Here is a 72,089-nt window from a genome sequence, read left to right as displayed (position 1 = left end):
TAGTGTAACATTTTGGAGTGGTGCAGGGCAGTGGGGAGAGATGGTACTGTATGCTTTTCTTGTCACAATTATGACAAGTTGGTATGGAAGACAATTTGGTTCATATCCAAAGTGTCCAGGATTATAGTGGTGGTGGGTTTTTTAATGGACATTTGTACTGCTCCAGACTGAAGTCCTAAAATGATACCATGAAATAGTCTCAGAAGGCTCAGCTATGGAATCCAAAATCAGGGAGGGAAGGCACTGGATACAAGAGAACAAAAGAAAGAAGTGTTCTCCCAAGTGCCCCCCAAAAAGTTTGCATTTGGCCAAGGAGGAAGTTTCCCAACAAAAATAATTGCTCCCAAAGAAGGGAAACTTTTTTCAAAATGTGTTGGGCATTAAGCACTATAATAAACTGGGGGGGCACTTTGAGAACCTTTCAACAGCTTGTGGAAAGGCTTGGAGAATTGGCTATCCAACCAACCCCCTCGACTTGCTTCTTCCAAACAGATTTGGCACAAGGTCGCTTCAATATTCAATGTATTGACTTACTTATATAGGTTATGTATGTTACATGAGACATTTGTTCTGATCCAGCAGCACAGGCTACACATGCAACTGCTGAACTCTACTATATACAGGCAACTGCATGCACATGAGTGCTATATGCATGATTCTCCTACTCAGTCCAACAGCTGGTACTGTATTGTGAATGTAGAGTTTTTTCAAAAGAAAAAACTGACCAGCTTTCAAGAGCTGAATTCTGCTGCCACCACCACCCATTCCCTATTTCCTGCCAAAGAGCTGATCAGCAGGATTTTAGGTTTTTCAAATGGGCTCTGCATGCACAGCCCTGGTTGCTCCATGCAGGCCGTCTTGGATCAAAACCATTAAACATTAAAACCAACATAAAAACAAAATAAAATACAATTAAAACAAATTAACAACCCAAACTATTCAAAACAAACAAACTTTTACAAAACAAATACAAACTATCCACTATTTTTCTTGTTGGTTTTCAAAAAGGAAAGCAGAGAAGTTCTACAACATAACAATATTGCTATAAACAATGAATGACAGGCACACTGCAATATTTCTCAAAAGGATCTCTCTTAAATGATCTTCCCACCATCCCAAGAAAGAAAACAGCTAGGACATTTTGTTATCTCTATGCTACAAAGAGGTTGCAATCCATCTTCCCCTGAAATCAGTGATTACAGTGCGACTGCAAGGAATATCATCAATGAAATTACTGTTTTAGTTTAAGAGAATTTTTATACTCAAATTCTTATGAAGCTGAAAGACTTACCCAAGGCTACACAGCAAATCTAGATCTGCAACTACTAATACCCCAGACAGACCCAGCTTATTGCTGTCTAAGTGCTAAGAAGCACTGTAGTCCCTGCCAAGCACTGTCTGTCGCAAATTGTCAGCTGTGGATGTGAGCTTTGAACCTCAAACCTTGTGGCTGAGCCGTTATCAGCTGAATAAAGCTGATATGCCCAGTCGTGTTTTAGGGTATCCCGGAAACAATGATTACTGATAGTCGGATTTTTAAACAAGATACCCTACATTTTCTAGCCAGATTTTAAAGTAATTCCACACTCATTTGTCTCAACCTTGAGATACTGAAACTTATCTGAATAATATGAATTCCACTGTATGAGTTTTCATTCATAAAACTGCAAATCAGCAAGCAGATGCAATTTTATTTCTATCATATCAGAGAAAATAGAGCATATGGTTGGCCATGTGGTGGCCATAACAGTTATCATTTCATGGCTTGGTATTTTTTCTGGTGCTGGGCCACCATTTTGATTTCCCACAATGCTCCAATGGTTGCTTTGATTTCCCATGTAGTTTTGCTCTGGGGCAATGCAATAAATTTTAGATAGATAGAATCTTTGTTGCTCAGAGCCACAGGCTACCACAATTCAGTACATGTAAAAGAAAAATACAAGATACATATAAAAATGCAAGTCATGTTTCATCAAACAAATTTCATCAACATACAGAAAGGAACATCCCCAACATTAAAATGAAATTTCCTCTCTGGGACAAAAGGCATATTGATCCTCCCCATGAATTGATGTGTAAATACTACAGCCATGATCAAAAAAGGGCACATCCCACACACCCCACTAGATTTTTTTGATGTCTGAGCAGAGGATATAGGTGAGAAATTTATACCTTGGGGGCCCATACAAGGGGTAACTTAATAAATAATGTACAATGTCCTCAACTTCATCAGACTCACAGATACAAAATCTCTGATTAGTTGCAACAAATTAAAATGGTGGCTCTGCGACCCCCAGTGGGGGACACCAAGAACTGATAGGAAAAAACATTATTACTCCAAATGATGCCAAGTAAGTCTGTTAGGAAACCCAACTAACAAAAGGGTGGGCTCACTAAAGGTTACCTTGCCAAGGGCCCCCTCAAACCTGGGGCCAACACTGCAAACCAGTAATGTTACACTGGGGAAGGGCTGAAGGTCAATGGTAGGCCATCTGCTTGGCATGCAGAAGGATTCAGGTTCATTCTCAGGCATCTCCAGGTAGGGATGGAAAAGACCCCTGCCTGGAACCCTGAGAGCCACTGCCAGTCAGTGTAGACAATGCTGAGCTGGATGGGGCCAGTAGACGCTCCATCAAAGATGCCTTTAATAATGGCTTTTACAGACTGCATAGTAGCTTACGGTGTTCTATTCTACATTGATTGGCAAATGCTACTTATTTTTTCCTCTGAAATGCATTACCAGTAATCTGTTATACCTCTTTCAGATGTGAAGATTTCTCTACACTGCTTTTCTCTTTTAGCAGAATGTTAGTGATTTTTGAGAGTGAAATATCCTGCACTTTCGGAATGTAAACAATCTTCTTGCAGATTGATGTTCACTTCCTGTGTTAACTGGCAATGTCTGGGATTTCCAGTGTTTTATATGGAGCAGTATCATAAAATTACATCTGGATGTTTTATGATTTTATGTGGATAAAATATAATGTCAGTAAAAATATGGCTTGATTTGGAAAATGCTCTCGGATTTCTGATGAGCTCAGAAGCCAATTAAGTGAGCTTGCTAGCTGGCCCATCTTCATTGTTATATGAGCTCACTGGCTGAAGCACTATGAAGTTTTATGCCTGGAGTTGCTTGGTATCTGAACATAATTTATACCCCTTTATATTTCCTAATTTCAGTTTCAAAGAAGGATGATGATTCCTTTCTTCATGGATGGAGCTCCAAAACGTGTTTGATCTGGCATTCCTTTTTGAGGTCTCAGAGCTGTATGGATGTCATTCTGTGGAAGTGCCGGAAAAAAGCACAGGACATGGAAATGGAGCAAGTATGTGCTCTTTCAAACCTGTATATTAGGCTAGCCTATTTGTGACCCATCAAGCTAAATCAACCAACCAGCTATATATAGCAACACAGTAGAAGCACAGTAAACCTGTTTTTGCCATCTTCCTGAGACTTCCAACACTGGGGGTTGGCAAGGACCTGGAACGCTCCAATACATGATGTCCAGTGGGCTGCATGTGATAGTGTGATGTGAGTTGTGCTGCACTGCACATTTGAAAGTCAGGGCTGGTTGTAGCTCTTTGTTGAATGTACACTTAGTGGAAAAACCAGGCTTGCCACTGTGTTATGTGACCCTCTTGCCAAATGTGTAGATATATAGGAGAATAGGAAACTGCCTTATTCTGAGTCAGTCTACTGGCCCTATCCAGCTCAGCATTGTCTACATTGTCTAGCAGACCAATTAGCTTCAAAGTTGAAAACATGGGTCCAGAGTATTTTTCTAAGTCGATGGGTTTTTTTTAATTCAGCAAAATATGCCATCACAATCATGTCTACTCAAAAGTAAGCCCCGCTAAGTTTAATTGACATTTCTCCAGGTTAGAGGGTCAAGGATTGCAGCCTACAATGCATACGCATGGTCTCTCATTCCTGTTAGTTCAAAGTCTCTTTACTATAGCACCCAAACATGTAACTTACAACCTTCGTTTATGTTTATCTTTCTACAGAACTTGTCCTTTGGGTATAAATGCCTTGATGTGTTGTACGCCACTGGATTGTATGCCAATGAATACTCTGCCCTCTGGTGTCAAGCTCTCAGAACTACTTTAGAAATGTGCATCTAAAGAAATGGGCAGAGGTGCACCCCATATTTCACAGAGTCTTCAGAAAACATTGGGTGATAACAGTTGCCTGGATTGTGTGGTCCATTCCTATACGAGTACCAGCAGACACAACAGAAGCACACAACTAGCATGGGATGGGAAGCAACCATGCAATCAGATGAAACATCTGGTTGCCACTTGTATCTATCATTGCTGCAATGTGGAGCACTAGCCCAATGGAAGCAACATATTGGTGGCACTCACATTGCAACAGCAATGTATGAATCAAGACTGAGGCAAGATAGCAGAAATACAAACAGCCCCTTAATGGTGAGACAAAAGAAAAACAGGGACCCAGAGAAGCACATCTTATTTTGCCCACTAAAGGCAAAACAGAGATTCAAGACTGCTCAAAGGAATACCCAGCAAAACCTATTTCCCAAAATCCCACATAAAGAGATGCTGAATCAGTTTTTGCATTTCCCATGTTTGTCATTTGATTGTAAACCAAACATTGTTTGAAATGCAGTTAGTCACAAGTAACCACAAATAGTGAAAGACAAGATCAAGGATGCTTTTTGTGTCATGCATTAAAAAAAACAGGGCTGTCAACTGGTTAAAGGACTTTAGTTAATTAACCTTCAACCTTTTAAATAATTGACACTTAAATAAATCAGTATATTTCCAAATTCTCAATATTGAGGCCTTTTTGATACACTAAAAAAGTGCTAGATAATTGATGGACTAATAAACAAAAGTTAACGGTATTAGATTTAATTCGCCATTTGATTCAAAGTGTCTCTCCCAATTAATCAGCTAAAGTTTTAACTGATTAATTTACCTATTAATCTACCAGTTAACAGCACAATCCTATACATTTTTACTCAGAACCTAACTCCCAGAGCACAATTGGGCTTACTGCCAGGTAAGCAGGTACAGAATTGCAACCTAAGCCAATTAAAGGAGTGAAAAAAAAAGATTTCATGCAAACCACCAAACTAGCTTTGTATGTAATTTTGATTTCTTATTTCTACAGCACTTCCCAGATTGCCAGTTAGCAGCAGAAACCAATGTTTATTTTGAAGAAAATTCTCAGCCCTGCTGTCAGGAACATCAGACTTGTTTTTTTCCAAAAGAAGGCGCTTCTAAACTAGCTTGAACTCATGCAAGATCTGGGAAAGACTCCCTTTCTCACCTAATATTCTCACTGCTTCCTAATGGAGTTAACATGATGTGAAGAAAGTGTTCTTCTATTGGATTAACCTGAAAGTTATTTCCGAGCAGTACTGGGGGATAAAATGCCTGATTCAGTGCAGTCATTCACGTTAAAGAAGATGCATCAAGAGTCAGATATTCCCTCTTGCTCTTATACATTTTGAAGAATTTATAAAAAACCCAAGTCAAGGATGTACTGAACCAAAGAACAATTAAAACTTGACATTGAAGTTGATAGGACTAATCTGTAAGTGGTCTCTCTTGGGCTCAACCCCTTTGTACTTCCTATTTGCTAACAGAATTAAGCTGCTTTGTCTGGGAGAGGGAAACCGTGTCAGCAGTTTTTCATCACACCGCCTCTCTTGTCTTTCTGACACAGTCCTTGACACAGAATCACATGCCTTCACCTAATGACCAATGCTGAAAAATGCAAAAGGAGCAGAATTTTCCCCCTTCGTGAATCATATGTATGAGAAAACAGAAAAAGGAACAAAAATGTAAGTGGCACTCAACTTCTCTCATACATTTAACACAAACTCCGTCAAAATATGATGGCAATCCCACAATTAGCATTTGCGCTACTCTATAAGGATAACCAAATAGAATAAGGAAAGTGTTCAATGCCATTTATATGGTGACTAGATCTGGGGCTCCTAAGACAAGAAATGGAACCCAGACTGGAAGACTACATCACATTTCATAATTAAACTTCCTCTAGTCCCTTGATTTTTCTAGGCAAGATTCTGCATCAGGCACACCTCAGTAAATGTTTTTATTATGGCTCCCATCTTGCAATCTTGAGAAGCCAGCAGATCCCTTTAACAGCTAAAAAGTTGCAATCTTGCCGACTGCACACTGTACCATGGAAATCAGTAGAGAATGCTGAGAATGAAGCTTGATCTGCATAGCTCCATCCTGGGGGTTCCATTATTTTTTATTAATCAAATTTATTAGTCACTTTTCTTCACCCACAAATTTAATGGCGAGTTTTATTTGCAATATACTAAACAGAAGATATTCATAGTAAAGTCATCGACCAATTTGCTGGCTTTAGAAGACAGATGCAGAAGAGACAAACTGAAATATCAGCATGTGTTCAAGCTCCCATCAACACAATGGACTCCAGTAGCTCAGAGTTACATCTGCCACATCAACAATACAGTGCCCCAGGAGTCCTCACTTCTACGTGGTTAGCACAAATCTGCAGAAGGTTTCATAGAAGTCCAGGATGCTCTGTCTGTCCTGGGAAGGCACTATGATGTTATACAGGATGTATAGACAGGAACATATTTCCATCCAGAAATAATCGAATACTTGCATACAGAGTATCAAATGGGAATAAAGGAATGCTTGCATTTAATTTCCATGTCACTATCATACTTATTTAAAATGCAAGAGTCATGAATCAAGACCATTAAAAAGTAATCTGGAAAGGAGGTTACAACGCTTCTTCTGCCTTTTGCAAAGGTTCATTAAGACTTTTATGACAGCAGATACGGAGTAATGTGAAAAAGAAAGCTGTAACAGGAAGCTTTAATATCTAGTTATAAATGTAGTTATCAGCATAATTGCATTATACATGCTAGGATGATCTTATTGATTTATATTACATCATTTATAGCCTTGCAAGGATTACAAAAAGGATGCAGCCTTTTATACACAGAATTACTACTTAGAAGAGTCACAAATGTTTTTCACAGCTGCTATCCAAAACATTGATTTTACTATTTATCATTGTTATTGTATACTAAGAGCCAATGGGGTGTAGTGGTTGGAGTGTCAGATTAGGACCAGGAAGAGTTAGGTTCAAAATCTCCAGTCAGCCTTTAAGCTCACTTGGTGATCTTGGGCCACTCATATCTCAGCCTAACCTGCTTCACAGGTTTGGTGTGCGGTCAAAATGGCATCAGGAAGAGAATCAGTCACACTGCTATGGTGACTTGGAAGAAAAGTGGGATATAAATGAAATAAATAATGTATTTTAATGTCCTTTTCCCCTTCCAAAATGGAAACAGGGTCAGCTTCCACTGATTGTTCTATTTGCAGGATGTTGCCTATGACTCCAGCCATAGACAGACTTCATTGGAAGAAGTCCAGCAGCAAGAAATTCATTTAGGAGAAATTTCACTACCTGGATTAAACCCACTAAAGTCAGTGGAAACACTTTGCCTCTGATGAAATGGACCATAGTCCTCAAAAGTTTATGCTAGTCTTTAAGGTGATACAATTTCAGCATTAGCCATACTTGGAGTAGACTCACTGAAATTAATGGGCATGGCTAACTTAGGTCCATTCATTTCACTGGGTCCACTCTGGGTAGAAGCTCTCTGGATGCAACCCCTGGTTTGTTTTTGCTGGAACAGACTAACATGGCTACTTCTCTAGAAGCTGGAGACTTCTGGGTACTTATAAAATACAAGGGCAACAAATAAATTTCACATAAGAACATAAGAAGAGCCTGCTGGATCAGGCCAGTGGCCCATCTAGTCCAGCATCCTGTTCTCACAGTGGCCAACCAGGTGCCTGGGGGAAGCCCGCAAGCAGGACCCGAGTGCAAGAACACTCTCCCCTCCTGAGGCTTCCGGCAACTGGTTTTCAGAAGCATGCTGCCTCTGACTAGGGTGGCAGAGCACAGCCATCACGGCTAGTAGCCATTGATAGCCCTGTCCTCCATGAATTTGTCTAATCTTCTTTTAAAGCCGTCCAAGCTGGTGGCCATTACTGCATCTTGTGGGAGCAAATTCCATAGTTTAACTATGCGCTGAGTAAAGAAGTACTTCCTTTTGTCTGTCCTGAATCTTCCAACATTCAGCTTCTTTGAATGTCCACGAGTTCTAGTATTATGAGAGAGGGAGAAGAACTTTTCTCTATCCACTTTCTCAATGCCATGCATAATTTTATACACTTCTATCATGTCTCCTCTGACTCGCCTTTTCTCTAAACTAAAAAGCCCCAAATGCTGCAACTTTTCCTCGTAAGGGAGTCGCTCCATCCCCTTGATCATTCTGGTTGCCCTCTTCTGAACCTTTTCCAACTCTATAATATCCTTTCTGAGATGAGGCGACCAGAACTGTACACAGTATTCCAAATGCGGCTGCACCATAGATTTATACAACGGCATTATGATATCGGCTGTTTTATTTTCAATACTTTTCCTAATTATCGCTAGCATGGAATTTGCCTTTTTCACAGCTGCCGCACACTGGGTCGACATTTTCATCGTGCTGTCCACTACAACCCCGAGGTCTCTCTCCTGGTCGGTCACCGCCAGTTCAGACCCCATGAGCGTATATGTGAAATTCAGATTTTTTGCTCCAATATGCATAATTTTACACTTGTTTATATTGAATTGCATTTGCCATTTTTCTGCCCATTCACTCAGTTTGGAGAGGTCTTTTTGGAGCTCTTCGCAATCCCTTTTTGTTTTAACAACCCTGAACAATTTCGTGTCGTCAGCAAACTTGGCCACTTCACTGCTCACTCCTAATTCTAGGTCATTAATGAACAAGTTGAAAAGTACAGGTCCCAATACCGATCCTTGAGGGACTCCACTTTCTACAGCCCTCCATTGGGAGAACTATCCGTTTATTCCTACTCTCTGCTTTCTGCTTCTTAACCAATTTCTTATCCACAAGAGGACCTCTCCTCTTATTCCATGACTGCTAAGCTTCCTCAGAAGCCTTTGGTGAGGTACCTTGTCAAACGCTTTTTGAAAGTCTAAGTACACTATGTCCACTGGATCACCTCTATCTATATGCTTGTTGACACTCTCAAAGAATTCTAATAGGTTACTGAGACAGGACTTTCCCTTGCAGAAACCATGCTGGCTCTGCTTCAGCAAGGCTTGTTCTTCTATGTGCTTAGTTAATCTAGCTTTAATAATACTTTCTACCAGTTTTCCAGGGACAGAAGTTAAGCTAACTGGCCTGTAATTTCCAGGATCCCCTCTGGATCCCTTTTTGAAGATTGGCGTTACATTTGCCACTTTCCAGTCCTCAGGCACGGAGGAGGACCCGAGGGACAAGTTACATATTTTAGTTAGCAGATCAGCAATTTCACCTTTGAGTTCTTTGAGAACTCTCGGGTGGATGCCATCCGGGCCCGGTGATTTGTCAGTTTTTATATTGTCCATTAAGCTTAGAACTTCCTCTCTCGTTACCACTATTTGTCTCAGTTCCTCAGAATCCCTTCCTGCAAATGTTAGTTCAGGTTCAGGGATCTGCCCTATATCTTCCACTGTGAAGACAGATGCAAAGAATTCATTTAGCTTCTCTGCAATCTCCTTATCGTTCTTTAGTACGTTTTTGACTCCCTTATCATCCAAGGGTCCAATTGTCTCCCTAGATGGTCTCCTGCTTTGAATGTATTTATAGAATTTTTTGTTGTTGGTTTTTATGTTCTTAGCAATGTGCTCCTCAAATTCTTTTTTAGCATCCCTTATTGTCTTCTTGCATTTCTTTTGCCAGAGTTTGTGTTCTTTTTTATTTTCTTCATTTGGACAAGACTTCCATTTTTTGAAGGAAGGCTTTTTGCCTCTAAGAGCCTCCTTGACTTTGCTCGTTAACCATGCTGGCATCTTCTTGGCCCTGGCGGTACCTTTTCTGATCTGCGGTATGCACTCCAGTTGAGCTTCTAATATAGTGTTTTTAAACAACTTCCAAGCATTTTCGAGTGATGTGACCCTCTGGACTTTGTTTTTCAGCTTTCTTTTTACCAATCCCCTCATTTTTGTGAAGTTTCCTCTTTTGAAGTCAAATGTGACCGTGTTGGATTTTCTTGGCAATTGGCCAGTTACATGTATGTTTAATTTAATAGCACTGTGGTCACTGCTCCCAATCGGTTCAACAACACTTACATCTTGCACCAGGTCCCGGTCCCCACTGAGGATTAAGTCCAGGGTTGCCGTCCCTCTGGTCGGTTGCATGACCAACTGGTCTAGGGCATAGTCATTTAGAATATCTAGAAACTTTGCTTCTTTGTCATGACTGGAACACATATGCAGCCAGTCTATGTCCGGGTAGTTGAAGTCACCCATTACTACCACATTTCCTAGTTTGGATGCTTCCTCAATTTCATATCTCATCTCAAGGTCTCCCTGAGCATGTTGATCAGGGGGACGATAGATCGTTCCCAGTATTGTCCCTCCTGGGGCATGGTATCACCACCCACAACGATTCTGTGGAGGAGTCTGCCTCTTTTGGGGTTTCGAGCTTGCTGGATTCAATGCCTTCTTTCACGTATAGAGCGACTCCGCCACCAATGCGTCCTTCCCTGTCCTTCCGATATAGTTTATATCCAGGGATAACTGTATCCCACTGGTTTTCTCCATTCCACCAGGTCTCCGTTATGCTCACTATATCAATGCTCTCCTCTAAGACCAAGCACTCCAGTTCTCCCATCTTGGTTCGCAGGCTCCTAGCATTAGCGTACAGGCACTTGTAAGCAGTGTCTCTCTTCAAGTGTCTTTGGCACTTGTGGTTTGGCCTGTGGTAATTTTGCTCTTCTGAATTTATATCCTGTGCCCCTGCTCTCACAATGCCTACTTCTAGGCCTACCCCTTTTAAAATTTCATCATTTCTTTGGTTTTTATCCCAGGGGGGAGGTTTATTCCGAACCGGACCTTTCTCAGCTCCTGTCGGGTTTCCCCCCTCAGTCAGTTTAAAAGCTGCTCTGCCACCTTTTTAATTTTAAGTGCCAGCAGTCTGGTTCCATTCTGGTTCAAGGGGAGCCCGTCCCTTTTGTACAGGCCCGGCTTGTCCCAAAATGTTCCCCAGTGCCTAACAAATCCAAACCCTTCCAACCGACACCATCGTCTCATCCACGCATTGAGACTGCGAAGCTGGGCCTGTCTGGCTGGTCCTGCGCGTGGAACCGGTAGCATTTCAGAGAAAGCCACCTTGGAGGTCCTGGCTTTCAGGATCCTACCTAGCAACCTAAATTTTGCTTCCAGGACCTCACGGCTGCATTTCCCCATGTCGTTGGTGCCAACGTGCACCACGACCACTGACTCCTTCCCAGCACTGTCTACCAAACTATCTAAACGATGGGCGATATCCGCAACCTTCACACCAGGCAGGCAAAACACCTTGCGGTCTACACGCCCATCACACACCCCACTGTCTATGTTCCTAATGATCGAATCACCCACTACAAGGATCCCTCCACCCCCTGGAGATATATCCTCGGCACGAGAGGATAGCTGCTCATCCCCCAAGGAATGGGTCCCTTCTAAGGGATCGTTTCCCTCTTCCTCAGCTGGATGCTCTCCTTCCCCGAGACCATCGTTGTCCATGATAGCAGGAGAGCTATCATCGTTGGAGTGGGACACAGCTATAATGTCCCTGAAGGCCTCTTCCACACACCTCTCTGCCTCTCTCAGCTTTTCCAGGTCTGCCACCTTGGCCTCAAGGAAATGAAGTCGTTCCCGGAGAGCCAGGAGCTCATTGCACCGAGAGCATACCCACGACTTCTGTCCAACAGGCAGATAGTCGTACATGCTTTCTTTCGTACATAACTTTCTTTAGCTGGTCTATTATCATATGCTGCAAAGACTAATGCTGCAGATATGAAAAATGAAACTGACTTTCACAGAGGTTTGTTTTTTTAAAAATTACACTTAAGGGGAAAAACTGACCGTTAGGAATCACGTTGTTGATCTTTTACATTGCTGTTTTCCCTGTGCAGTTAGCCTCTAGAAGCAACTTTTTTTTACTAAAGTTAAGGGTTCCAGGTCCTCGCTTTATTTTCAATACTCTGTGTCAAATGCTCGTAAAACCTGTTCACCTTTGTATTTAGATCTGAGCTTTGAATTCCTTAAGCACCCTACATATCTGGATAATTTGACCATCCCAAAATACCGACATGCCTTTTCCAGAGGCAGATTTAATTGTCTCCCTTCAGCAATACTAGGAGGACAGTATCAAGGTGTGCCTTATGAAAATCGGTTATGCTCCTGTAGCGATGCGGATGTTGAATCCCTGGCTCATGTCTTTTTTGCTTGTAATTTTTATAGGGAAGAATGTACTAGATTTCTTGGTCCTATTATGGAAAATTTTCCTGGTAGGTCTTTGGACTGGTACAGTAGGGCCCCGCTCATACGGCAGGTTCCGTTCCAGACCACAGCCATAAAGCAAAATCCGTCATAAAGCAGAACGCATTGACTAACATTGTCTAAAATGGTGCCCGACGCCCAAAAAACGCCTTAAAAGTGGAACAAGCACCATAGGAGCGGGGCCTTTCTGCAATTGACAACCGCCTTATCAGTGGAACGCTGCCCAGAGGAGCGCCGCAAAGCGGAGCCCTACTGTATTTGAAACATCTTTTGGCTGATACTAACAAGATGACCACAGAGCTAGTAACTAAGTTCCTTTTTTCAGTTCATAGAATATGCAAGATGGTCCTCTTTCAAACTAATGTTCCATTTTAAAGTCATATTTATATTTATTGTATATTTTAAATGTTTTATAGACTGTTTTCTTTTATCTGATGATTTGTCTTATTAGGTCTGTGACCATACAATAAATTGATTGATTAGGTCAGGATACCCATATGTTCAAAATCATCTGCAGTCCCAGGAGAAGCAGAGGCTCAAGTCTCTAGTCCCTCTCCTCCACAGGGTCATCCTATTCTCCCTTCATGCCTGCCTACTATGAGTTGTGCTTGATACAATGTGGAGGGGGGTGGGAAGGAGCTTGCAAACACCCATGGAGGGAAGAGATAGAGGTGCCCTGCCTCCACCCTCCCTCTCAAGTGGAATTGAGTGGCTGCTCCTAATAGCACCAGACCTTCCTCCTCCCTTCCCTGTCACACCTGCTAGTACTAAATGTGTACCTTCGAGTTATGGGTTTCCTTCCCCTCCCTCATAATTTCTCTGACTGATTCTTGGCAGGGACAGGAATACTTATAATGCAGTGAGGGTCAGGTGGCAGGAGGATGAGCCATGAGACTTCTACTTTTGTTTGCTCAATAACATCCACTCCTGGCTTTTCAGACTTTAGAAATCCTTTTCATGCTGACTTTCCTGTGGCAGATACGCAGGGGGTTCTGAGACATATCGTAGGAAGCATGTTCAGTTCACATGGAGAACTAGCCAGCCCAGATCTGCTGTCCCACACTGTGGCCTTGGATGAACCAAGAACACTCGGACGCTGTACCGTGGACACCTTGAGGGCCCTCTTTAGAAGAACAAAAGCAGATGGAATTGCACAAGGCCGCAGAATAGCAAATCAGAACAAGGAGATAGAAGCTCATGTAGTAGAGGAGTTGGGGGGAGGGAATGGTCAGGATAAGGGACGTTCTAGGATGTGGGGAAACTACATTACAAGTAGGAAGAACTGATCTGTACAATCAGCAAAATCATGCAGGGCAATCCTTCCTGCAATAGGAGAACTCTGGGCGGCAGGTTAGGCTAAAATGCCTCCCTAGTCTGCTAGTTTTCTGCATATGAAGAACAACATCAACAAGGCGCTCTCTATAGAATTCCTTCTTGAACAGCAGCAGGCAGCCTATAGATATTATAGGACTCCAACTCCCATCAGCCCCAGTCAGAATGGCTAATGGTCAGGGATGATGGGAGTCATAATCCAGCAACATTTGGAGGGCTACAGGCTGCCCATCACTGTTCTGGAAAAAGGTGTTCCTTAAATAAAAAGAACATTTGACTCCATTATCTCCAAGGAAGATTTTATTTAAACCTTGTTTGGCTTTTTATATCTTTGCAAAAATAAAAGTTTCATTCAGCACTAACTTGAGCTTTGCCCATTTTCTTTACAATTCCTAGCTTTCTAAATGCAGGTATTGTATATATGTTTGTGTGTGTTTAACTCAGGAAACAACTTAAAAATGCAACAAAATAGTAGTCTAAGGTCTCTGACAGTACGTGGATTTTACAGAAGAGTTCTGCTCTGCTTGCATGTGAAGAAACCAAGAACTGGATTTCTAATGTGGAGCAGGACTTAAGAATGAAGTAGACATATCAAGTCACCAGAGTTTTAATTAAAACTTTTTGGAATCATCTTCATCTTAGATGGCTGCCAGCGCTAGCCCTGTGCCATTTCACTTAGAACCATGTCATGCTTGACACAGAGTTTGCTCTTGTGACTTCAAGAGGTAGTATGTGGTAGTGGCTACACTGTTGGACTTGTTCCAGGCTAGGGAATCTGGGGTTCAAAGCCCTGCTCAGCCACAAAGCTCACTGCATCGTCTTGGACCAGTCACTACCTGTCAGTCTCATCTATCCCACAGTGTTGATGTGAAGATAAAACGGCATGTGCCACCCAGAACACCTTGTAGGAAAGGTGGTGTAATTGAGAATAATTCCCAAGAAGGAAATAGCATGGAACCCATATGTGGACTGTCACGTTTGCCAGTCATGCAAACATTACTTTGTTGGAGGTATTCATGCTGGGAAACCACAGTTGGTCTATTATTATTATTATTAATTACATTTGTATACTGCCCCATAGCCGAAGCTCTCTGGGCGGTTTACAACACAGTGTGCACAAGCACCTAGATAGTGTAGGATCCAAGGGTTTCTGGGGGGGATAAATGGGGGTGCCTGTCCTCCAGAATTCTGGAATTCTAAATGTAATGGTGGGTGGAGTGGGTTCCGAATGACCTACAGTAACAGTTCATAGACTTTGCAACCCCCCCAAAAAAATATTTTTGTGGACACACTTGACAGGATTTATACACAAGTTTCATAAAAAATATTTCTAAGTAGGTTTTCCAAAAAACCTGAACTGCAACAAAACTCCTGATAGCCAAACTGAACTTTTTTTTATCACTATAGGGCCTTTTCGGTGGCCGCCCCTAGGCTGTGGAACTCCCTTCCGAGTGAGGTGCGATCAGCTCCCTCCTTGCCATCTTTCCGGCGACAAGTAAAGACTGTTTTATTTCAATGGGCATTTGGGATAGAGAACGACCAGGATTAAGTGTCATAGGTTTGGTGATTACATTATATGATTTTATTATTTTAAATTGTCCGCTGTTTTTAACCTCTATTTTATGGTTTTAATTTTTCTCATAGTTTAATTCTTTTTTAATAATATACTCTGTATGTTTTAATGGTGTTGTTTTTAGTTGTAAGCCGCTCTGAGTCCTATTGGAAAAAGGGCGGGGTAGAAATAAAGTTTATTATTATTATTATACTTATTTATCACATTCATTCATTCTTTCAAGGAACTCAAGAGTGGAGTTTGATACATGGTTCCCCCTCCATCCCATTTGATCCTCACAACAACTCTATGAGGTAGGTCAGGTTGACTGGTGGCCTAATGTCACCTAGCAAGCTTCATGGCTGAGTGGGGATTTGAACTCAGGCTCTGTTAACCTAATCCCCAAACACAACCTTATACATAAGATACCAAACTCCCATTTACCCATCCTTAGCCTTTTGTTCAAATATTTACAATGTCCCTAGATGGATGGATTAGAAAGATCACACTGTACATAACTTTGCGGGGGGGGGGGAGAAGCATTGCAACCCAGTTCCCTAGGGCTGCCTTTTATTCTGCAAAGCCATCCTCCCAGTTCCTGTTCAGCCCTGACTCATGAAGAATAGGGAAGGAAACACTGAGTTTCACAACACAGCCATGGCCAAACAGCAGATCGTTTTAAAAATCATTATTATTTATTATTGCTGCTGCTGCTGCTATTGTTATTATTAATAATATTATCATCATTGTCATCATCTTCCTCCTCCTCATTTTGTAAAATTCATAAAATAAGATAGATCTGCACTTTATTTTTTTTTCCAGGCTGATGGCTTTCATTAAGCTGTCGCACATACCCGAGGTTACTCTCGGTCATTTCTAGCTACTTGGAACAGCTCTGTCTGTATGTCTCCCCCCACAGCTTTTTCTTCTTCTTGCCTCAGCAGCCCCAACTGGAGGCGTCTTCTGATAAAGCAGCAGCGCGAAGGGGGGAGGGAAGAGGGGAGAAATTAGAAAAACAGGAATCCCCCACCCTCCGATGAAGCGGGCTCTACTTCAGGAAAGGTTTCTGCCACAAGAAATCTTAGTTCTTTGTAAGATGCCCGAAGGCTCGTTTAAAAGTGTTAGGCGCGCGCCCTCCTTCCCTCCCCTCAATCCCGGCTTCTCAAATGAATCCTGAAGAGTTGAAATGCATTGTTTTGACACAGGAACAAGGGGCACGAAGGAGAGAAAGAAAAAATTAAAGACACCCACTGAAAAAATACCTCAAGTTACAAGGCGTTGCTCTAGAGCTTCCTAACTATTTCTGTTTCTGGCCAAACATGCTGGTCCAGCTCCGCTTCTCTCTTCCTTCTTTGCCTTGTCCAAATGAGTTCACCTTCCTTCCCGTATCTGTATCCCACAGTCAACTCAAACAAAAGAGGTGCCGGGGCGCTGAACCGTGCTCGGAAGACTTGTCCCCACATCCTCCCTAGATCACAGATGCGGCGGGGCGGGGCGGGGGTGGTCGGCAGTGGTTTCTAACTAAGGTAGAAAAAGCACTCTACACATCCTCAGAGATCTGCTTTTCTACTCTTGACCTTTTTTCACACTGGGAGGTGAAGAATGAACAGGATAGGTCCCGCGACTGAGTCGCCTTCGACGCCAATGTGTCTGTGTGGGATCTCATCTTAACCCAACCGGCGTCTTTCGTGCAAGCTACACAGACGCAAACAACGTCCCAGGCTTTCAGTGTGGCTGGGCTGAGAAAGGGAAAGCCCCGAGCCAGCTTTTTGGGGAATGTTAATTTTCACAACAGCAAACCACCTGAACATCAAAATCTCCTCTCTTCCTCCCTACTCCAACAGCGCTGCCCTCCACAAGCTTCCCATTTTGCCATCCTTACCTGCTCGCCAGTTTGATCAGCGGGTGTCTTTCTGTCCGCTTCGAATGAGAATGTAAAAGCAAAACACAAAGCCCGATAGTCCTGCGGGGCGATGGGGTTATAGTTTGTTTTGTTTTTTGCGGCGGGAGGGGTGGGGGGCTGTAAGAGCTGCCTCCTTTTCTGCAAGCTCCCCCACGAAGACTCCAGAAAACCAGGAGATTTTTGAACCCGGAGCGCCTTATATAGATTCCGCCGGCGCCGTACAGTGGAGGTTATTATCGGTCAACCGCGGCTTCCCTCTGCTGTTTCTGTCGCTGCTCTGTTTATGTATTTCAGTCACTCATCGTGAGCACGTGGAGGATGAGCACGCCTCTTAAAAGAGCGGGTCGCTGAGTGTAACGTGAGAGATTGGATCGGTCCCTTTAGTGGTCCCACCGACTCGCCTCTCGCATCACATAAGAATGGCCTGATAGGCTCAGGCTAAAGCCCAATCTGAGCTTCCCCCCCAGCACTCTGTTCCCAACAGTAGCCCTTCAGATGCCCACTGGAAGGTCCCAAGCATTCATACTAATTAGCCAAATGCCCCTCCCTGTGTAATATTGCCAACGGACACATCATGAACTGGTCTTGCCAGTTCCAGTCATGGAAGACAGGCTAGTCTGCACAATGTTCCTTCACACACAAAAAGTAAAGGCCATATTAAAAAGTGTTGGTCCATAAGAAGAAAGGGAAACAAAATCTATATTAGGGCAGTACTTTTATTAGGCCAACCAAAATGTCACAAAATGGTATGCCAGCTTTTGCATTTTTGCGGAATTTTTCATCAGGCTGGTGATAAACAAAGCAAAGATGGTGGGGAGTGAAAAAGTTGACTTGTGGTGAAGCCATGGAATCTGCATCTGGTCCCAGTCTTAAGATGGAGTGCAGGACTTTGGTTGCAGACATTCAGATGAGGCTCTGTTAGGTGTTAGTATAATACTAATACTAATAATAATAAATTGACATTTATATCCCACCTTTCCTCCAAGGAGCTCAAAGTGGTATACATGGTGTTCCTCCTCTGCATTTTATCCTCGCAACAACCCTGTGAGGCAGATTAGACTGAGAGACAGTGACTGGCCTAAGGTCACGCAGTACACATCATGGCAGAGTGGGGATTTGAACCCTGGTCTCTCAGGTCCTATAATTACTGCCCCCTTGCTGGATTGTCACCTTGTAGTGGTGAGTGGGCTTGTGTGTTCCAATGAACCCTGTGAGTGATGCTGTCAGGAGTCATGTACTCCCAGCAGGTTCACCCATGGCGGTAAGGTCAAGGGAGAGGAACCAGACAAAGAATAATCCAAAAATGTCCTCAACAGCAGAACAGGCGGAGGATAACAATGTGGATGTTACAGCGGCTGTGAAGGCGGATGAAGGCTGCAGCAGATAAAAGACTTCCAATCATTGTGGTATCCATGCCATTGGATCAAAGCCTTTTTCTGTCAAGATTGTGTGTTGATCGTGGTGCGCCGATCTCCCCACATAAAACAAATTCACGCACAGGCATCTTCCATAACAAAAGTCCCATGGCAATCGGCAAATGGCGACGGGGGCAGGACTGTGAAATCCAGAAGCCCCTAGTCATGAACTGGTATATCGGCGGTGGATACAGATTCAGATGGATCCTTTGTTAAAGACTTTATTTTGGAAGAAAATCTTACTGAGTCACGAGTGATCGCAAAGAGAATCACTGCACTACACTGGCTCTCTGTTATGCATGTTCTAGGTTGCACCTACATTTGCACTCCAAGGTGTGCCTGACTGCTTTTCCTTTCCTCTTCCATATTTATTTTCATAGGAATTTAGTGGCATCCAATTATTTGTATGGTAGAAAGTAAAGGATTGTATTCCAGAACTCACATCACTGTGGGTGAGGGCTAAACCCATTCCTTATCCCCCATCTCCCCAGCCAGACTTGTTCTTAGCTGCATTGTCCTAATTTGGGTTCAGTTTGTTCATCATGGAGTAAGCTGGAATTCTGGGACCTCAGAGTCAGACAGGCAGACAGGAAACCTGCCACATGGAGGTCACATGTGGCACAGGCAGCAGGTATTTATGGCGCACAGGAATAGAAATGCTGTGGGGCAGAGCATGGTGCAGAGCACGGTGGAGAATCAAGCAGGGTATACCCTTGCCGGCATTAAAATAAGTCTTTTTTTCCCTTACTTTTTCATCCACGCCTCCCCTTCTAAACCTTATCTACCATTTGTCCTTCCCAGTCACCACAGCTCTCTGTTGTTAAGGTGAGCATATAATGATCCTCACAAACTGCTCTGAACAATGCAGTCTTCTACTGATCACAGGCACCTGTGGATTGGGGCTATGGGATATTTAGTAGACATGTACCCACAAAGGCTGGCCTAAGACATTTTGCTGCTTGAATTGGAGCAGCAAATCCCTCTTCTCTCTTAGCCAAATTATTTTGACATATGAGACAGAAAAATCCCCCAGTCCCTCCAGCAGTAAAAATTTAACAATAATATATTAAATACATAACAATTTGCTACCCATTTATGACATCTAACATCATTTGCCTGAGGCAACTGCCTCAGTCTGTCTAATGGCTGAGCTGGCCCTGATACCTAACTAATCACTCTCATTTTGTTTGTTTGTATTGTTGCGCGCCTCCCCCAATCTCCGAGCGGTGAGATTTCAGGGGGTCCCTGCGCCCATCCAGGGTTTGGTTTCCTTTGGGAAGAAGGTCAGCGAAGACTGCGGTGTCTTTATGAAATATGGTTTATTTATGTACACACATTCCAACCTGAGCTTAGGGTGGAGGGGTTCAAGGCATCAGCAGTCTAATATCCAGCTTTTCCATCTAGGTGCAGGGGCATCCTATCGCCACGATGCAGGGAGCCAGCCTCTGCCCATGCCTGCCGCCCTAGTTCTCCTCTAGAACACACACTTCCAGTTCCAAACACACTTCTGCCCTCCCAGGAGTGGGGGGAGAGACTCTCCTCCAGTAGAGTTTAAAATGACAAAAAGTATCTTCCTAGGGGGGCAACTAAATAGGACCATTAACTACCTAGCCACTCTATTTGATTAACAAAGGAGATTCATCTGGCTAGCAGAGCCAGCCTCCCAGGCATAGGATTCCAAATCAGAGGCTGGAAAGGTGACCCACAGAAGTCATCCATTCCAGCCCCCCCCCCATGCTCATAACAGTATGTATGTATGTATGTTCTGCCCAGATAAAATTCCATGTGCTCATCCCCAGAGATCACTCAGGAAGGAGTTAAAGGGGCCAGCGCTGAACAGTTGAATGGAGAATCTGATAGATTTGAAGGTAAAGGATACATTCCCTCCAGGCAAGTGGTCAGACTGGAAGGGTAGAAAAAGGATGAGAGACAAAGAGGAATAACCTTGGCTAGTCTGGCTTCCCACAGCACTAGATTTAAAGGGTGTAAATGGAGTGTTCCTCTTTCGAGGAGCTGATGGCTACATTCATGGACTTCTGCCTCTCTTCCATCACCTTCCTTGCCTTGCTGCATCTGCTGGGGGAGGGGTCCAGAGGAAGGAAAGAGCAAACTCCAGAATTTCAGAATGCATGCTCCACTACAGTTGTCTAGACCACAGTTCTTCAGCCTTGGGTCCCCAGATGTTGTTGGACTACAACTCCCATCAACCCCAGCCAGCTTAGTCAATGCCCAGGATGATGAGAGTTGTAGTCCAACAACATCTGGGGACCCAAGGCTGAAGAACTGTGGTCTAATCCATCCCAGGCAGGCCCAGCCTACAGACTGAGGGGTTAAGCATAAATAGGGTCACTTCATAAGAAAAGGGGCCTCACTTCAGATATAGCACAACAAAGTAGTGCATTTTTGCTTTCCTCCCCCCTTTGAATATGGATATGCTGATCCAGCTTATGTTTGACCAGCAAACAGAGAATGTTGTCCTAAACATACATACCAAGTTTCATCATGGTATCTCTGTGCTTACAGAAGAGTTTGCCTTACATTAGGATTTACCTTCCCCCCTCTCTTTCTTTAGGACATTGGATCCGTGGATTGAGCTGGTGTCTGAACTTCAAATGGGGAATTAGGTCATGAACATACACCGGAACTTTCATTCCAATATGTCAATTGGTCTTCAAAGCAGATATCACACATCAATATCTTTGGCCTTTTCCTCATCTTTTGAAAATGGCTGCAGGAGTCAAACTATTATTTGAACTTGAAATAGCACATTTTATACCAAACGAGCATACAAAGTTTTATTAAGATAAATAAATAAAATAAACAAAGTTTCCCCCCCCCAGTTATCACTGTGTTGAATGGAGATACCATACTGCAAACAAACAGATGGAATGTTAAGCAGGCAAATGAAACCAAAAGCCTCCCTTCACTTCGCCCACTGGTAAGGGTGTATCTGCTCTCACAGCAGCAGTTTTTTCTTCAGGATATGTCTGAAGAATGGCCAGTACAGGCGACACCACATCTCGGGTGGTGTCACTTGATGATTGTTGCAGAGAAATGAGTTCATCATACCAAAACAACTCACTTCCCCCACCATGTTTCTCACAATGGATGAACATTGGAAGGTCAGATGCAAAAATGTGGAGAAGGGGAGTAGAAGGATGTAAAGATGGATGGGAAATTTAGCACGCTCTATCCTAGGGATGGGGACCATGTGACCTTCTAGATGCTGCTGGACTACAATTTCCATCATTCTTGTCCATTGGCCATGCTTGTTGGGCTGATGGGAGTTGGGGTGCAACAACATTTGGAGGGCCACAGGTTCCCTAATCCCTACCTATTTGAAGCCACTTTGATATTGGAAACATGGTTTGTTTCAGGTAAGACACTGAGATATTATACACATGGGACTTTGGTGTACAGGGGCTGTATTCTTCTGCATGCCAGATTCTGAAGACAGACAACTGGGAAGGACCAGCAACTAGTTATTTAAAAAAAAACTGGTCAAGGGGTGGAGTCAGGACAGGTTTTGAATAGTTAAGGCTGGCACAGGATAAAATTTTAGACAGGACATGGATGGAGCTTGCCAAGTATGGGCACATTAAGAGATTGGGCCTGGCACATTTTGGCAGGGCCTCTACCAGTACAGGGTGTGAGGGGGTAAATAGAAAAAAAATAAGAACAACTATACATACACACACTACCACAGAATATGTAGTTTACTTGATAAAAATACCAGTGCCAAATCTATCAAATGAACAAAGAAAATAACTGCTAGTGAGCAACCCTACAACAAGGAGAGGGCATTACCGTCTTGCCCAGCTTATGAAGTTCCAGAGCCATCCAGCTGGCCACAGATTAAGAAAACATATGAGTCTCAATTTGGTCCCACAAAGCAGTTATTCAAAACTTCATTTTGAATGTCCTTTTTAGCTTAAAATAAATGCCCTAGTTGATCATGCCCAAGGATGATCAGGGGACTGGAAACAAAGCCCTGTGAGGAGAGACTGAAAGAACTGGACACATTTAGCCTTGAGAAGAGAAGGCTGAGGGGAGATATGATAGCACTCTTCAAGTACTTGAAAGGTTGTCACACAGAGGAAGGCCAGGATCTCTTCTCCATCATCCCAGAGTGCAGGTCACATTATAATGGACTCATGTTACAGGAAGCCAGATTTTGGCTGAACTTCCTAACTGTTGAATCAGTACAACAATGGAACCAATTCCTTAGGGAGGTGGTAGGCTCTCCAACACTGGAGGCATTCAAGAGGCAGCTGGACAGCCATTTGGCAGTTGTGCTTTAAGTTGGATTCCTGCACTAAGCAGGGGGTTGGACTAGATGGCCTTATAGGCTCATTCCAACTGTACTATTCTAGTTTGTATCCTAGTTAGAAAACAAGGCAGATGTATGATCCTTTTGATTATTATTATTATTATTATTATTATTATTATTATTATTATTATAATAATAATAATAATAATAATAATAATAATAATAATAATAATAATAATAATAATAATAATAATAATAATAATAATAATAATGGGTTCAGGAAACTGCATTCAATTTTTTTTAAAAAAAATATTTCCTCTCTGGCATTAGATGACAATGAGATCCAGCAACTTCTGTTTTCCTATGCCCTATCCTGTACTCTCTGCTTTTGTACAAGTACATCACTCTCCCATTCCATTAGCTTGGGATGCTGCCAGATAGGGGTTTAATACTGCAAATTGGCCATTCAGATATCGCAAATCAATCACTGGCAACATTTTTTTTTAAATTTACCTGATTTTTCCTGGAAAGGATAAATCCAGATTAAATTGGAGAGGGGAAATGCACTGGCATTGATGCTGCCAATGTCATGTGGATACACCATCTGGAAGCACCCTTAGTCTGCAGAATTTTAACACTTTTTAACACTTAGTTCAGTTTAGATATATAGATAGATTTTCAAGGATAGTACAAGACAATGTCACTCACCACACCACACATTAAGTACAACAAACAGAAGTCCATTCCAAACTTAATGGCAAAATCTAAGAACACAGCTTCCTCAAAACAGACCCCTCCCCAACAATTACGGCATAGTACAGTACGTACACAGGAACAATAGCAAAGTAAACTATCTGAATGACAAAATACTGACTGTGACTAGGGAAGATAACATACTACAAATGGCAATACAAACGAAAGGTGAACCCTTAGTTTCAGCATTAAAAAAAATTCAAGTATCTTTCAAATGTTTGGTATTACTGTTGGCGTGTGCGTGTATAGATCATACAAGGAAGAATCCAAGTGTCGCATAGAACAGTAAATAAGCCAGGCCAGGCAAGTTTCTTGTAAGAGTCTTTACTAGGCAAAGACATTAGACACAGTTCTCTTCACAGACGACTTTTCCCCCACACTGAGTTTTTCCAAGCATCCCACCTTATCAGGCTTCCCAGCCAGCTGCTGACCTTGGCAAACTGGCGCTCTGTTCTTACAGCTTAACCCTTCTGCTTCAGGTTTCACTCTCTCTGCTAAAAACCCTGTCTGTGAGTCTCACAGAATGCTTCACTGACCAACAGCCCCCACCTGAGACTCACAGATTACAAAACTTCATTGTTCATTATTACATTTCTACAACATTAACTTTTCATTACAATACATAGTACATGGTTTGTTTCCTTACAGTTTCTATTTACATTTTCAATTCAGGTTTTGTTTCTTTATTTCTTTATTCACACAGGTTTCACAGAGTCATTTTTGTTCACTTTTATTTGATAATACATTTATATTTTATTCCTCAACACAAAACTTCCACATGAGATCCATTGTTTCTTTGTCTATTGGTCCTTCTTTTTCCCATTCTACAGGATATTCATCTGTCTCATTATTCTGTTGTGTTACATTAAATGTGAATCTCTGAGGTGGTTGACCTTTCGTTTTTCTTTCTGATCTCCTAACATTATCTATTTCCATTTCTTCCTCACTCTCAATTTTACTTGGACCTGCACTAGTACCTGCATCTGCACTTGTACTTGGCATTTCTGTATCTTGCATTGCCATGTCTTCACTTCTCAGCCTTTTCACAGTACGTTTGCCACCGTGTATTAGATCAGTCAATGCAGTTCTTAATGGAATTTGCTGCCCAAAAGGAACATCTGCTGCTTCCTGCTTGCTTGCACCCTCAAGTATCACTGTTTGACTGTCTCTCCAAGGTTTATCTATCACCTTTATGCTTCTGCTTAACACTAATTGTTGTTTCTCAGGCAACCAAACTCTATAGTATGAATTCTGAAATCCCAAAATGCGTCCTGCCTGAGCTCTTGAGCCTAATTTACCATGCCTTTTCTGTTTTGCTACATGTACCCAGCATTTTGCCCCAAAACGCTCTATGTGTTTCACCCTGGGCTTTCTTCCAGTCAGTTTCTCATAGGGAGACATGCCTATTGTTCTGTGCATAAGGCGGTTCTGAATATAAACAGTGTACAGAATACATTCACCCCAATAAGTGTTATTCATATCTGCATCTGCTAGCATGGCTCTCATTGAATCCTGCAATGACCGGTTCCTCCTCTCTGAAGTTCCGTTGGAGGATGGGCTGAAGGGAGCAGTGAGACTCTGTATTATTCCCTTCTTTTCCAAATATGTTTTAAATGAATTACTGGTAAATTCCCCACCTTGATCTGATTTGATATTCTTGATAACAACCCCATATTGTGTCTCTGTCCTCTGTATAAATGCCTTTAATTTCTCTTCTGCTTCACTTTTCTTTTTCAATAAGAATACATGTGTAAATCTGGAGAAATCATCCACAATCACTAAATAAAACCTTGCTCCACCTTTTGAGCACTGGAAAGGTCCAGCCAAATCCACATGTATGAGCTGATAGGGTTCAGTGGTCGTGCTTTCACAGCTCTTATTGACAGGAGTCACAGTCATTTTTGTTTTATAGCATACCTCACACTCATCCACATGCTCACAATGTGTTAATTTCAAATCTTGACTATGTTTTGGGGTGTTTTTTACCTTTTCAAAATGTGCGTGTGCCAATTTTCTGTGCCATTCATGTAAACAATTATCATGTTTATTTTTATTAACTCCTATCCAGGCACACGTGGGTTTATCAAGATTGGACTCAACCATAAACATTTGGTTCTGTAATTTCCCTTGCATGCATATTTCACCATCCTTTCTCACAAAACATCTATCCCCTTCAAATGTAACTTTACAACCTATTTGAGCCAATTTTCTTACTGATAGAATGTTATATTTTAAACCAGAAACCAATAACACATCTGTTAATATAGTTCCCAGATTACCCAACCTGAGCGTGCCTTTTGCAATTGCGTCCTGAGACGATCCGTCAGCCAGATAAATCTTCTCCTGCGCCGGCTTTGAAGTGTAAAATAAACTAGAGTCTGTGATTAGGCAATTAGACGCTCCACTGTCGAGAAGCCACTTAGAGTTAATGAGTTTATTGTCCTCCTGAGTAACAAAGTTCACGCTTGTTCTCTGACTTCCAAAGTCCCTGTTATTTCTCTTCTTTAAACAATGTCTCTGTATATGTCCACGGGACCCACAAAAGTAACATATTTTATTCTCTTGCCTGCTTCTTTGATTTTGTTGTTGTTGTACAGCCACAGTCTCTTTTAACTCAGTTTTCTTATTCTCTTGTCTTCTATTCCACTCTTGTTGAAGTTTCTGTTCTACAAAGTCCAAATTCAGATGTCCGTCGGGTAAAGTTTCCAGACTAGAGACCATGACATCCCATTTTTGATCAAATGAAGATAACAGTATATAGACCATCTGAATGTCACTATGATGCACTCCTCTATCTTGCAGCTCAGCATTTAATCTACGAAATTCAGCCAGATGTTCTGTCATAGTCACTTCATCTGTAAAACGCATCTGATAAAGTTTCCGTGCTAAACACAGCCTGCTCCCCGCAGTTTGCTGCACATGAGCGGCTCTTAGCTTCTCCCACATCTGATTAGCTGTCGGCTCATTACTCACCAGCAACAGTTGAGAATCAGACAGCCCCAGAGTAATAAAAGCCTTCGCTTTCTCATCTTTCTTCAACCACGCTGCTGAAGGAGCTGCCGGAGGGGGGTTTTCTACGACATCATTCAAATCTTCTTTAATCAGAACTGCTCTCATTCTCCATTTCCAGCTGGAGTAGTTTACCGCATTCAGCCTCTCCATCGGCATCCCGGATGACAGGTTTACAGCCATGTTGTCCACTCTTACTTGCCTCTTTCTTGCACTTTGGTTCTCTCTGCAACAACATCACGTCAACGGCTCTCGAACCCGTTACCTTGTATGATAAGCTGGGCCCATAACCCCTGTTGGCGTGTGCGTGTATAGATCATACAAGGAAGAATCCAAGTGTCGCATAGAACAGTAAATAAGCCAGGCCAGGCAAGTTTCTTGTAAGAGTCTTTACTAGGCAAAGACATTAGACACAGTTCTCTTCACAGACGACTTTTCCCCCACACTGAGTTTTTCCAAGCATCCCACCTTATCAGGCTTCCCAGCCAGCTGCTGACCTTGGCAAACTGGCGCTCTGTTCTTACAGCTTAACCCTTCTGCTTCAGGTTTCACTCTCTCTGCTAAAAACCCTGTCTGTGAGTCTCACAGCATGCTTCACTGACCAACAATTACTGGTTTTATCTTGGCTTATTCTGATGTTGTTTTAACTGCGTGTTTTTATATTTTAAGTTTTAAAAAATCTTTTGTACATTGCCCAGAGAACAAATGCTTAACACTGTATTGGGTTCAGTGGAGTGAAGGCATAGTAACAAAGATCAAATCTGCCTGTCACCTTACTCAGCTTATTTGGGTCTTGAGAGTATTGCTGGATTGATATTTTTGGTGCCCTTTTGGTGCCTTTTTGATCTGGCACCAACAAAGAAATCAAAACGCAAACTGTGCCTATAAAGTTAAAAGCCAAATCAAAAACAGTTGAATTGGTTATTCTGCTAATGCACGCAAGCATTGCATTATATGACAATCATTCCCAAACTATTCCAAGAATGACACAGGAAATCAATCAATCAATCAATCAGTGGCTTCTTTAATCTTGAAGTACCCTGCCCACTCCCCCAACAAAGCAGACTGATCACGATGGGTCTGTATGATTGTTTTGGTCCTGCTTCTTCCCAATCAGCCTTCACCAGGGGCAGGTAATTTTACGTCTGGGATGATTGTCTCATTCCTATCATATCCAGGCCCTTTCCAGACTGTTGCTATTTTGCAAGTGGGATTCGATTGCATACTGGTGGTTTTAGGTTGCACAATTAAAGTGGATTTGGTGCTCTTGTGCAACCAACTCCAAACTTTTTGCTGTAAAGAAAGTTACAGGAAAATACACTGGAAAGTGTAGGTTAAGAATTGCTTGACATAATGTCGTATAAACACCCTACAAACAAATCAGAATGAATCTTCAATAAACGGGATGTTGTGTAAGCTCCCCACCAACTTTGTGCAAACAAATCAGGATAAATGCCAAATAAATAGGTGATCTGGAAGCAACCCAATGTCAACAGACAGCAAGCTTACTCACCTGACCATTGTGACTGACCTGTGTGTTTCTGCATGAGCTAATGCTCTTCCAATCAAGATGACCAGAACAGTGACTCATACAAACACATAAGAGACGGGTTCACACAAGTGCTGGCTAATTCTTCCTCTTCCACAGTCTAAAAGTAAAATCTTTTCAGTGGTAGGAGAGATGTTTTAATTCAAATATGTGCTTCAGCTAACACACACTTAGGAAACACTGGTCTGTAGTGAGATCACCTAGTGTTCTGACCCAAACATAATTTGAAAAGCAACAAAGGAAAGTGGCTAGCATCTAAAACCAGAAATGTGAGGGGGAGAAACCAAGATGCTAGAAAAATATGTTTTATTCATAATCCAAACGCAATGCGTTTCAGCCTTGTATATTTAGGCTTTCATCAGGGGAGTAAAGGCATATCCATTGGGACTGGTAGGGCAGAAGACAGGGTCACCAACAGTAGGTGGAGCCAGAGCCAATGGCAGGCAGAGCCAACTAATTCTACTTGTGCCCCCATCCTCCCCGCCTGCAAAAGCAAAGGTCTACAAAGGAAACAGGAAGAAGCAGGCAGTCAGGGCCACCCTCTGGACTGGTTGTAAGTAAGAAGGCAGGTGGGTTTGGAGGAATCAAGATGGAGGTTGGTGGGGCAGTGCCCCATTTGCCTTAATGGACCAGCCTCCACTGCTGTATCTCATAATCTACTAGCTTCAGTTGATATCCTGGCAGCCAGTTCCTCGACCAACTGAAATTTCAAAACTGTCTTCAAAGGCAGCCCCATGTAAAGCACATTATGAAGGCAACATAGAGTTCTCAAAGCCATTTCCCCCTCGTGCCTGAAGGGTACTTACTGGAAAGGGTCAGTGGGCAGGAGAGAGATTCTTAACCATTCCCCAAAGTTGATCCTCCCCTACAAATTCTGCTGAGGACGTGTTGTTCCAAAATGAAGCTTCAAAACTGATATAGCTGGAACAAAAAATGCCTGGAGGGAAGGAGTTTGCAGAGAAGACTTAGCAGGTGTGGGAGGAGTAAAAATACCTCTCCTGCATTTACACCGATCCTCTCCAATCAGTGCCTTTTGGAAAACACATCTGCCCATATAACATGCAGCTCTGCCCTTAGATATCTACATTTCAAGAAAGCTGGGAGAAAGCATGTCAGAGCTTACAAACATAAATTTTCTCCCACAAAAAGGAAGTTCTAATCTTGTCTAATCATCCTGAAAAATTACCATACAAAGTGTGTGTGGGGAGGTTGATATTAATTTCTTTTTGGAGTCATATTATCTTAAATGAAGCCATTATACACTATGCAGGGGGGAAACAAATTGGGTTGAAAGAAAATATAATTTGTGCTCAATGTTCTTATACATTTATACTATCAACCAGAGAATATGAGGAATGTCAGACCTACATGTATGTCTCAGGATAAGTCAGATGTTATTACGGAGTGACAATATCCTCAGTCCTATCATTAATGAGGATGACATTGGATTTATAACATTCTATTCTGCTGAAGTAGCCCTTAAACATTGAAGGAGATGTGAGCATATGTACTACACACTAATTCTATTGAAAATTTGACAGATGGGACGTATATAGATGACACTGACTCTGAAAAGGATGACAATCAGTTGCCTGGGTCCTCCTGACATCACCTGGTGCCTGCCAGCAAAGGCACTGTCAAGTGGTGTGGTAAACTGAAGTCAGTGGTTCTAGTGCAATGTGGGGAGTGGTGACTGATGATATTGGTATTGGTTTCCTATCAGAGTCCTGTGAATAGTAGAACCACTAGTTTGGGTTGCCCTGAAGCAATACCTCTTAAGTCTTCTTAAAGAACTCTTTATAGCATCTAAGGGTCAGCCCAAGATATTTTGCCACCTGAAGCACTTCCATGTACAAAAGCTGACTGGACTGTCAGTTGCATGTTCAACACTGGCAGTGGGAAAGTAAAATTGAGGGCAGCAGGCCAATTTAGGGAGCATATGACAGGCCTGTGGCACACATAGGAAATCGGAGCCAAACAGATGGGAAGGGCTGGAAGGGCTCAGTAGAAACAACTGGGGTCGCCAATGCTGCCTCCATTATTTGCCATGTGAGGCGATTGTCTCACTCTGTCTAATGGTAAGAGTGGCCCTGAATATTCGGGCGATGTGTCTCGGTGGCAGCTAAGATGACCCAAGAAGGCTAAGCGATTATCATTTGGATTCTTCCCCACACCCTCTAGCCAGGAAGATGAGGTGAGGAATCTGTAGGTCAGAAGGAAACAAAAGGCAGTAGCAGTTAGCGGAGCTGACCTGACCTCCCAGTCACTGTGGTTTACTGAGAGGGGGAGGCAGCAGCAAAGTTGGCACAGCACAAACACACAGGTGGAGCCAATGCACCATGCTGACTGCCACTGCCACTTCCTCACCCCTCATCTTTCCCTCCTGGTGAGCTTCAACAATGCCAGTAATGGGAGATCAGGTAAACACCCACCACCCTGTTCTGTTAACCACTGCTGACAAAAGGGCAGACTGCGATTTGGACAGGGTTGAAAGATACACAGGGCCTAACTACACATTATGTTAACAGCATGTAGAGTGATAATGTTTCCTGCTTTACAGAGGATAGTTCTCTGTTTGAAGGGCTGCCTGATCCAAGTCCAGTTTAAAGATAAAAAAAAAAATAAGGATGAGCAGTGAGTGGCCTTGGAAGTTGCCCATCAGCACTTAGCACCTGGACAGCAAACTGAGCAGGCACACAGACCATCTAGTAACAGTCTTCTCCGCTATGATAACATGTACTGTGTTTCTATTTAAATTGCAATAATCGTTTCCTACATTTCCATCTATACATATAAATCATCATGTGCAAATCTGTGCTATCGTTTGTCTTCTTTGTTGTGTTATATTTCCTCCTTTTTGGCAATGCATAAGGGCCCACCCTAATATATGGTTTGCAATCACATTGTGGATTTGTTCACAGACCCTTGAAATAAGTTTGCAGGCTTCCCATAACCATCTGGTTGGCCACTGTGAGAACAGGCCTGATCCAGCAGGGCTCTTCTGATGTTTTCATGTTCCTATGTTCTTAAAAATAAAATACTAGGAAATGGAATGAGGAAGAGCAATAATCATCAGCACTATAATCTTGATAAAAGAAAGATGAGCATGGGGCCCTTGTAACATCTTAGGGTGCTGGGTATATCTCTAGAAATCTGATGTGAGAACCAGTGGGCTTTGGGTGTCATTTTGAGTGTTTAAGGTATCTGCCTCCACCTATGCTCAACTTGCATATTTGTAAATAAATGCAAATACTGTGAAGCCCCAGTGAGTTTCCAGTGACCTCTTTCCAAAGGAAATCAAACTTGAGTAAGCGCTGTGCCCCTGAAACTTCTCACTGCTCAGAAAAGTGGGCTGAGCATAACAATATGGTTAGATACAAATGATGTGTCAAACAGAAACGGAAGCAAGAAAAACTAGAACTAAGGGCATCTCCAGACTGTCAGTATTTTGTGGGAGGGATTCAAGCACATACTGGGAAATTTAGGTTTGCACAATTAAGTGGGTTAAAGCACTCTGTTGCCCTAGCTCAGGAATAGGGAACCTTTGCCTCCCCAGATGTTGCTGAGCTATAACTCCCATCAGCCACAGCAAGCATGGCCAATGGCCAGGAATGATGAGAGTTGTAGTGCAGCAACATCTGGAAGGCCAAAGTTTCCTCACACCTGTCCTAGCTCAACAAATCCACTTTAAAAAAGAAACTGTATTTTTTGCAGTTAGGAAAGCAATAAATAAATGAATTTAAAAATATGGAATGAATGCATGATTAATGGGAAGATATATAAACACTCCAGTGCAACATCTGCTGCAACTTCATGGGATCAGTTTCAGTTGATGTGGCCTGATGATGCGGACAAGGTGCTTGCAAAGATGCAGCCAGCAATGTCTCCTCTCAACCCTTGCCATTCTTGGTTTATTAAGACTTGCCAAGGGTGTATGACTAAGTGGATCCAGAGTGTGGTCAATGCGTCTTTGTGGGAGGGAGTGGTACCAGCTGCCCTGAAAGAGGTGATGATCAACTGCTCCTGAAAAAGCCTACCCTGGACCTATTGGTTTGTGACAACAACCACTTAATCACAAATATCCCCTTTTTAACAGGAGATGATCAAGAGGGTTGTGGTGCAGCAATTGCAAGTACTCTTGGATGAAACAAATTATCTTGACCCATTCTAATCTGGGTTCAGGCCTGGTTATGGGACTGAATTGAACTTGGTCGCCCTGATGGATGATCTTTATTGGGAGAAGGACAAGGGGAATGTGACCCTGTTATTCTTGATCTCTCAGTGGCTTTTGATACCATTGAGCCATGGTATCTTTCTGAGCTGACTTGGTGAGATGAGCATTGGAGGCACTGTTTTACAGTGGTTCTGATCCTATCTCCAGAGTCAATTTCAGATAATAGCACTGGGTAATTGTCTCTCAGCCCCCTCAGCAATTGTGCTGTGGGGTGCCATCTTGTCCCCAATGCTGTTTAACATCTATGTGAAGCCCTTGGGAGTGAGGGGTGGCAGAACGCTGATGATAACCAGCTCTATTTCTCTGTAATAGCTAAACTGGAAAAGGCCGTGGAAGTGCTGGACCTGGGCCTGGATTCGGTGGTGGTCTGGATGAGGGCAAATAAACTGATCATCCTAGCAAGATGGAGGTGCTGTGGGTAGGTGGTTCCTGAGTTCGGATAATTGGTCAATTGTCTTCTTTGGATGCAGTTGTATTATTTCTGAAAGAGCAGAGGGTGCTCCTGGATCCATCTTTGTTGCAAGAGGCCTAAGTGACCTCAGTGGCTAGGTGTGCCTTTTACTAGCTTTAGCTGGTAAGACAGCAGCAACCATTTCTGGACTGGGATAGCCTGACCACTGTTGTCCATGCACTGGTAACCTCCAGGCTGGATTACTGTCCTCCGGGCTGGATTACTGTAATGAACTCTGTCTGTTTTGGAATTGCATTTTAAGCTGTTTTTAACTTATTTTAAAGCTGTTTTATTTTTAAGATGTTTTCAAGACATTTGTTTTTGAGGTATTTTAAGATGTTTCTAGTGTTCTGTCCCTTGTTTGCCATCCTGGGCTCCTTCTGGGAGGAAGGGGAGGATAGAAATTGTAATAACAACAACAACAACAACAATAAACAAACTCCAAAAACATCTCAGGATAAATGCAGGTTGAATTTTCATTGTCATATAATCTTCTTGCAAACAAATTAGAACAAATGGTCAACAAAGACTGGATATAATACAATCTCTGCATAAACTTTGTGCAAGCAAATTGGGATGGATGCTCAATAAATAGGTCATCTGAAGGAGCCTCTAGACTAGAGCACATATTTAGGAAACACCTAAAATTAAAACAGTATTTGTTTTTTGTCCTCTTTCCCCTTAACTACAAGTAAGAAAGAAAAACTGAGCCCAGTTCTGTTCCTTTATGAAGGATTTCCTTTATGAAGGATTCAAACTCTGAAAAGACCCTTTGCAATGTTAAAGAATTTCTAATCGCTTCATTAAATTCCTAAGGAGATTTTTTAAAATGAACTTCCAAAGGGATGTACCATTTAAGAAAGAACTAAGCATTTTGACTGTGGACCCTTGAGCAGCTGGCAAAAGATCATCCACTTGAAAAATTACACACACAGTCTTGCATGAACAAAAGTATTATGTTTAAATATCTGACAGAAGGATTATGTTTTGTTTTAAACAGGAAAGGGGTGAATTCAGTAAGCTATTCAGCTCAGAGAGCTCTCCCAGCAACATTCCTCTGCTGTTTTAGATGCAAGGATAGTAAAAGCCTCAAACAACTCTGCAGAACAGAGTTGCATGTTAAATAGTTTTATCCTTAGCTCATTTGGGGGGACATGCCTTGACCCTGCAACCAAAGCTACATGAGAAGATAATTTAATCTGACGAGCACACTGTCATAATCAAACCATACTTTGTGTTGGTGAACAATTTTTAGGCCTGGTTCACACATATGTAGGAATATAGGATGTTGTCTTATACTGAATCAGAGCATTGGTTCATCTAGCTCAGTATTGTCTACACTGACTGACAGCAGTTCTCCAACATTTCAGACACGGGTCTCTCCCAACCCTTCCTGGAGATGCCAGGGATTGGACTCTGTGGTGCTGCAACACCATCTGCATGCAAGTCAGACGTTCTGCCATTGAGCTATAGCCCTTGCAAATGCCTATCCAAGGCATTTACATTTGCTTGGATCCGGGGATATTGTGTGCGGGGCAGCCTTGCCAAATTCCTCCAGTGTTACTGTCCTGCAGCAGCCCTTCTTCCCATGCCATTTCAGAAGCAGTCAACTCTCAGGACTGAACTGAGTGTGTGTGTGTGCAGGGGGCTACAGCGGAGGGAAGAACCAAGAAAATGCTATTGTTTGATCAGATCAGTTTTCTATGTTCTGGTTGATTTTCTCTGGATCCAGCCCATTTTGCTTGATGACTGGCAGCAGGATGATGAACTGATTGGGATGATGTCAAATTCCTCTCTGTAATCTGTGATGGCCCTTTCACACATGCAAGTTATCACTCTGGTGATGAACATACATGAGTCAATTGAACTAAGCAGACTTAACTAAGGGGGGAAACCCAGTGCCTTACTGGTTTTTTGTTTTTTCCCCACTCAAGTTTGTATTTAAAATCTGCAGCAGTACCAGTCTGATGGATGTGCCCCATGAGTTTATAAAGGTTTGTGACTTTCCACAATGGAGACATATCATGGGTTTTAATGGCTCTGCATTTTTAAGGGTTTGAATCCTAATCACAAATTATTCAATGAAGTCTTAATACTGCCCATGCTTTAAAAGCCTCCAAAGTGTTGGAAAACTGCATTGCCTAACTGTTAATTACCTACAGATGCATTTTCACTCTACCTTTTATCTAAATCATTAATTAGAAATATGAAAATCAAACAACTTTCCAGGACACCCTTTTCAATTGGTGCACAAGGTCCATAACTGAAATGGGAGGAGGCCAACTAAACTTGTAGGCCACTCTAAACCAGCAAAAATCATCCATATTATTTAAATCATATATATGATATATTTATAAATATAGATTTTATATGATGTGTGTGGATGTGTGTGTGTGTTTGGATTCATATCAGAGCAGCTAAAAAGGGCAGAAGCCAAAGCATTTTGCTTCAAAACTTTTATATCTCTTTTTGCTAACGACTGTAATAAACACGGTTTCAGCAGTTAACTGAGATCCTGAACAAAACTATCTGAAGTGCTGCTTGATATTTTAGAAACAGTGTATATATCCTTGTACCAGTCCTTATGTAGCCAAAACAGCATCATACATGGACAAGAGGGACGTAGCAGCAGGTTTGGGAGAAATCCAAAGTTTGCAAAAGTACAAAAAATATTTGGGGAAAACCCCAGGAGAGCAATTCCCACCCCCTCCTAAACAGCCCAAAGTGAACTGAGCATGCTTAGAATGTGGATTATTATAGGAGAGAACTGGAAAACTGGAGATGGGGCAGGAATGGAATAGCTGGAATCCTGAATAGAAGTCCTACACATTGCACCATTTTGCTACAGAATCCCACTTGTACAGTAGGGACCCACTCATATGGCAGGTTACGTTCCGAACTCCCACTGTAAAGCGAAAACCGCTGTAAAGCGGAACCCATTGAATAGAATGACGCACAATGCCTGAAAACCACCGTAAAAGCGGAACAAGCGCCGTATGAGTGGGGCTTTAGTCTAATTGCGTCTAATTGAGACCGCTGTATTAGCGAATCATTGCAAAGTGAAGAGCCGTAAAGTGGGCCCCTGCTGTATTAGTCTAATGTGCTTATACTTATTTATTATATCATATTAAATAAAAAAATTCCAAGAAGCTGTCATCCATCCCAGCACCTTTGCACTCATAGCTAGAGAACACCGGCAGGTGGGACATAAACAGGAAGAAGACTGTGCAGATTCTTCCTTGATATCTCTTTGTAGAAGGCAGGACCAGAAACTAACTTTCCACAAAAAGAATGGATGAACAGGTGAAGAAGAGATCCAGCATGTCCTTGAGCAGGTTAGGTTATCTCAAGCCCCATTTATTTTTTAAAAAAATAATCAATTTCTTCTCCCGCTCCTTTGTCAATTCCAAAGCTACCCATGAGATTCTTCACAAAGCATTTTATGCTTCTTTTCATGATAGTGTGAATACATGTGATCTTGCCAAGAAACTTCCTGAGATAAGCTTAGCATTGAAGAAATATAAGTGGAAAGGCCTTGAGGTGATTCCCTATAATTCAGACCAGCCACAAATTTAGTCTGCAATCCTGTGTGCAGTTGGGCTCTTCAAATTCCACTGAATTAAATGGAATTTAATCAGCACAACGGTGTACAAAATTGCAGCCTCAGGATTTTAGTTTCAGAAAAGAGCCTAGGAATATTAAACGGTGTTTCTCAAGACTGTTACTGCTCTCTGTTATGGTTCTCTTTTCTGTTACCATGGAGACTGTTTAGAGCAATGATGCTCCAGGTTCACAAGCAGTCCGAGGCCTATTTTCCTCAAGTGCCCCCTGCCACCCTTGAATTCATTTCAATATATTCTTAATGTTATTTCAGTACATTCTTACTGTTGCTATGTTAGCATCACTGTCAGCCACAACTTCTTCCCTCTCTGTCTAGGCTTTGCACTTTCTTTCTTTCTTTCTTTCTTTCTTTCTTTCTTTCTTTCTTTCTTTCTTTCTTTCTTTCTTTCTTTCTTTCTTTCTTTCTTTCACTAGCCATGATTCTTTTCCTTTACTAGCAGCATCCTTTACACACAACCCTGGGTCAGAAAAAAAATTGCTTAATTTCTGTGTCACAGGAACATCTGAAGTTGCCTTATATGGAGTCTGACCAGCAAACCAATTTTCTGATTGCCAGTCTCTCTCTCTCTGGTGCAGGTCTTTCTGAGGCCTACTACCCCCTTAAATTCCTTTTTTTAAAAAAACAAGATGCCAATCCAGGATTGTATCTGAACCTTGCTGCATGAAGACCATGTATGTATGTATGTATGTACTGCCTGCAAGTCGATTCCAACTTATGGCGACCCTATGAATAAGGTTTTCATGAGGCTGAGAGGCAGTGACTGACCCAGGGTCACCCACTGAGCTTCATGGCTATGTGGGGATTCAAACCCTGGTCTCCCAGGTCGTAGTCCAACACCTCAACCACTACACCACACTGGCTCTTGAAAAGCATGTGCTCTACCACAAAGCTATGGTTCCTCCCATTGACAGAAGACCATTTTTCAAAATTGCAAAATCCTGTTTTTATTAGGACCAACCAAAATTTCACAACGTCTATTAGCAAGCTTTTGAGTTCTCTAAAACTTGTTTCAGCCGGATCAAAAGGGCGGGGGAGGGAAGAGAGAGAGAAAGAGCAGGATATGATGTTAAAATCGCAGAGTCTGCAGTTTTTATCAAGATGAGATGCAGGAGAAATGACTGACTTACAGTACAATTCCATACATGTTTACTCAGAAGTAAGTCTCATGGGGATTTACTTCTAGGCAAGCGTGCATAGGATAGATTTAGATTAGATTTAGATTTAATATTTGTACCCTGCTTTTCTATTACTCAAAGCAGCTTACAATGAAGAACAAAAGTACAATATAAAACAATATAAAACACTGAATACAATGTGTAAGTACAATATAAGATATTAAATTATATATTGAATACAATAATAACAATTATATTCCATATGCTGTTCCTCTTGCTATTTTCAGCAGAATTTGAGGATCCAAAACTCCCTTCCAGATCCCCCACAAGATCTCCCAAAAATGCTGTCCAAACCCCAATATCCACCCAAAGGCAGCCATCCAAGTCACTGTGGTGCACATCTGTGGTCTTCCTTGGGCAGCTCTGGACATTCCTTACCAAATGGTGTCATCTCCATTTCATACTCTGGTTGCTTGGCTTTTGCTGAGAGCCGCAGGACAACAGCCCTTTTGCTCTCGCCCTTCAGCCCACACCTTAATTGGGTTAGCTTCTGTTAGATCAGGGCTGGGAACCTTGGGAAGCTCTCCAGATGTTGCTGAACTCCAACTCCCATCAGCTCCAGCCAGCATGGTCAGTTGTAAGGGATTGTGGGAACTGTAGGCCAGGAACATATGGAGGGTTTTCCCATTCCTGTGCTAGGTACTAAACAGATTACAGATTGCATCAAAGCTTACTTAAATATGACTTTTTCTCTTGTGTGTGAGTGTGTGTTTTAAAAGTGACAGCCTTCCTTAGAATGCTATCCAAAATGGAGATGTGAAGGCCAGGAAGAAAACTAGAATTCTCCCCCCCCATTTTCCCCATTTTTGCAGGGAGAAACAGAAAAATGAGGGGGAAATAGTTTTCCCCCCTCCAATTCCCCGCCCCCTCATCCTTCACATTTCTAATCCAAAGGAGAATCAACAAGCCCCTCCCCACGAGATCTTGCATTTCTGGCCCATGCAGCTTTACCTATCTTCTCTTCCTCCATTTTTTTGTCTTGCAAGAGTGATAGAAAATGGCGCCTGGGCAGAAGACATTTGAGTTGAACAATTTGTTGGGACTACACAGCATTACACACTTGTGGGGAGCATATATGGAGCTTTAGGTTGTACTCTGCTGCTTTCCTAACAAAAGGCAGATAAGAGGTCACTAATGCAAACCTCTACAGCTGTGGCCCTCCAGGTGCTGTTGTACTACAACTCCCATCATCCCTGGCCACTGGCCATGCTGGCTGGGACTGATGGGAGTTGGAGTCCAACAATGTCTGAAGGGCCACAAGTTCTCCATCCCTGCTCCACAATAATCAGCCCCCACAATGTCCAATCCCCACAAAAACAAAACAAAATCAACAATCAAGAATACATCAGTAGTTTAGAACTTTCAGCTGTGCAAAATATGGCAGCCCTTCTCTTGATAAGTGTACTGAAAGTATTCTGTGCAGGGCCAGACATATTATTAGACAAGCATAGAGGTAGCAGGTAGACAGCAGCTAGCGCTGTCACGCTAGTTGTTGACTTTCTTGTGCCTGCCAGATCTGGATCCTCGGCTATCATGTTTCTGGATTTTAATGCTCATGGAAATTGAAATAGCAAACATGGACTGCAACAGAGGCAACAGCAGGTGTGGGTGAGAGCAGGAAAACAGAATAGGGTTATCCTTGCCAAACATTTGTCTAAGCCCATTTATAAAGTCACACTGCTTTCCTATAGCCAGCTAGGCACAATTTGTGCCATTGAGTGAGCAGCTGGCAGCTGGCATGTTGGATTTCACCAGGCGCTGCTCACAATCTTTCAACCCTACCTTCATAAACCTGAGGACTAGAAACTTACTAAATAAAATGAGGGCTGAGATTCATAGGATGCTGTGTTTTACAAATTTGGTTCAAATTTGTGCACAAATATGATAATTAGATTGTAGGAAAAGGGTTCTCCAGATGTGGACTACAATTCCCATCACTCCTCAGTATCGGCCATGTTGGCTGGAGCTGACGGAAGCTGGAATCCAACAGCATCTGGAGGGCACCAGGTTCCCTCCCACCTGCCCCATTGTAAATGCTACATAGCCCCAATATGAGAGTAAGCATGTGGAAAGGACAATTTCAAAAACACTTGCCCTAAAATAAGCGTGTTACTGTGTCATATGTATATTTGTCAACTACTGCGCTCACCAGATTTTTACAGCTAATTATTGGCTACTGACACATCACTGTTCTTTAAAACTGTTGGAAGTGGCTTGAGAGAGGTGTAACTTCCCATTATGAATACACATACGCCTTTTGTTCCACTGTCACCTCTCAAAAATTATGCAAAATATAATTACCATAAGCGAAAGTGGGATGAGTGTACACTTTACAAAAGGAAATCCTTCCAAAGTTGCCACCAACTCTCGGGGGAGGGGGGGATGTTCATCTTATGTTCAGGCAGTACCCTATGTTCAGTTCTTTTATTTCAGAGCCATTGCCCTAAGAAAATTTGGAAGTCAGTTCTTTTATAGGCAAGACGTCTATTGGGAAATGTGACCCTTCAGTGTGTGATTTTTTTTCTTTCTCTTTTTTTCTGATACTGACTTCTTGTGTTTATGCGCTGCAGTTCTCTTATCCGAACACAGAGGCTACTGTGTTCAGCAAAGAGAGAAGCAGTTCATATGAAAGGGACTTCACTCTGTTATTCTTCTTTCAAAATATGACTAGCTGGAAGTGACTAGAGCCACTTGCCAAGAACAATTGTTTTGCACAGGAACCACACACAAGCAAGTTAATTGCTTGTATTGGCTTCAGCTCCAGAAGATGAAATGCTTGGTCCACATATGCAGGTGAACATCAATATATTTCTTGCAATGAAACCACTGTTTGAAAACATGAGCTAGGTTATGGGACCTGAGAGAGAGAGAGAGAGAGAGAGAGAGAGAGACTTAACTTTTAATATATAGGGCAGCATTTAATGCTAGTCCTACTCAGAGTAGACCCATTGAATTTATAGACATTATTAAGTTTGGTTCATTAATTTCTATAGATCTAGTATGAGTAGGACTTAGCTGAATAAAACCCATAGAATTTGCACTGATACATTCACTTTCTTACTTATTATACACATTTATAACAGACTAGCAAAAATGCATGGATCCTTGACAATGTCATGCACATACCCTGCAGGATTTCTATCCATGGGCCTTGTCATGGTGCCTCCAACGCTGTACTTTTTCTCATAGGAGTGAATAGCAGCCAGTTCACTTATTTGGGAGGCGTAAAGGAATGCTCTTGTGAATAGGACTTGAACTTGTTCCTTAACCCTTGCGACTCCAGGCCTCAGAAGAGGATCTTAGCATCCAGGCAGATTCATATCAGACCACTTTCTCCAACCTGATGCCTTCAGAGGTTTTGAACTACATCTCCAGTCATCCCCAACCATTAGCTGTACTGACTAGCACTGATGAGAATTGTAGTCCAAGAATCTGAAGGACACCAGGGTGGGAAAAGCTGAGTAGCAGAAGGCAATCCTTCAACTATGCTATTTAGGGTGTTTAGAGGTTTAAAAACATAATTTCTAATTATGTCTGGAAACAAAGTGGGAGTCAATATATTTGTTTTAGAATTGGTGAGATAAAGGTGAGAAATGTTATTGATCTTATGTTTTCTCATGATAATTTTATGCTGATTTTACACTGATCTCTGTGCTGGTACAGTTTTTTTTATTGATTATTTTTTCACCATGGGAGAGCCATCAAACATGCAATCCCCTCTCCATGTACAACCTTCCTCCTACTAGACAAACAGGCTGTTTAAACATCTTGGTGTCCTATGTTATGCATTTGTCCTAAACTCATTGAATTCACAGTTGGGATCTAATTGATGCTGCCAATTATTTCCTTGGATACATGACAAGGATCATCCACATTAACCAAGCCTATTGCAGCTAACCATTTATATTTTGGCTTTCCCTCAATGAGTTTTGACCTTCAGAGTTCAGGGGTCTCTGTTTACATCTCAGCTCTTCTGGCATGCAAAAGTCAGATGTCAAAGACAGGACTTTTCCTTCCTTAATTGGTTGAAACCTCCCCAGTCTGCTTAAGTCTCCCTTAAGGAGAAATATAACACAATCCGCTGTAACATACTACAGATTTGGAAAAACTCCTACAACGTTCATTAGTTTGAGTGCCTATAAATCCGTTCTTATATCCTACCAGTTAATTGTAGAACCTTCTTTTCTGGATAGCAGTACTTGGCCTCCCTTCCAGAAACCTACAGCTAATTAGAAGACGCCTGCCAAAAAATGACTTGAGCTTTAAAGACACTATTTTTGGCTTGGCGGTTCTGTCATGTTCATTAAGGGCAACAATAAATGAGTGCAGGTTGGCAGCCATTACTTCATCCTGGACACCTTGCTTTGATGATAAAAGTCACTCTTTGTGGTTAGGGTTACCAACCGTACTCTTTTAAGAGTACATGTACTCTTTTTGAAATGACAAAATGATGGTAACCCTATTTGTGGTATATTTGTTTGCCTCAGAGACTCATCTCCTCTTTTTGTTTCACTTCCAGCACAGAACTAGGCAAGAAATACTCTTATTTCAACCCCTTTAAAAAAAATGCACAAAACCAGATCAAAACTTCCAGTTGGCAGAAGTAGTCCTCATCTAAAAAGCATATCAGAATGTGCACCAGCTGTGGCCACAGATGACAACTCAGATATTTCCTTGGTGCCTTTAAATCCACCAGGAGACAAAGCAACCATCACTTCTCCCACCATTTCCTTCCTCTGACCTTTTGTCGTCCTCCCCATCCTGCTGTGTGGCATACCTGGAGTCCAGTTTACTACAGCAGGTGAGGACAGCAAGAGAGGAAAGAACCTGGGAGAAAACCAAGTTATTTTCTCCTTTTCCAACTCAGCAGCAGATATAGAAAGTGTAAGAGGATTCTTCAAGTTGTGATCCGGCAAGTCTAAATGATGGTTGCTGGATCACTAAACGATAATTGACAAATAGTACCATAGATCTACTTTCTCAGTGAAGTAGATTGAAGTAATGAGGAAGTGTTGTAAATGATGCTCAATCTACCAGTGGTAGATATACATCCAATATTGATCACAGGTGTGCTCAAATTTTCAAGTCCTGGGAGAAATGGATTATTATTATTTTATTATTATCATAAGAACATAAGAAGAGCCTGCTGGATCAGGCCAGTGGCCCATCTAGTCCAGCATCCTGTTCTCACAGTGGTCAACCAGGTGCCTGGGGGAAGCCCGCAAGCAGGACCCGAGTGCAAGAACACTCTCCCCTCCTGAGGCTTCCGGCAACTGGTTTTCAGAAGCATGCTGCCTCTGACTAGGGTGGCAGAGCACAGCCATCATGGCTAGTAGCCATTGATAGCCCTGTCCTCCATGAATTTGTCTAATCTTCTTTTAAAGCCATCCAAGCTGGTGGCCATTACTGCATCTTGTGGGAGCAAATTCCATAGTTTAACTATGCGCTGAGTAAAGAAGTACTTCCTTTTGTCTGTCCTGAATCTTCCAACATTCAGCTTCTTTGAATGTCCATGAGTTCTAGTATTATGAGAGAGGGAGAAGAACTTTTCTCTATCTACTTTCTCAATGCCATGCATAATTTTATACACTTCTATCATGTCTCCTCTGACCCGCCTTTTCTCTAAACTAAAAAGCCCCAAATGCTGCAACCTTTCCTCGTAAGGGAGTCGCTCCATCCCCTTGATCATTGTGGTTGCCCTCTTCTGAACCTTTTCCAACTCTATAATATCCTTTTTGAGATGAGGCGACCAGAACTGTACACAGTATTCCAAATGCGGCCGCACCATAGATTTATACAACGGCATTATGATATCGGCTGTTTTATTTTCAATACCTTTCCTAATTATCGCTAGCATGGAATTTGCCTTTTTCACAGCTGCCGCACACTGGGTCGACATTTTCATCGTGCTGTCCACTACAACCCCGAGGTCTCTCTCCTGGTCGGTCACCGCCAGTTCAGACCCCATGAGCGTATATGTGAAATTCAGATTTTTTCCTCCAATATGCATAATTTTACACTTGTTTATATTGAATTGCATTTGCCATTTTTCCGCCCATTCACTCAGTTTGGAGAGATCTTTTTGGAGCTCTTCGCAATCCCTTTTTGTTTTAACAACCCTGAACAATTTCGTGTCATCAGCAAACTTGGCCACTTCACTGCTCACTCCTAATTCTAGGTCATTAATGATCAAGTTGAAAAGTACAGGTCCCAATACCGATCCTTGAGGGACTCCACTTTCTACAGCCCTCCATTGGGAGAACTGTCCGTTTATTCCTACTCTCTGCTTTCTGCTTCTTAACCAATTCCTTATCCACAAGAGGACCTCTCCTCTTATTCCATGACTGCTAAGATTCCTCAGAGGTCTTTGGTGAGGTACCTTGTCAAACGCTTTTTGAAAGTCTAAGTACACTATGTCCACTGGATCACCTCTATCTATATGCTTGTTGACACTCTCAAAGAATTCTAATAGGTTACTGAGACAGGACTTTCCCTTGCAGAAGCCATGCTGGCTCTGCTTCAGCAAGGCTTGTTCTTCTATGTGCTTAGTTAATCTAGCTTTAATAATACTTTCTACTAGTTTTCCAGGGACAGAAGTTAAGCTAACTGGCCTGTAATTTCCGGGATCCCCTCTGGATCCCTTTTTGAAGATTGGCGTTACATTTGCCACTTTCCAGTCCTCAGGCACGGAGGAGGACCCGAGGGACAAGTTACATATTTTAGTTAGCAGATCAGCAATTTCACATTTGAGTTCTTTGAGAACTCTCGGGTGGATGCCATCCGGGCCTGGTGATTTGTCAGTTTTTATATTGTCCATTAAGCCTAGAACTTCCTCTCTCGTTACCACTATTTGTCTCAGTTCCTCAGAATCCCTTCCTGCAAATGTTAGTTCAGGTTCAGGGATCTGCCCTATATCTTCCACTGTGAAGACAGATGCAAAGAATTCATTTAGCTTCTCTGCAATCTCCTTATCGTTCTTTAGTACACCTTTGACTCCCTTATCATCCAAGGGTCCAATCGCCACCCTAGATGGTCTCCTGCTTTAAATGTATTTATAGAATTTTTTGTTGTTGGTTTTTATGTTCTTAGCAATGTGCTCCTCAAATTCTTTTTTAGCATCCCTTATTGTCTTCTTGCATTTCTTTTGCCAGAGTTTGTGTTCTTTTTTATTTTCTTCATTCGGACAAGACTTCCATTTTCTGAAGGAAGACTTTTTGCCTCTAAGAGCTTCCTTGACTTTGCTCGTTAACCATGCTGACATCTTCTTGGCCCTGGCAGTACCTTTTCTGATCTGTGGTATGCACTCCAGTTGAGCTTCTAATATAGTGTTTTTAAACAACTTTCAAGCATTTTCGAGTGATGTGACCCTCTGGACTTTGTTTTTCAGCTTTCTTTTTACCAATCCCCTCATTTTTGTGAAGTTTCCTCTTTTGAAGTCAAATGTGACCGTGTTGGATTTTCTTGGCAATTGGCCATTTACATGTATGTTTAATTTAATAGCACTGTGGTCACTGTTCCCAATCGGTTCAACAACACTTACATCTCGCACCAGGTCCCGGTCCCCACTGAGGATTAAGTCCAGGGTTGCCGTCCCTCTGGTCGGTTCCATGACCAACTGGTCTAGGGCATAGTCATTTAGAATATCTAGAAACTTTGCTTCTTTGTCATGACTGGAACACATATGTGGCCAGTCTATGTCCGGGTAGTTGAAGTCACCCATTACTACCACATTTCCTAGTTTGGATGCTTCCTCAATTTCATATCTCATCTCAAGGTCTCCCTGAGCATTTTGATCAGGGGGACGATAGATCGTTCCCAGTATTAAGTCCCTCCTGGGGCATGGTATCACCACCCACAATGATTCTGTGGAGGAGTCTGCCTCTTTTGGGGTTTCGAGCTTGCTGGATTCAATGCCTTCTTTCACGTATAGAGCGACTCCGCCACCAATACGTCCTTCTCTGTCCTTCCGATATAGTTTATATCCAGGGATAACCATATCCCACTGGTTTTCTCCATTCCACCAGGTCTCTGTTATGCTCACTATATCAATGCTCTCCTCTAAGACCAAGCACTCCAGTTCTCCCATCTTGGTTCGCAGGCTCCTAGCATTAGCGTACAGGCACTTGTAAGCAGTGTCTCTCTTCAAGTGTCTTTGGCACTTGTGGTTTGGCCTGTGGTAATTTTGCTCTTCTGAATTTATATCCTGTGCCCCTGCTCTCACAATGCCTACTTCTAGGCCTACCCCTTTTAAAATTTCATCATTTCTTTGGTTTTTATCCCAGGGGGGAGGTTTATTCCGAACCGGACATTTCTCAGCTCCTGTCGGGTTTCCCCCCTCAGTCAGTTTAAAAGCTGCTCTGCTACCTTTTTAATTTTAAGTGCCAGCGGTCTGGTTCCATTCTGGTTCAAGTGGAGCCCGTCCCTTTTGTACAGGCCCGGCTTGTCCCAAAATGTTCCCCAGTGCCTAACAAATCTAAACCCTTCCACCCGACACCATCGTCTCATCCACGCATTGAGACTGCAAAGCTGGGCCTGTCTGGCTGGTCCTGCGCGTGGAACCGGTAGCATTTCAGAGAAAGCCACCTTGGAGGTCCTGGCTTTCAGGATCCTACCTAGCAACCTAAATTTTGCTTCCAGGACCTCACGGCTGCATTTCCCCATGTCACTGGTGCCAATGTGCACCACGACCACTGACTCTTCCCCAGCACTGTCTACCAAACTATCTAAACGACGGGCGATATCCGCAACCGTCGCACCAGGCAGGCAAAACACCTTGCGGTCTACACGCCCATCACACACCCCACTGTCTATGTTCCTAATGATCGAATCACCCACTACAAGGATCCCTCCACCCCCTGGAGATATATCATTATCATCATTATTTGTCACATCTTGCTACACAAAAAAGTATCCAAGCAACATACAAAAAAATCTAATAAGCATGAAACATACATAAAAACAAACATATTATACTAAATAAATATAACAACTCATAAAAAATCCACAGACAACTTCCAATAAAACAGCAGCAAAAGCTTCAGGAGAGCTGCCCATTCTCTATAATGTTCTGGTGTTGAATATCAAATGCAGGTGGAAACCCCCATTTAAGACAGAATTGAGAATGCTGAATAACAGAGACAAAACAAAGCTTATGGAGGAGACAAATGGGTTGTTTCCTATAACTCTTCTCTAACTCTTTTTTAAAAAATCAGTATTTTTTACTTTATGTACTAATGTGCTTTTGCAACATGGGAGTGCCCACCAACAGCTTTCTTAGGAACACTGATACATTGGGAAAGGATGCACATGAATGAAAAATAAAGATACCAACCAACAGACTTAAAAACATTTCATATAGGAACTAACTGGGATTGATTTCAAGGGCAGAGAGCAGAACTACACATTATGAGGGATTTCCTGGGCTGTTAATGAAAATGGCATCCTTGTCCTGAGGTTCTCCATGCTCCCGCTCTGAAATGTGTCCTGATATTATCTTGTTGGTACATTTCCCCATCCCCAAGGGCCAATGATGTGGTAGAGGGGTGGACATGCACTTTCACACCATACATTTAAAGCACTCTTATCTCACGAACAGGCATGGTTTCCCCCCAAGAATCCTGGTAATTGTTATGAGTGCTGTTAGACCGCTCACAGAGCTACAGCTCCCAGCATCCTGCCTTAACAAACTAAATGTTCCCAGGATTCTTTGGGGGGAAGCTATGACTGTTAAAGTGATGTAAGACTGTTTTTAATGCATGGTGTGGATGTGACACAGAATAGGCTCACGGAGAAGGATAAAAATATGCCCTTATCCAAGGACCTCCTACTCACAACGTACCTTAATCCTCTTTTCCCACACCAGCTGAAACATGGGCAAAGGGCTCTTTCAATCTCTTTTCTGTACAGTGAATTGTATGAGAGGCTTTGACATCACCACAGTCCCACTTATATCCCTCAGCTGCTCACTGCAGGACACAGGGCACACACAAAGGGCACACACACGCATATCTGAGCAAGCAACAGATGCATAGTCAAGCAGGAGCTTTATACCCCATTAAACATGCAGCTGCCACCAAAAATGGAAATGTGCATATTTAGTCACTCCACTTACCCTGCACAAGTAATGTCTAGTTCAATTTACCAGTCTTCAGACATCATGGTGTTGTGTATTTCCATGACTCACGTAACCAGCTGCTACTGCATGGGCAGGGGTGGGACTGGGGACAGCGTCAGGGCAATGCACAATGCCACAAGCTCACTATAAATGTGACTGGTGTTACAATAGGCGGATGGGAATTAAACATGCAGTAACCCTCTTCAGCAGTGGCCATACGTTTAATGGAATGTGTACTACTCTATAGTTCTGGCTTCAGAGAGGCTGAGATGCATAATAAAGCCCTGAGACAGCCTCTGATGTTGTCCAAGTTGGAGAAAAGAGTGTTAGAGCCATTTGTCCATATGAGGGTTGAACCATGGGCAGCTGTCAGGATAGAGATGTGGTGGCGGGGACAACGACACGTCATATGCGGGAGAGATCAAGTCAGAGAATTGTGCAGTCCCAGCCCAAACAGGAAGCCTTTTATAGATCTCCTGCTCAGCTTGAGTGCAGAGCCTGAGAGCACTTTACTGCCCAATCAGATGTTCCAAACCACAGTACTGACAGGTCACCATAAACGGCAGCCACACACAGAGGCCACATTCACACTGTATATTTATTCCACTATCTTTCCACTTTAAGCAGACATGGCTTCCCCTAAAGAATACTGGGAAGTATAGTTTGTGAAGGGTGCTGAGAGTTGTCAGGAGACTCCTATTCTCACAGAGCTACAATTGTTAGAGTGGTTTAACAGTCATCCCCTCTTTCCAGTGAACTCTGACAATTGTAGCTCTATGAGGGAAATAAGGGTCTCCTAACGATTCTCAGCACCCTTCACAAACTGCACTTCCCAGGATTATTTGGGGGAAGTCATGACTAAAGTGGAATAATAGTGGAATAAATTTATGGTGTGAGTGTGTCCAGAGATAGATGTTTCTGGTTCTAGCCCTGGTGGCTCCAGTCAGTAGGGGTGTTCATATGAACACCCTTCAAATATTGAGAGGAGGAAGTGGGTCACACTTGTCTGTCCTAGCCCCTGACCCCAACATGACTGCCAAACAAGCCCCCTGTCAGCCATATTTAGCAAGTATGAGAAAGGATGCTGGACATATCCTAACATATGTGCATAGAGTTCCTCCACATGGAGGTGTGGTGGTTCCAAACTGGTCCAGGATTCTCACATGGAGAGATTCAATGCATGTACTTCAGTATATGCATAGGGCTAGTTGTCAAACTCACCAAATGCATCTTTGGTGGTGAGTGTGGCCAACAGGTATGCTGGTGACAGGATAGGGCAAGCCTGTGTGGCCCCACAGCCTCCTCATGCTTGCTTTGAATATGTCAGAGGGCAGGTATTAGGGGCTGACCCTGGGGGCCTGAGTACTAGGTCTCAGATCTGGATCTCCTGTCGCTTACCCCTTAAAAACAACTTTTTACAAAATTTTGCTTACAAGGTGGCTTTCTCTCTAGAATCAGCTTTAATGAGCATCTATACATAGAAATTAATATAAGCACATTTGATGCAAATTTGTGCATCAAACGTTGTTCAGTTGTTAAAAGAATCCAGCAATGCCCTTGCACCAAGAGGTTTGTCTAAGACAGCTCTCTCCAAACTGGTGCCTCCAAATGTTTTTGTACTACAACCACCAACAGCCCCAGCCAGCACTGGATTTGTAATGCAAAACATCTGAAGGGCATCAGTTTGGGGAAGGCTGGTCTAGGGCAGCACTGAGTAAGCTGGCAGAACCAGTGTTTCTGGCCCTTCAGCCCTTGTTCAATTCAAATTATGAATTTTAAAAATGAGTTGCTGGCTAGGGTTCTAAAGACAATCTTGTTTTCTCCTAATTCATTCCATTATCTTGCTTACAGAGATTTACAGTTAAGAACTTTGGAGAGTTGTTACCAGTCAGAACAGACAATACTGGGCTCGATGGACTTGGCTCAGTGTACGTCAGCTTCATATGTTCAACCAACGCAACCCCTCAAAGGTCAGGGGAAATGTCTTACAGTGCAATCCCATATATGTCTATTCAGAATTAAGTCCCATTGGGTTCAGTGGAGCTTACCCCCATATAGTGGGTATAGCATGTCTAGTGAAAGCAGTAAATGACAGCTAAACTAAAACTCATCTGCTTCTCTGGCACTTTTATAACAGAATGTACGAGGACAGGGCGGTGGGAAAATATAAGTATATTTTGTATACACAGCACAGGGACAAATAGCTAGATTGTTTTTCCAGGGTGGCCCTCACCAAGGTTTAGTTAATGTAGTTTCTCAGCACTCCAACCAGCCAGGTATGATAGAAAGAATGTACTAGAAAAAAATCCATGCATGATTACAGCAGGGGGCACAATTTTTGTTTCTGTGACACATTCACATGTACATGGAAAAGGGAACCATAATATGTGTTTGTGTTTGTGTGTGTGTGTGTGTGTGACTCAGAGGCTCACTGAGGTATGATAGAAAGAACCAGGTACAATAGAATGTTTTAGAAAAATTTCCATACACGACCAAAGCAGGGTGCACAATTTTTGGTGGGGTCGCATAGCCACACATGCATGTAAAAGGGGAACATTCCATGCACTACTGTTGTATATGTCTGTGTGCGTGCCTCAGAAGCTCGCTCTGGCATCTCACTAGGTGTAGAGTTTATTTAGACCAAGGGTGGGAAACCTGGAGGACGAGGGATTTAGTTGGGTGGGAATGGATTTAGGGCCAGGCCAGGTTAAGAAACCTGTGACTCTCCCGATGTTGCTGAACTCCAACTCAAATTAGCCCTAGCCAGCATGGCCAATGTTCAGGGACAATAGAAGTTGGAGACCAACAACATCTGGAGGGCCAGTTTTCCCCATTCCTGGTCTAGACATAGGCTTATTTTATGAGCTGGTAGTATAAACAAATAAATGAAATAGATAAATAAATAAATAATAAATGTAGACACTGGCTTCAGGGCGAATTTGGACAACATACTTTTTAGGTGTGTAGCTAAGATTTTAAAGGGCAGATCTACACTACAAACCTGTATGTTCTAGAAATTCAATGTTATTTTGTTATGCATATTTTAACAACTGCTGGCTTTACTCATATTTTGATTATGTTTTGATAATTTTTAATCTTGTTTTAAACTTTCAATTTTATGCATTTTAAATGAAAATTCTGTATCCTATGTAAACCACTAAGAGGTTATGGATTATTAGAGCAGTATATAAATCTTGTTATATAAAAAAAATTACTGCCATAGCTTTTCCAAAAGACTCCTGGTAAACCAGTACAGTGTAATGTAGATTTACCCTAAGTCTACACTTCAATATGTAATGTGTAGATGAGATCAACTTGTGTTATGGAATGTGTGTATCACACAGGTATGGTTATCACAGAGCTAGCATGGCTGTAGCTTCCTTATTGAGGGTATACTCAGTTACAAATCTTGGTTTCATGTCATGCATAGTGTGGCTTACCCCAGGAAAGTTTAATACTTGCAGTGGCCTCCACATGCCAAGTAATTTTGTACATTTCTGAAGTGCCACAGCACTTTTTGTCTTTGTGATGGGGGGGGGGGAGTGTGTATTTTCCCCCACCTTACCCTTAAGAAAAGCAGTGGACTAAGGCACAAAACTATTCTTAAGAGGTAATTTTAGGGATGAAACTGGGAAATTTTGTGAGTTGCAAGAGTTTATCAGTGTCAACACACACACACACACACACACACACGGGGAAAGCAGCAAACAACAAAGATAAAACTTCTGGACCAATGCGCACAATGAAGCTACAATTTCCTGTAAAAGGAATAATTGCTAGCTGCAGTCACCACTCACACCCGGAAGATTTGACCGATAGTAACCTTTAATATACAAAGAAACAGACTCAGCAAGAATTGAAAACATGCTATTTCTCTGCCAACATCCAGCAAGATCAAGCAAGGGGGGTATCTACACTTGGGAGACAGCTATGCAAAATATAACCTTTTAGGAGAATGGAGCAGGGGGAGACGGGATCTGAATCAACAGAATAAAATTACAAACGCAATTGTTTTAAAACAATATGCCCAAATTATTCATTTTATCCCAACTGCCACATATGAATGTATGGAATTCTCCTTTCAGGGTTTGTTTGTTTGTTTTTAAATGCTTTACATTTATTATCTCAATTTCTTTCTTTTTTAAATGTGGATGCAACTGTGTTACAAGGACAACAGACGTGATCTGGATTAGGGAAGAATATGTTTTTTCTTTATCACAGATGTTACCAAAGCTCAGTTTCAGAACTGTGTGTTTGAATCGGATTTAGAAATAACGGCATATATTTAAATATATTTACTTACCTGAGAGTAAGCTCTAGTAACCATACTAGGGCTTACTTTTGAGTATAAATGCATAGGACTGCATTGTAAGTAAAGCTATTTAGTCCATGGGAAGCTGTCTTATACAAAGTCACACTATCGGCTCCCCTAGCTCTGTACTGTCTATACTGAAAAGGTTTCAGATAGATTGAACCTGGCACTTTCTGAGTGCCAAGTATGCACTGTGTCTACTGAGCGACTGCCCTATCTCTGATTTGCAATTCAAATTTAAGTATGTACAAGTACACTTTTTTCAGGGAGATTAAAGAAAGCAGATCTGGAACAACCTCCCAGCAGGGATTTCTGATCCCCTCACCAATGTGCAGTGCAGATTTTTTCCCTTCAAACTTTATATTTAAAAAGTCTGCCAATTGACTAGAATAATAACCACTGCTACTGCTGTTTGTTTTTGAGATGCTTTATTCTGCTGTTTTATTGTATTTGTCTTAAGGTTTTTTTAAAACTGTTTATATTGCACCTTGCAATAACATTAATATTAACGCTACTATTACTAATTATTATTATTATTAATAATAATAATAACAACAACAACAACAGATAGATGATAACCAGTTTGCTGAAACTCCGTTAGAGCAAAAAGAATTGCATTTGAGTTGGACAGCAGCTGCAGCGGGAGAACCAATCATAGCAATACTAAGAGTGTATGTTCTTGCCAATTTTCTAGGCGCAGAACTCAGGCCTGCTTTTAGGCCTAGCGGGGGACAGTTGCAAAGAACAGAACGTTACAGCCCTCCGTGTAATTTGCTTTTCTACAGTAGACAGACTAGGACATACCGCGCAGGCTCAGTGTGGCGTCTGAGTTTGAACTCCAGTTACCCCTTTGCAAAGCGAGAGGCGACAAAAGTAGGTGAAAGGTAACCCGGTGTCATTGCTCTCCGCGGCAGCCGCGGCATTGTGCGCAGGCGCCTTCGCGAGGTGCGCAGGCGCATACTCTCTCCAGCTAACAACCCCTTCCTGGCTTGAGGTTTCTATGGGCAGGGAGTAGTCACAAGAGCGCGCGTGGGTTGTGTGGAAGGAGTTTCTGAACCAAACAGTCAGAGTGCTCTGTAAAGACAATCCTGCCAATAGTGTTGTAAGGAAACCAGGACTGTAATGCAGTTGTTGGATTGTGCTTCTGCTTGCTTTTTTCTGCAGGATCCCCCTCCCCCCCGCTTTTGCAGGACCCCGTGTGCCTTTTAACAGTTGCATGGCAGGCAGAAAAGTTCGGCTTTCCCAGCACGAAGCTACAATTATGAGAAGTTGTTCACCAGTTGACACCCTTCCGCGCGCCCCCGCTTTTATTGTGAGAAACGGAATAATCCGAATACAGACTGCCCAGGCAAAATGTACAGATGCAAATTTAATTAATCTGAATAAAAGCAGGCTTACGTATTGTTTTGTGCTCCCCACATTCCCAAAGTCAGTTCCCTTGGAAGAAGAGAAGTACTGGAGACTTCGGTTGCCTTTTGTAGTAATTTTATTTATTTCACATTTACAATATCGAACTTGTAATCAACACACGCACACACAGAGCGCATTCAATTTAAAGCAACCTTGTCCCTCCCCCCAGTAAATACAGCGGGAGCACGAAACTTCCCAAAACTCTTTTGTGCCAACTGTCTACAAAAAGCTCAAGATTTGGGGCTACTCAAGATGACCTGTATATTGAGCATTCATCATGATATGCTGGCACAAAACTTATACAGAGGTTTGATTATATCTGGGCTTTATTGAGCTTTCATTCCAATGTGTTATATGACAATGAGCATTCATCCTGATTTGCATGTGGGGTGTTTACATGTCTTTTCGTTAGTCATTTGTGCATTCCACACTTTTCAATGCACTTCCCCTTTCCAAACTGCAAAACGTCCATTTTTTTTAAAGTGGATTTGTTGTGCTAGGGCAACAGAGTACTTGTGCAAAGCTAACGTTTCCCTATGCACTTGGATCCAGCGGTAGCTGGTGGCTTCATGTCAGTGAGGTAGTGAAATCTACTCCGGATTTTAATCTGAATTTTCAAGGAGCTATTCGAGGTGCATCCACTGCCTCACTGACATGGAGCCACCAGCAGCCACTGCCTGAATATCTCCCTTAAACTACAGTCTGGAGGTAGCCTTTGCTGGCTACGTTAAAACTGCTGTGGCAACTGCTTTCTCAGAAGTCCCCACGCAAGGAAGCAACATGTGTGGTGTGGATCTGCCCTAATACTTCCAAGAGCAAAATAACTGCCTTCTGCATTTTTTTTTAAATCATACAGTTAAGATGTCAGGTTACAAGCTTTTTTACTGCTCTTGCTCACATGTCTTTTAAGAGCAGCCGGGCACACAAAAATTAAGCAGATAAAGCTTTTCCTGGAATGAATATAAGTAATGGAAAGATTCCAAAGGCATAATCAGTAACAAGGTATTTAACAGATCATTTCTATAAAGTGCCACTTTAAAAAGTCATTAAAGATATAAGTGTAAATTCATTTCATTCTCATGTTTCCCTTTAAAGGGGAGCTGGATGGAGGGTCAAGGGTCTATGAAGTCATTTATAATGTTTTGGATAATTCAGATTTGAATCCAATACATTAAAAAGCCTTTTATATTAATACATGGAAGGGAGAAAATTGCCTTCACATCATGCTTGCTCAGTTCTTCAGGAAATGGGTGATAATTAGGCTTGCCATGTTCAGGGCCTGAGACTGATCCTGGAGGACGGGCCTGGCAACCAAGAGGTCTTCTGTATCTTTAAAAGTTGTGCAGGGGGAAGGGAGAATTCCACTTTGTGGTTTTTCCCATTATAGTGTTGCAAGAACACCTGCACTTGGCTGACTTTCTCTTCTCCTAAAGATACAGGATCAGGCCCTGAGCCTGGCAACCCTAGTGATAATAGACATCATGGAGCAAATAACAATGGGGTTTTGTGTGTGTGTGATTTTAATTGGGAAACTGTTGGTGGGGCAAGAAAGGAAGAGAGTTAAATTCCTTTCCCTCTTCACTGCTGTCCCAATTCCCCACCCTCCTTGCTGGTTTAAAGAAATTGGCAGTAGAATCCTACATAACTCTGCTCAGAAGTAAGACTCACTGAGCTGGCTGGTGCTTACTTCTTAGCAAGCATGTTTAGGACTGAGCCTTTAAAAACACAGAGATCCATTCACATATCATCATAATGTGCCGTTTGAGCCTTGTTCACAGTCAAGAGTGGGCAAGGGCAACATGGTGACTTTACATCCACCTAAAATAAGCACAACCATAAAATTACTATATTACACTAAGGGTTATATCCGATGAACCAAGGATTTCAGCTTGCCAGCAGAACTTTTTCTTCCTCTCCTCTCCCTATGCACATTCCATGCCTCCCCAAACATGCTCCAGAGGGTTGGGTGAACCACCAGAACAGATTCAGAGGGCACTCAAGGAATAAGCTAACAGATAAGTTAGTTGGATACCACCCTGAAAATGCAGCACAGCAGCAACAATCAGCTCCTGAAAGGAGGGACTGTACCCCTGATGCAAAATGTACTTTTTGCATTTTTGAGATTGGACTGGGAATTGGGTATAATCCAGGGCTATGATCTGAAGGCGCATGAGGCCACCACTTTTCTGAAGCTAAGCAGGTGTGGGTCTGGTCAGTACCTAGATGGGAGACTGCCTGGAAATCACATGTATGCTGCCTTGGGTTTCTGTGAGGAAAGTAAGGTGGGGTATAAATGCAAGAAAATGAATAAATAATTGGTAAAACTGGCCGTTCCAGTGAAGGCTGGTGAACTGTGATTATGGGGATACACACGTACAAAAATGCATGCAAAAGGAAAACACCAAGAACAATAACTTTGTGACACAGACGTTTTTCTTCAAGGCAGCCCACCTTGAAATCCTAACCTAGGACAATCTTTCTACCATGAGAGGGCCATGAGGTTCAGTTGCTCTGATGATCAATTCATATACCTAGTGTGAATGTGGTGACCACTTACTCACTGCACAGGTTGGCTCCTTGCCTCTCATGAACTGCTCATAGACAACCATCATCCCACACAGAAATGTATTTATTTTCTTCTTTTAACATGCCACTGCTAGTCTATTATTATGGTGCAGTGGCATGAAAGAAGTCAGATGATGCATAGAAAGGCACAGGCATGCAACCAGTTCATCACAGACAGGGAGACAATGTACAAAGCAATGTTAATTTGCACAGATGGCCATGGAAATGGATGTGAGTAAAAGTAAAGTATGATTCATGAATCAGAAGGTTTGGTTCTCAATGGATTTAGCTTCATTAGGCACTTGGTGTCAACTTCTCTGGAATTTCCCAGAAAATACAGCTGCAAAAGTGAAATATCTGGTCTGAAAGCTATGCATCATGTGTGATTTCTAAAGTATCCATGGTAAGTTAGGCTGGTTGAAATAAGTAGGGTTGGCCCTCTCATTTAGACAGTGAAACAACCACACGCTGGTTTTGGATGCCATGAAAGGGCAGCAAGTTATTAATTAATGAATTTATTATTATTGTATTTTTACTACTGGGGGGGAATATGCCTGTGGCATGATGGCAAGGGGCACCATTTGCTGCTCTGCCTGACTGCAAAATGTCTGGGGATGGCATTGGATGCAAGTATGTATCTTACTTGATTTCTCCTCATTAACTGAAGAAATAATTATACTTTCCCTAAAATGTTACCTTCCTGCAAATTTTTCTTGATTCAAACTTACTGATTCTGATGATACATGTCAAAGGGAGAAGATGTAACTTGTTTCTGCTCAACCACTTTGGCTATTTAATTTTAGAAGGTGAAGCTGTTTAATGCTGATCACTTAAATAAAGGTGAAAGATAGGCAAACCTATCTCCTTAGGCATAGCACATTTTTTCAATGCTAGTCAAAATCACATGAACCAGAAACCAAAAATACATTTTGTCAGGATTCTCCTCCTCCTCCCTGGTCACACTGAATGCATAAGGTGAATGACTTTTTGTAACCCTGAATAATTCCAGCACCAAGTAATTAAATCACGATCTAACACAAAGGAAAAGTCCCTACAAAAATGCCTGACATAATAAAAACTAATTATATGTAAAAGACCTGAGATAGGCATTCCCCAGCAGAAAGGTAGTTTGATCTGTAGTCAGTTCCACGATGATGTGGTAGAGTGAAGCTGCTGCTTCAGGCAGCAGATTAGGAAGCAATTTAAAGTATGGGAAAATGTACACAGTTGTCCAGAATTTGCTACATCTGAAAGTTCCTGTTAGTGTGTATCAATCTAGGCCCCATTTGCACTATACATTTAAAGCAGTATTATACCACTTCAACAATCATGGCTTCCCCCAAAGAATCCTGGCAACTGCAGTTTGTTAAGAGTGCTGAGAACATAAGAACATAAGAAGAGCCTGCTGGATCAGGCCAGTGGCCCATCTAGTCCAGCATCCTGTTCTCACAGTGGCCAACCAGGTGCCTGGGGGAAGCCCGCAAGCACGACCCGAGTGCAAGAACACTCTCCCCTCCTGAGGCTTCCGGCAACTGGTTTTCAGAAGCATGCTGCCTCTGACTAGGGTGGCAGAGCACAGCCATCACGGCTAGTAGCCATTGATAGCCCTGTCCTCCATGAATTTGTCTAATCTTCTTTTAAAGCCGTCCAAGCTGGTGGCCATTACTGCATCTTGTGGGAGCAAATTCCATAGTTTAACTATGCGCTGAGTAAAGAAGTACTTCCTTTTGTCTGTCCTGAATCTTCCAACATTCAGCTTCTTTGAATGTCCACGAGTTCTAGTATTATGAGAGAGGGAGAAGAACTTTTCTCTATCCACTTTCTCAATGCCATGCATAATTTTATACACTTCTATCATGTCTCCTCTGACCCGCCTTTTCTCTAAACTAAAAAGCCCCAAATGCTGCAACCTTTCCTCATAAGGGAGTCGCTCCATCCCCTTGATCATTCTGGTTGCCCTCTTCTGAACCTTTTCCAACTCTATAATATCCTTTTTGAGATGAGGCGACCAGAACTGTACACAGTATTCCAAATGCGGCCGTATATAGATTTATATAACGGCATTATGATATCGGCTGTTTTATTTTCAATACCTTTCCTAATTATCGCTAGCATGGAATTTGCCTTTTTCACAGCTGCCGCACACTGGGTCGACATTTTCATTGTGCTGTCCACTACAACCCCGAGGTCTCTCTCCTGGTCGGTCACCGCCAGTTCAGACCCCATGAGCGTATATGTGAAATTCAGATTTTTTGCTCCAATATGCATAATTTTACACTTGTTTATATTGAATTGCATTTGCCATTTTTCTGCCCATTCACTCAGTTTGGAGAGGTCTTTTTGGAGCTCTTCGCAATCCCTTTTTGTTTTAACAACCCTGAACAATTTAGTGTCATCAGCAAACTTGGCCACTTCACTGCTCACTCCTAATTCTAGGTCATTAATGAACAAGTTGAAAAGTACAGGTCCCAATACCGATCCTTGAGGGACTCCACTTTCTACAGCCCTCCATTGGGAGAACTGTCCGTTTATTCCTACTCTCTGCTTTCTGCTTCTTAACCAATTCCTTATCCACAAGAGGACCTCTCCTCTTATTCCATGACTGCTAAGCTTCCTCAGATGTCTTTGGTGAGGTACCTCGTCAAAAGCTTTTTGAAAGTCTAAGTACACTATGTCCACTGGATCACCTCTATCTATATGCTTGTTGACACTCTCAAAGAATTCTAATAGGTTACTGAGACAGGACTTTCCCTTGCAGAAGCCATGAGAGTTGTTAGAAGATCCCTATTCCCTTCACAGAGCTACAATTCTCAGAATGGTTTAACAATCAATCCCTTTTCCTAGGGAACTCTGAGAACTGTATCTCTGTACAGAGAACAGAGATCTAACAACTCTCAGCACTTTAACAAACTACAGTTCTCAGGATTCTTTGGGGGAAGCCATGACTTTTTAAATTGGTATGAGAGTGCTTTAAACATAAGGTGCAAGCGTGGACATACTCTGATGGCAAAGGAAGGTTAATGATGCCCCCAAGATGATACCACACCTCATGCAATCATTGTAAAACATGAGTGCAATGTGCACATTTGTACTTCTTCAAGTAGGGTTGCCAGGTTTCCGGTTTTTGCCCAGAGACTCCATATTTTTGGGGTCCTCTACGGTTCTCTGGGTGAGTCAGCTTAATCTCCGGACTCTCAGCTTTCATTTTTTAAAAAAAGCTTCTAGGTGGTCTGGTTCACAAGATATAAACCAAAACATCATTCCCCCCAACCCGCAAGTTCCAGGAAATTATCTCTTAGCTGGCTGCTCTAACCCCACCCTTTCAGGTTTGTAGCCAATAAGTGAAGTCAGGATTGTGATTGACAAGGGATATCTGGGCCTCCAGGTAGTATCTAGACTCCATTGCAAAGGTAGAAAACTAACCTGTTTATCTGAAAATCTCATAAATTGAGTAAGTATATAGCTTTCAGCAGTACCAAAAGTCTTTTTTTCTCTTGTGTGCAGGACTCAAAAAGTTTAAATTTCCCTGGGCTGTTGAAGAAGGCAGTGTTTTGGAGGCCCGGCCTCCAAGAGGTCTTCTGTATCTTTAAAAGTTGTGCAGGGGGAAGGGAGAATTCCATCTTGTGGTTTTTCCCATTACAAGGTTGCAAGAACACCTGCACTTGGCTGACTTTCTCCTCTCCTAAAGATACAGGATCAGTCTCAGGCCCTGAACCTGGCAACCCTAGTTGCACTGCAAATATCTTTCCAGGTTGTGTAAATAATAAACATATTTGACAGTCATGCTTTTATAAATATTTCTTCATACTATGTGCTGGTAAGTATTTGATTTCACACTATGGTTGTACAGTATTACTTCCTCTACATTTTAAGTGTGCCCTTCTTCCTTGGAGTAGTCATGGTTCCCCTCTGTTGTTTTTGTCCTGAGGGGCATATTGGGCTGAGAGATAGTGAGTAGCCCATGGTCACCTAGTAAACTTTATAGCTCATTTCCATTTTAAAAAAATAATTAAAATTATTTACATGAAGGCAATGTTTTTTAAGTAGATCCACACAATACATTTAAATCACATCCAACTCACATTTAAAGTGCATGACTTCCCCTAAAGAATCCTGGGAAGTGTAGTTTCCCCCTCACAGTTATTGTTCCCACCACCTTTAACAAACTACAGTTCCCATGATTTTGCGGTGGGATGTGTCTGCTTCAAGTGTGTATTTAATGTGTTTTAAATGAATGATGAAGAGCCAGTGTGGCGTAGTGGTTAGAGTGTTGTACGATGACCTGGGAGACCAGGGTTCGAATCCCCACACAGCCATGAAGCTCACTGGGTGACCTTGGGACAGTCACTGCCTCTCAGCCTCAGAGGAAGGCAATGGTGTAAACCACCTGTGAATACCACTTACCATGAAAACCCTATTCATAGGGTTGCCATAAGTTGGAGCTGCCATAAGTTGGAATCGACTTGAAGGTAGTCCACAAATGAATGATGTGGATCTGCCCTTGGTATGCTTAGTGAATTTAAAAGAACAATGTTAAAAGATACTTTTTTAAACACAGGAAGGGCTGTAGCTCAGTGGCAGGGCATATGCTTTGCATGCAAAGGTCCAAAATTCAAGTTCTGGAAAATACTATTGCCTAGCATCCTAGAGAGCCAATGCTAGTCCATGTGATCAGTACTAGGCTAGATGGTCTCAAATGGTCTGAGTCGGTACAACGTAGATTCCTTTGTTCCTAAAAGTAGAAAAAGACCCAAGGGCCACAGTGACCCCAAAATTTATTTATGTATTTTATTTACAACATTTATATACTGCTTTATTGTAAAAAATCTCAAAGCAGTTTACAAAAGGAATTAAAACAATAAAATTATTGGCAAAAGCAGTTAAAGACAGGTATTTCAAAACATTCAAAATAATAAAACACACAATGAGTTAAAAACAGATAAAAAACGCAATAGCTTCTACATGCCGGGATAAGCTTGCCTAAACAAAAATGTTTTTAGCAGGTGCTGAAAAGAGTACAATGAAGGTGCCTGCCTAATGTCAATAGGCAGGGAATTCCAAAGTGTAGGTGCTGCCATACTAAAGGACTGATTTCTTATAAGAGCAGAACAAAAACTATGTGGCACTTGTAACATGGAAAGCACACCTTGAACTTGGCCTGGTAGCAACCAGTGCAGATTTCAGAGCAGAGGTATTATGTGCTGATAGGATCTCACTCTTGTCAGCAATCATGCCATAGCATTCTGCATTAACTGCAGCTCCCAAATCAGGTTGTGCTGCATGGGGATTTCTGTGACCTTGGCTGACTGGCTGTCAAGATTTTTTTAGTGTTGGTTTTTGGTTAGGAATCCTGACTGGTTGTGGGATGCTGAGTTTTCTGCTTTACTCATAGGAATTTTGTTGTGGTTGGTATGGTTTGCATTTAGGAAATCATCACTGTCTTTTGTTTTTCTTTTTCTGTTTGCATTTCATTTACTTACTTACATTGCATCCATAGAAGCAACAACAGTGGTTCCATGCACTCAGCTCAACCCACTTAACCCACTGATGATGGACCTTGTTGGTTGCATTATGGTTTGTTTCTTGCCCACGTAACAGAGAATTCATATCCTGGGAAGTGTGGCTTCAATAGTTGTTTCCAAGCTATTGTCTGTGAAGGTAGATCAAACCATGTGTGTTTTCTCTCTGTCAGTTATTACTCACTGGAATTGGGGTGGCTGTCAAAGTGAGTTTATAGAGCCCACAAGGTAGACAGAAAAGCATAGAGAATCTTACTCTTATTCATTTCTCAAACCTCTTTCTGAAGTGAAGGGTCAAATCTGTAAGGAAGTTTGAAGCAGCCATGTTAAAAAACAGGGGCAGGTAATTCTAGGCAGGGGGCTGCTAACCCTGCTTGAATATGGACATCTTTGCAGAGGATCCCTAGTCAAGCTTTACCAACAGCACAATCCAAACCATATCTGCTCAGAAGTAAGTCCTATTGAGTTCTATGTGGCTTAGTAAGTGTGTTTAGAATTGCAGCCTTCAAGGGCATCCATCTTTACTCCTGAGTGTTCCTATCTAACATCTCTACAACACTAGGCTCTTTTCTTCCTAAATTGGCCTTCTGGTGACTGGGCTAACCTAAGGGCACTTAAACCCTTCTTGCCAGAAGCAAGTAGTCTAGGTTAAATAGCACCTATAAGCTAGTTCCAGGCTATGGTCCGAAGGCACATAAGGTCAGCTCTCCGCTGAAGCTAAGCAGGGTCAGGTCTGGAGACCGCCTGGGAACCATATGTAAGCTGCCTTGGGTTTCTACCATGAAAAGAAAGGCGGGGTATAAATGTAATAAATAAATAAATGTTCCTTACCCAGGCTCTATCTTTTAGCTAAGATTTCTGTCTTAATTTCCAATCAGATAAATGTTTTTGTTTGAATTGTATGCCAGTGTGGTGTAGTGGTTAGAGTGTTGGACTACGACCTGGGAGACCAGGGTTCAAATCCCCACACAGCCATGAAGCTCACTGGGTGATCTTGGGCCCGTCACTGTCTCAGCCTCAGAGGAAGGCAATGGTAAACCACCTCTGAATGCCGCTTACCATGAAAACCCTATTCATAGGGTCGCCATAAGTCAGAATCAACTTGAAGGCCTTCAATTTCCATTTTGTATGCTCCAAGCAACTGTGGTTGATGCTTAATGTATCATGCTTAATGACATCACTTGGGCCCACCCCAATGACATCACTACAATCTGCCTCCATGACATCACTAGGGGCCCACCCCTGAAATCTCAGGCTTTGGGATGCTTCTGACCTGGCAACCCTATCTTCAAGTTTGCATTTCTTCAAGCAGTCACAGTTCTTCACACACACACCCAACTGATAGAAGAAAAACAGCTCAGGAGCATCCTGTTGAGTTGACTGACAGCTGGATTCTCCTTTGGGCAGACAACTAAGACCTAGTTTTTGCAAAGAGCAGATGAGGGGTAAACCTTTTTCTTGTCTTCACCACTTCAAGCTGCAAGTGGGGGCTGACATGGCAGAATGGTAGGACAGAATTCTTCCCCTTCTCATATTTGTGTGAAGCTGTGTATCAACGTACTGAGAAACACAGAAACATAAAAATACAGATAAAAAAGACAACAAAATGAAGTTCATCTTCTGTTTACAGGTGGGCTTGACAGAATGCACTTTTTATGACTCAAAAAGATGTTTTTTGTTCTTGTTTTTGTGATGGGAAATCAGTCAGTCAGGTGAGCCCCTGTCTCTGAAGTGGTACAATCCAGAAACAGGTTGATGAATTATCTGCCATTTGTGAGAAATAGCCTTGAGACTGATCCTAGTATAGTCATTCAGCCATGGTGAGTAGACACACATGAATTTGTTCTGTAGTTCACAGGTTCTCTTCTACATTCCCTAGAAAAACCTCTACCAAACAAACTATTACCCCAATTTAATCTGAAACCTGCTTATTATTTCTTATAGCTTTGCTAAATTCTTGATGACCTTCTCTACGCCTGATGTTCCATTGCATACAAAATTAGGTTATCAGGCTAGGTTAGAACCCTCATTTTCTATATCGAAAAGGATATATATGGAAGAGCTTTCAGCCATGCTATTCCCCACCTGCATCCTAAAATGGTACAGTCCAGGACAGTTTTATTACCTCATCAGTTGTTTGTGTCTAAATGTCCATCCTATTTGATGCTGAAAATTGCTTTATAGGAGACGTAGAAATTTAATCTTTCTGAAGAGGGATTACTTTCATGAAATGTCAGAGTATGGCTTAATAGACTCCAACCATTGTTTCTTGATATAAAGAAAGGGAAAATTATAGCACTTTGGGGCTAATAGATATGCAGCTACCTTTCTTCTTCTTTTTTATTTAAAAAAACATATTTGCAAGAACACAGGGGTGAACCCATTGGCGCCTGACTGCATAAGCAATTGAAATGCATTTGTTTGGATGCTGAAACAAATTTGCTTCCTTCTGTTTCTGAAATGAAAAGATGTGAATAGTTGGACATGAATAAGAACCTTTAGCGCCTGCATCCATTAACAGGAGAGGCAATGTCTCATTCAATACATGTAATGCTATCACACCAGCTGCCAACCAGTAAAGACTATTTCCTGATAATATTGAAAGCAGAGGGAAACCTTAGCATGAGGAAAAGTGATAGCCACCTGAGGACAGCAGGGTTGAAGTCACACAGTAAGACCTAAGCAACATATTGCACCAGGAAGTTCTCCTACAGAGGCTTCCTTGAAATTAACACAGACTTGCACAATAAAATAAAATAAATAAACTCCCTTCCCCATGGATGGCTCCTCTGTCCAAATGCATTTTATTCAGGTTGGGGTTACACTTCTCATGAAGGAGCAGGTGCACAGCCTGCGAGTACTCAAATCCAGCATGGTCATTGGAGGCACAATGGCTTCAGTGGCTTCTGCCATCTTCACTTAGTAGCCCAGTTCCAACCTTATCTGGACAGGTTTAGGCTGGTTTTGGTTGTCTATACTCTGGTAACTTCTAGGTTAGATTACTACAATGTGTTGTATGTGGGGCTGCCCTTGAAGACAGTTCAGAAAATACAGCTAGTGCAGAACACGATAGCTAGATTGTTAACTGGGACAAGAAGGTATGAACATATGACACTGGTTCTGGCCCGACTGCACTTTGTTTCCAGGCTGAATTCAAAGTGCTGGTTTTGACCTTTAAAGCCTTAGGTGACTTGGGACCTCTATTTCTGAAGGAGTGCATTTCCCCATACAAACTTGCCCAACCTCTGAGATTGTCATCTGAGACCTTTATCTGTATGCCCACAGATATTTCTATCAAACTTTAAAAAGCAGGGAAATTGGGCAGCTATAGTGAATGCACCAGGGGAGCAGGAGGCCTGACTGCCTCTCAGAGTTATTGTACTGCCCTACAGATTGGTAAAAACGCAAACACAATTTGGATTGGTCTTTCACAATACAATCTACTTCCTGTGTAGCTTGGAAGAATTTGGTAACATGTGCCTCTGAGCACATGGTGAGTGGTGGCAACACCTGCCATCAGTCCAAATAACAGAAACAAGACATGTTCTGTGCTCATCTTGTTTTAGCAGGGAGGAATCAACAATATTAAAACAGGTGATATAGTTCAGATAGTCACTTTAAATATATTTTATTTACTTTGCAATTTTAGTGAGGTTTTCTATAGTAAATCATTTTATTTTGCTTCTGTTTCTGTGAATATGTGACGTACAGCAACACTAAAAAAAAGCTCCAAAAACAATTGTGGAATAACGGCACTGACTATTCTGCAGAATAGTTTCCAATGGACATGAGGATTGTCTTTGCACAAGATAAAACACTGGGAGGTGAAATATATTCTAGCAAAATTCTAGGTGTGCTCTATGTTTTTAATTGACCATGCCCACCTAAGTGGAGTAGTTTCATAACAGCCTGAAAACATGCATCTTGGACCTAGTTCATTTTTTCCAACAGCTAGAGTCATTGCTTAAGTAGCAACATATTGTAATCTGTCTGATTTTACATCAAACTGCAGTTTCAGATTCAACTGTTAATGTGCCCAAAGCAGAAATAGAACATAACCTCCAGTTTGAAACACAAAAGGCTGTCTTCACCATCATATGACACTGACCAATAATAAAAAGACTTTGAAATTAGTAAAAATTAATTTGACACAGATTTCTAGGATGAATGAGAGAAATATATTTTTCTAGGTTAGGTTCTCTGTAGAAACAGTAGTAACACAGAAAAGAACCGAAGCACATACAAACAAACATACAAAAATGTAATTCTCCATTTTTGGAGATGGCAGGTGTTGCCACCACTCACCATATGCTCAGAGGCACATGTTACCAAATTCTTCCAAGTTACACAGGAAGTGGATTGGACTGTGAAAGACCAATCCAAATTGTGTTTGCATTTTGACCAATTTGTAAGGCCTCTCAGAGAGGCGGTCAGGACTCCTACTCCTTGGTGCATTCACTATAGCTGCCCAATTTCCCTGCTTTTTAAAGTTTGATAGAAATATCTGTTGGCTATAGGTACGTTCTTAAACTGAAAGGTTTTTTGCCTATTAGTGAATTGTATTTTATTCTCATTATAAATCACTTTGGGACTTCTTGTTATGGGAAGTAATAACACATTTATTAAGTCTAACCTCTTCTTTTTATTTTATTAATAATCAACTTTTTAAAATGGTTTGATTTTTCTCTTTATGGTTACTACTGTTGGCTACCTTGAGTGCTACATGCAGAAAGGCAGGATAGAAATGGAAATAAATACAATTTATTTATTTATTTTGTTGTTGTTGCTATGTGCCTTCAAGTCGATTACAACTTATGGCGACCCTTTGAATTAGCGACCTCCAAGAGCAATTTATTTATTTATCCCCACGTTTATATCTTACCTTTCCTCCAAGGAGCTTAAGGAGGCATACATGGTTTTCCCCCTCTCCAGTTTATCCTCACAACAACCCTGTAGGTTAGCCTGAGAGGCTGTGACTGGCCCAAGGTCACCCAGCAAACTTCATGGAGACACGATAGCACTCTTCAAGTGACAGAAAGCCAGATTTCAGCTAGAGTAGTATGACAATGGAACCAATTACCTAGGGAGGTGGTGAGCTCTCCATACCTGTAATGTATGCTTTAAGTTGGATTCTTGCATTGTGCAGGGGGTTGGACTCGATGGCCTTATAGGCCCCTTCCAACTCTACCATTCCATGATTTTATGCCTGACTAGACAGTCGAACCATGGTCTTCCAGGTCCTAGTCCAACACTGTACTCACTACACCATATTGGTAGTGTTTGCAAGAGTAAATAACAGCACCCTTTCTTCATTCATTTTCAGGGAGCCCACACATTCCAAGGGCTGGGCAGTTCGCATGTCCATATGAATCACTAAAATTCTTCTCACCAGATGCTGAACACTGTGATGTCATTGGGTAATTTCCACTCTTGATACAGTGGTCTTTCCCCTACCCCCATCCCTCTTTATTTTGAGACTCTTGACATAATAGTCTTTTGCTCCCTCCCTCTATAGATGGGAATTACTTCACGTCAACATGCGGAAAGACAGCCCTGCTGTGTTTGTGAGTGCTCCTCCTCATTCTGTTGAATGGTGGTGCCCTGGACATCTGCGTCAAAGCCCTGACCTGACAGTACCACTGGCTCAACATGCATGACACTTCACAGCTGAATGTTTGATCTGACTTCATAGAAAAACACTGGTGTATGTCTGAGTGGTCATTAAGTAACAGCACAAAATTCCATAGTATGTGATCTGTAATGCCTGATTCACACATGCGAGCCGACCCTTGGGCCTGGCTCACAGCCGGTAACTGCAGCATCAGGATGAAGCAAATTGATTTGTTCCCCATCATTTTGCTAATTGTTGACTAGCTGGCCCCTGAGAATCTGATTTTTGTAATGTTGTCTTTCTGTATCAGCAGGGATATTGCTGAGAGCTCCATAACGCACATTTGTACATACTAATTTCTAGGTATCGATTCTTCTGGGCAAACTAAAATGCCAGGTGACTGGATCTCTCCAGCAATATGTTTTGCAGTGTATCCAGCAGCTTCTCAACCAAAGTAAAAACTCTCTTTTGTTAGGTTAAAAAAAGGGGGGAAGGAAAGGAGCAGTAGATCCAAGGTCTGAAATAAAAGACCTGGGACTCAGCACACAACCCACCCACCCCACACACACCTCAAATGTTATCAAATGGGGTCCTGTGAAAGGTTTAAGTTATTTTCTCCATTTTGGTTTCCTTTCTTTTCCTTTCGAGAAGAGCTGAACCCTGATTAGCAGATGAACCAGTCATTCGATAATGTTTAATTAATTCCAAGCCACTCCAAAGTGTGTCATTATGTGTTAATGTTCTGATGGTAATTTTCAGAAATACTAGTTTGCACAGCTGCTATCAAGAGGAATGACATATCAGAACAGAAACACTGTGGGGTTCTTTGCCTATGTGGAAAACTGGTATGACATTGTAATCATTCCAGTGTTAACAGGTCACACTTGCTCCCCTTTTGCTTGATCCCGGGACTTCTGTGGTTAGCAACCCTTGCTGCTCATTTAAGTGATGATTCCCAGAGCATTTTGAAAGATCTTCCAGAAGACACAGTTCTGCTACAAATGGAGGGCAAAAAGGGAATGCCACATCGTGTCCATGTAACCAATATACACTATCCCCTGGAGAAAGTATGTCAAAACATACTTGAAGCCAGTTATTAAATTATTTTGGCCTTACTTGTCTTTGGTCTTGAATTCCTTTCTGGTCCAGCTGTTTGCTCAAGATGACAACAAAATTTCTTAGTATCATTGCACCCTGATGTTGTCATCAGATTTCAACTCAGATTTAAAATTTGCTTTGAATTTTGAGGCACCTTTCCAAGTGAAACAGATGGAGGATTTCAAGGGAAGCTAAAAGTGTGTTGATAAGGCTAGTGAAAGCGCTCAGGGATGGCTCTGCACCCCCTAGCCATTGTTTCTTCCTCCTCCCTCCCCCCCCCAACTTTTAACAATTCCTTGATTGGCAGACATGTAATCCAGGCAAACCTGTTTGCCACCATGGAGATGGAGGAACGTGAAAAGCAGCACCGGTGGAATTTCTGCTTAGCATATAGCTATTAAAAGTACAAGTATCGGGGTGCAAGGCAGCAACCCAACTGTCAATTAACCTAAATTTCACCACCTTTATTAGGCCAAGGGCAGGGCTATTCCTTCCCATTTGAAGGGAGCAAACCTGCAGCATTGCTCCTTGGGGACTTGTGCAACAGGGTGAACAGCGTAAAACAATTTCCTGCTTTAAAAACAAATAGGAACTCTCTACCTGTACATGCCTGTTCACACAAACATCTCTTATGCTATAACTAAAAGGCATACAGACAGATTTCTAACAAGTTCTCCATGCAACTGAAACTATGAACCTTTCTCCAAGTCTCTGTTATCAAAGTCTTAGTTGCATGGGGAACTTGGAAGAAATCTAACTGCTGGAGTTAATTTGCATGTAGACAGATGATGCACAAACTGTTCACAGTATGTATGTATGTATGTTATACACCAGGTTTCACAGAATCATAGAATAGTAGAGTTGGAAGGGGCCTATAAGGCCATCGAGTCCAACCCCCTGCTAATGCTGGAATCCAAATCAAAGCATTCCCGACAGATGGCTGTCCAGCTGCCTCTTGAATGCCTCCAGTGTCGGAGAGCCCACTACCTCTCTAGGTAATTGGTTCCATTGTCGTATGGCTCTAACAGTTAGGAAGTTTTTCCTGATGTCCAGTTGAAATCTGGCTTCCTGCAACTTGACCCCATTATTCTGTGTCCTGCACTCTGGGACGATCGAGAAGAGATCCTGGCCCTCCTCTATGTGACAACCTTTCATGTACTTGAAGAGTGCTATCAGTCTTCTCTTCTCCAGGCTAAACATGCCCAGTTCTTTCAGTCTGTCCTCATAGGGCTTTGGTTCCAGTCCCCTGATCATCTTTGTTGCCCTCCTCTGAACCCGTTCCAGTTTCTCTGCATCGTTCTTGAAGTGCAGAGACCAGAACTGGATGCAGTATTCAAGATGAGGCCTAACCAGTGCTGAATAGAGGGGAACTAGTACTTCACGCAATTTGGAAACTATACTTCTGTTAATGTAGCCTAATATAGCATTTGTCTATTTTGCAGCCACATCACACTGTTGGCTCATATTCAGCTTGTGATCAATGACAATTCCAAGATCCTTCTCACATGTTGTATTGCTGAGACAAGTATCCCCCATCTTATAACTGTGCATTTGGTTTCTTTTTCCTAAGTGTAGAACTTTGCATTTATCCCTGTTGAATTTCATTCTGTTGTTTTCAGCCCAATGCTCTAGAGGTCCCTTTGAATTTTGTTTCTGTCTTCCACGGTATTAGCTATGCCCCCCAACTTTGTATCATCTGCAAATTTGATAAGCATGCTTTGTACCTCCTCATCCAAGTCGTTAATAAAAATGTTAAAGAGCACTGGGCCTAGGACCGAGCCCTGTGGTACCCCACTCATTACTTCCGCCCAGTTTGAGAAGGAACCATTGATAAGCACTCTTTGAGTACAATTCTGGAGCCAACTGTGGATCCATCTGATAGTTGTTTCATCCAGCCCACATTTAGCTAGTTTGCTAATCAGAATATCATGGGGCACTTTGTCAAAAGCTTTGCTGAAGTTGAGATATATTATGTCCACAGCATTCCCACAGTCTACAAGGGAGGTTACCCAATCAAAAAATGAGATGAGATTAGTTTGGCAGGATTTGTTCTTCATAATTTGTTCCGACAGCTTCCATCAGCTCGGCTCTCTGCGCCTTCTGCCTCCGCTGCCATTCCTGGGACAAATCCTGCAACGCATCCCACATCTGTTTAGCCGACGGCTCATCTCTCACACACGTCAACAAGGGTTATGGGCCCAGATCCACAGCGCATTACACGGGAGTAAGTTGCTGGTCTGAACGGCAGACGGAGTTCCAGAGGGCAGCTTGATTGATTGTACCAGACAGAGGTGAGCAGGATGGCTACCATAAACATGTCTGGAGGCTTGCCGATGGAACGACTTAATGAAAAGAATTATGGCAGCTGGAAGCCGAGGATGCGGGCTTTGCTGATAAAAGAGGATTTATGGGACATTATAGATGGACCACCCCCGGCGGTATTGACCGCGGCCTGGAAGCGTCGAGACCAGAGGGCGCAGGCGTTTATAATCTTGGCTCTATCGGATTCTCAACTGATGTGTGTGAGAGATGAGCCGTCGGCTAAACAGATGTGGGACGCGTTGCAGGATTTGTCCCAGGAATGGCAGCGGGGGCAGAAGGCGCAGAGAGCCAAGCTGATGGAAGCTGTCGGAAGCAAGGAGGCAAAGAAAAGTGCCGTGCCGAAGGAGGCAGTCAGAAGCAAGCAAGAACAGCAGAGGCTAAAGGCGTGTTATTTTTGCGGAGCTTGTGGGCATATCCAGAGGGACTGTGCAGTCAAGCAAAACTCCAGGGACGGAGGCTGGAAGACGCATAGCAGCAATGTGAACTTTGTTTGTAAACAGAAGTCTCAAGATTTAGGACCTGTTAACTGGATTGTCAACAGCGGGGCGAGCCATATATTAATTAAAGACAGAAGTTGTTTTATGCTTCAGAAGAAGTGCAGGATTTTGTGCAACTTGCGGATGGATCACAGAAAAGGGTGGAAGCCCGAGGACTGGTGAGATTTAATAAACTTGGGATAATGTCAGAATGTTTGTTTGTTCCGGAATTGGCTCATAATATTTTATCAGTTCAAAAACTGGTGAATTCTGGGTATTGTGTAACATTTGATAGAGGAAAATGTTTTGTGCAGAGAAGAGGCAAAGTTGTCTGTCAGGAATTCATGACACAGGGGCAGTTTAGAATGACCATGGGTGTGAAGTGTGCTGATGCCTTGAGTTTAATGGGGCGGAAAGAGAATGACGGTCAGAGCTGTAAGAAGACAGCTGTTAAAAGCACACAGCCACAGTATTCATGTAATGCAGTCAGGCTGATGCCTGAAAGAGTGCATCGCAGCCGAGTTTACAAGCCACAGGGTAAGAGACGTGGCAAACGTGCACCTAGAGCACAAGAGAATGCATATTTCAGAGTTTGGTGTCCAGAAACACAAGTGCAACCATTTAAACCAGATCTTGACATAAATCTGAAAGGCACGGAGACAAAAAGTCTGGTTTTGACAGGAGCAAAGACAGCAGGTCTTGAATGTTTTGTGGATGCAGATCATGCAGGGGAACTGAGCAGTCGTAAGTCAACCTCTGGCATAGTTGTGATGTGGCACAGGTCATGCATTGACTGGAGCAGCAAGAAACAAAATGTGGTGGCAACCTCAAGTGCAGAAGCAGAGTATGTGGCTCTATCACAGGCCTGTAATGAGCTACAATGGTTCGCAATGCTCATGCAGGAGATAGGCATTGATATGCAATTTCCGATTACTGTATATGAAGACAATCAGACCTGCATCAAGATAGCCACATCAGAAGCTCATACCAAGAGAACAAAACATATTAGTGTCAGATACTTTCACGT

General features: G+C 42.3%; 1 protein-coding gene and 1 long non-coding RNA gene across 4 annotated transcripts in view; one reads left to right on the top strand and one right to left on the bottom strand.

Moving 5' to 3' along the window:
* ABCA1 (ATP binding cassette subfamily A member 1) overlaps positions 1-17,419 on the bottom strand; it is a 134,493-nt gene extending 117,074 nt beyond the window's left edge. The window contains exon 1 of one of the 3 annotated variants that reach the window (XM_061633173.1): positions 17,137-17,419. The gene's annotated coding sequence lies outside the window, so the exon portion shown is untranslated. Of the gene's footprint in view, positions 1-1,291; positions 1,393-16,516; positions 16,538-17,136 lie in introns of those variants that run through there. The other 2 variants (XM_061633193.1, XM_061633184.1) reach the window with 2 other exon arrangements.
* Positions 17,420-52,729: 35,310 nt separating this feature from the next.
* On the top strand, positions 52,730-68,264 carry LOC133381285 (uncharacterized). The gene is made up of 3 exons (XR_009761655.1): positions 52,730-52,934; positions 66,879-66,972; positions 67,071-68,264. It is a non-coding gene; the product is annotated as an uncharacterized LOC133381285 (long non-coding RNA).
* The last annotated feature ends 3,825 nt before the right edge of the window (positions 68,265-72,089 follow it).

The sequence above is a fragment of the Rhineura floridana genome, chromosome 1, assembly GCF_030035675.1.
Source record: "Rhineura floridana isolate rRhiFlo1 chromosome 1, rRhiFlo1.hap2, whole genome shotgun sequence".
NCBI classification, from domain to species: Eukaryota; Metazoa; Chordata; class Lepidosauria; order Squamata; family Rhineuridae; genus Rhineura; species Rhineura floridana.
Note: the sequence above shows the minus strand (reverse complement) of the source record. Positions and strands in the feature narration are given on the sequence as shown.